Source organism: Passer montanus, unplaced genomic scaffold (assembly GCF_014805655.1).
Source record: "Passer montanus isolate IOZ18808 unplaced genomic scaffold, ASM1480565v1 scaffold27, whole genome shotgun sequence".
Classification (NCBI taxonomy): domain Eukaryota; kingdom Metazoa; phylum Chordata; class Aves; order Passeriformes; family Passeridae; genus Passer; species Passer montanus.
The window spans coordinates 4207781-4268728 of NW_024367372.1; the positions used below are offsets into that span (position 1 = coordinate 4207781).

At 46.5% G+C, this 60948-nt stretch overlaps 1 protein-coding gene and 1 long non-coding RNA gene across 6 annotated transcripts; both read right to left on the reverse strand.

Annotated features, from left to right (window-relative positions):
• Nucleotides 1–16739: 16739 nt before the first annotated feature.
• Nucleotides 16740–38762, reverse strand: LBHD2 (LBH domain containing 2). 5 transcript variants are annotated; one of them, XM_039712563.1, is made up of 5 exons: nucleotides 38576–38762; nucleotides 29303–29404; nucleotides 24982–25072; nucleotides 21101–21302; nucleotides 16740–19992 (listed from the first exon to the last, which is right to left on the reverse strand). In XM_039712563.1, the coding sequence occupies exons 3-5, from the start codon at nucleotides 25069–25071 to the stop codon at nucleotides 19916–19918; spliced, it is 369 nt and encodes a 122-aa protein (XP_039568497.1). In that variant the 5' UTR covers nucleotide 25072; nucleotides 29303–29404; nucleotides 38576–38762; the 3' UTR covers nucleotides 16740–19915. The 5 variants fall into 5 exon arrangements, with proteins under 5 accessions (XP_039568497.1, XP_039568503.1, XP_039568498.1 ...); XM_039712569.1 differs by lacking the exon at nucleotides 38576–38762 and adding an exon at nucleotides 38358–38569; XM_039712564.1 differs by lacking the exon at nucleotides 38576–38762 and adding an exon at nucleotides 38343–38569.
• A 3889-nt stretch (nucleotides 38763–42651) lies between these two features.
• LOC120503861 lies at nucleotides 42652–45806 on the reverse strand. Its single transcript, XR_005627864.1, has 3 exons — nucleotides 45513–45806; nucleotides 44818–44893; nucleotides 42652–42774 (listed from the first exon to the last, which is right to left on the reverse strand). It is a non-coding gene; the product is annotated as an uncharacterized LOC120503861 (long non-coding RNA).
• Between the last annotated feature and the right edge of the window lie 15142 nt (nucleotides 45807–60948).

The following is a 60948-nucleotide window of genomic DNA, read 5'->3' on the forward strand; positions in this document are numbered from 1 at the left end:
CATGAGCTGCCTGGTGGGTCTGGGCAGCTCCTCCTGCCAGCCAAGCACCCGCTTCTGACACGGCTCCTGTCCTCACCCTGTCCCCTGAGACTGCCCCAGGACACTCCCATGGGGGAGAAGCTGAGCTTCCACATCAAGTCAAACCAGATGGGGACTGAGAGTGGGCTTGCACCACCCCTCAGTTCACCCCTGGGTGTTAAGCCACAAAAAGCCCTGCACTGCCAGGCCCTGAGCTGCAAGAAATACTCCCAGAATTTCCTCCTCTGCCCCTGCTCCCATGCTGTCCTGCCCATCACTTCCCAGCTGCCTGTGGAAGAATCTTTGTGTTACCCCAGCTCCAGATGTTGGAAGCACTGACACTTGTTCAAATCCATCCCTGCAGATCATTAACATGGGAGAGCAGTTTTGTGAGGAGAGGTGAAAATTTTATTAACGTTCTTTTCATGTGGAAATTATACTTCTTCTCCATAGTCTGAGTGATGAAAGAGAACAGCTGTGTCAATAGTCCATAATGGGAGAGAAAAAGAATTGTTAACAGCCATATTGGCTCTTAGAGAATGTTCACAGGCTTTGTTAGAAGCTGGCTGCACAGCATTAAAGTATTGAGGGGGTGAGGGGTACAGGTGTGCTCAGAGCATCCCCCAGCCCCTGCAAGGCACATGTAAAACTGAGCTGCAGGTGAGGCCAAAGTGTCCAATGAAGATCAGAGCTCAGATGCCATCCAAGATTTCCTGTCTGGGACTTGGGGAATGCAAAAGGTGCTCATCCATGCTGCTGAGAAAGTGCTGCTTACGGGGGGAAAGGAGCAGATCAGGGCAGATGTCACTGAAGGAAGAAAGACAAATGTCTGGGGAAATCTCATGCAAGAGGTTTATCCTTGGTCAGAAGGTTCTGGACCATGAATATCAGAGCAGAGGTAAAGAGCAGTCGCTGCTTGGTCCTGCAGAGACTACAGCCTGCAAAAAGGAGCTGAATTCATATCCCCTGCAATTGCTTTGTGCAAGTTGAGGAGGATTTTGAAAATAATTGGATTTTTTTTTTTCATATTTTTCAGCTCTATATTTACCTATTTTCTCTTCAAATGCTTATTACCCTTGCAGTAGATATTCCTTTTTATTTGCTCCTCCTACAATTCCAGGGTAATAAGCATTGCTTACATTAGAGTTCAGGTTGTTTTTTTCACAGCTTTCTTTAGCTGAAAACCTTAGAAGCACTTTCCTAGGTAAAATACTGAAGCTTCACATTTGCGTTAAGTTGGCAGGTGTCACAGAAAGTTTTATTCTGAAATGTAGTGACATCAAATTAAAAATATAATCTCTCTGTCATCTAAATGAATGCTTTTCCATGCAATACTCAATGTGATTATTGCAGAGAGGGTAGAGAGAAAATATTTCTATGTTCTTTTCATTTTTTGTGGAAATCCCTCATGACCCTAATGCCACAAGTTTTCCATGTCGTTTTCTTCATATCTTATGCAGTGAGATGCTTTATCTTAATTTTAAACATCCAAAACCTCAAAAAATTAAGAGGTTCTTCTTCAAGAAACCTCTTTTTTTCCCACTGACTTCAAAGAGAATAGCCTTGTGCCACCTGGCATATCCCCATGGGTCAGGGAGTGAGCAAACAAGGTGGAAGGAAGCCCTCCCTGCCCACAGGTACATCTGAAAACTTTGTTTTGTGTGTCCTGTATATTTAATAGAACAACTTGGAGGTTCATAGCTATTTGTTGTGGCAGTTAAGCTGCTCAATGCTTCTTTGGGCAAGTGCTCACACATTTCTCCTTCCTCTGGGAGAAAGGCAGGAGCTCTTCAGAGCAGAGTGGCAGAAATTAAGAAGGTCGTCAAAGATGGCACTTGATTAGCGACCCCTTCATGGCCTATCCTCTGCATTTGATGTGGGCAATCAGGAGAAGGTGTTGCCAAGGCTACCAGATATTGTCAGTCTGCCTTCCAGGTCCTCTGTGGCTTCTCTTCTCCCCCTAATTGTGCCCACACGTTCTGTTTAAATACCATCTGCCTCAGCTGCAATTTGCACAAGTGTCTCAAGGGCCTTTGCTCCTGATTCTCCAGTAATCTGCCCTTTGTATGCTAACCCTCTACAAGATGGTCTTGTTACAGGGAAAATACACTTGTCTTCGAAGAATGATAAAATAAGAAAGTGAAGTAACAAAAGGCAAGCAGGTCAAATCTGAGATCAGTGCTGCCTGAGCCAGATTCCCTTACAGATAATTCCTGAAAATATCTTGTGATCAAGCAGCAAAGCAAGAATTTGTCATAACCTCTGAAAGGGTTAAAGAAGACCTAGTCTTTATTGAAGATCTATCTGCTGCCCATTACTGCTTATATTCTGCAAGTGAAACCCCGACTGGTATCAGCAGGATGGTCAAATGGGGAGTAATAACTTTGCACAGTGACCCATAGCAGCAATGTGGATCCAACCAGGTTTGAAACTGGTTGAGTTTCACAGGTTAGATGCTGATCTCTTTCTGCTTTCAGCTTCTCTTTCCACAGGTTTTGTCTATTTTATATAAAATAAATTTAAGGTGGGCTTGTGGGGTTGGTGCTGACATATAACATCCTTTATACAACCAGTCTGATCCCAACACCACTGGAAAATTATTTAAAAGTAGGACTAGTCCTTCCCGGCAAGTACACAGTAAGATAGTTTTCAGTGTCTTACCAATACCTGTGCATTTCTTGTAGAATACAGGAAGAATATATGTAATAGCCAAATAAGTAGAATTTATTAATAATTGCTGGTTCCTCCTTCTTGCTCTTATACTCCTACAGGAGGTTAAGCAATACTTTTGCTGAGAGCATTGTCTTTGGAAAGACTCACTAGCATTCTGCTCTGGGCTGTCCAGCTAAGGCTACCCTTTATTCAAGCTGCTTGGCTGATGCTTCTAAGACCCTTTTCTTATTTTTGTTTAGTTTGCAGTCTTTTCCTGTTTGGGTAACATTAAGAGCATTCTGACTGAGACAGGTCAGAATATATTTACTGTATACCTAAAATGTTAGCCTAAAGTAGCAGTTTCTGAGAATAAAGCAGAAGAAAGCATAAAGTTTTGCCAATTTTGTGAAAGAATGGCAGGAATGATTTGAAATTTGATGGGTGTGTCATATCAAGATGGTATTACTCTGTAAAAAATTCCCCTAAATGAAACCAAATGAGTGAACTTTCAAATATTCCCAGTTTGCACAGGAAAAGCTTTTCTGTATTTCACAGGTGATTTCTTCAAGCCTCTCCATTCCACAAGCTCTGTGTACTGCAGGGAAGGCTGCCTCGAAGCAGTGTTGCAGCCTCAGTTCCTCACAATCATTTCTGCACATCACCAGAGCTCTGGGTCCAGTCTGCAGCTTCCCTCAGGGTCCAGCAGGAGCAGATGTTTTCTTCAAACAAAGCCAGCAAAGAGATTTTTCACTTCATCCCTTGTGATGATGTCTTACATTGCTTTGTATCTGCAAACCAAGTGCTGTGCCTTGTGTCAAGTGAAGGAAGAGTGGTTAGGGAAAATTTGGAGCTGCAAGGCTTCTCTTCTGAGTGTGACTCTGTCAGCCTGGCAGAGTCTTCCCTGCCTCTTGGACTTTCCCACTGGGGATTCCATGGGTCAAGGCAGGAACAGACCCCTGGAAAAGGAGCACATCTCCCCTTATCTCTGGTAGTGCCTTTACTTTTTCCTGATATCTCTGCACATTCAGTTGGGTCCCTGATTTATCATGTGCCTTCATTCCTGTGGGCCCTGGGATTTTTCTCTCAGCTAAGAAGGTGGGAGAATGGTGAGAAGGAGTAATAATGGACAGAAGGCACTGTGAGAAGGAATAGAGATGAGCAGGAGGCAACTTTGTCACAGTCATCTGCATGGCTGAGGAGAAGAGGGCGTCAGATCTGTGCCAGAATTTCTGAAGTCCTTGCCTTTTCGTGTGGGACTGTATGTTCAGAGTGAGAGAGAGGATAAAATGGCCTTTGTTCACCGTCCTGGCTTAGAGAAAATTTTGAAACACCCTAGCACAATCACTGGAGGGTCTTCAACCACAGGGAAGACAGAATAGTTAGAGAGTTGGTTATGCAGGAATAAAATAATTGCAGAGATTGGGGCTGCATGAGCCTTTGATTGACACCTTTAATGAACGCACTTTGCCTCTGCAGGGGTGTTAAGTGTTCATCAATGCATCGGCCAGCAAAGTCCTGAGCTGGGTGGAGAAGTGCAAACTAGGGAGGAAAAGAGGGCATACAGGGCAGAAAGCTGGACACCCTTGCTGAGCACAATCAGCAATGGTCTCCCACTTCCTTCTGGAATCCAGGTCCAGATCTGTCTCTGTGTGTGGAGGGGGAAACTGTTCAGAACACACTGAGAGTTGTGATTGGGTTCCTAAAGCTGTCACAGAAGTGGAGCAGGTGGTGGTGTGCTCCTACAGAGCTCTCCCCTCCTGGAAGAATGGACAATCTTCCCAGGTGGAGGTGACACCTCTCCCCTTCAGCACATGCCACAAGGGGACTGACAGCAAATGGGACTGGCCACGAGTGGCCCAGGCTTAGTAGGAGTCAGATGCTGGAGAGATGAGTGGAGGGTGGTTTGATGCACACCCAGAGCACAGGGATTTCTGCACTGGTGGATTCTGCTGGGTGTGCTAAAAGGTCAGCAAGGTTTCAAGCCAACCAGCCAATAGCTATTTTTGGCTCCCATTTTGCAAACACTACATCATAAACAAAGAGTTATTTTGGTCCGTCAGGATTGCTCTGATAACTTTGCTCAGTACAATGTTAAATAACCAAACCCCACAGGAATAACAGCACTGTTTTATAATCCCATATTATCAGATATATAGAGGCACACAGGGGTGGGTGGGTGGAGGGGAGAGCTAAAATCTTTTAACAAGTACAAAGGAATATTTATGTTATTCATATCATCACAGTCCACATATTGCAATGATTTGGAGTATTGTGTAGGTGTGCACAGAGGTGTGGATTTTTAAACAAGGGGGTACTTGTCCCAACAGGAGAAAATAGCAATAGCTATTGTCATCCACCACTTCTTAGCAATGCCAGTGCACAGTGTGGCTGGTGTGACAAGGAGCAGCTGAGGCACCTGTAGAGCCCCCCTCCCACACACTCTGTCACCATGGCTTCCTCCACATCTGTGCTGTGGAAACACCTCCCTTACCCATGAAATTCTGGTGGAAGTGAAGCGTATTGATTTGTGAGTCACTGATAGCACAGCTACAGCAGCAACCATGGAGAGAAAGTCTCACCTGCTTTCTTTCTGTGGTTTGTGTCACACAAGATCCAAATACAATCAGAGTTGCCATTTGCTGAACTTTGTATGGACTCAGGAAAGACAGCCCATACACAAAGACCTTGAAAATGTCCACACAGAAGACAGATAAAGGAAAGACAAAAAGTCTTATATTGTCCAGTTTATGGCTGGAGAGGTTAAGCACAGAGACCTCAAAGACCATCTGCTCCATACTTATCAGATCCAGCACATTTTTTTAAAAAATTTCTATTTAGGTGTCAAAGAAACACCTGCATATTCAAGCACAACCCTCATGGCAGGTGATTACTACATGGAAAAAATCTATTCCCAAAAGTCCAGATGGCAGCAGTGAGAAACTGACCTCCTGTAGTAACACAAAGGGCATCCCCTGAGAGCTGGACACTTTGGGGCCACCTTCCTCTGCCTACCTGCCAACAGTGCCAGGGAGGTTGGTGCTGGATAAGTCACTAAGCCAAGACATCCTGAGCACCAGGCTGAGGCAATGGTTAATCTTTTTATTCAGCACATCTTTCTCAGCCCACAGAAGGCTGAAGAAGGCTCCCTTCTGTCTTGTCTTGTCTAATCAGCAGTGGATGGTTATGGAGAAGAAGCAAACTCATCTCAGGTGCATGCAGTGAAAAGGCTCAAGGTAACAATCACATAGATTGTTATAAAGGGATGGGACATAAGGAAAAAAAGACATCTTCATGTGGTAATTCTGTCCTTTAAGGTGTTCAAGATTCAATGGGACACAGCCATGAGCAGCCTGCTCTATCACCAAAGGTAGTCATGCTTGGAGCAGGGTTGGACCAAATAAAGTCTATAGATGCCTCCCAATCTAAATTATTCTGCAGTTTTTCTGAGTTGAAAAAGGTCACTGGCATGCTCCTCATCCTGCCTGAGTGGCTCAGTGTTGTCCCCAGGAGGCAGCATCAGAATAAAGCCATCACTTTCAGACCCAGGGGCTCAGCTGCTTGGTGCACACACTGGAATGTGAGGAAGCCTCAGGAGTTTTCTTGTCTGCCTGAGGGATTTGGCCACATTTTCTGCCTCAGATTGCCCTGTAAAGCACTAGGGAGTTGCAAGGCTGCAGTTTATTTTCTATACCTTAAAAAGCAAAAAACCTGCCTCACTTTGCACGCAACAACAAACAGCTGTTCGTCTGCAAAAGGAAAAGAAAGACCCCGTATGCTGCAGCTCAGGGCAGCCAGCTGGCAGGTAAATGTGGATTATAATTTATTTTGCAGTTGAGGACTCACTAGAGCAAAGGTTGAAATCCTGGAGTCTCACTTCCCCTTGTCCCCAAATCTCTGCTGTCCCTGAGCTTTGTGTTTTCCAGCTGACCTGGTGGAGGGGAGGCCCTGGGATTCCTTTCCCTGTGGGCTGCCCCCTGTAAGTGGGGAAGGCTGAGGCAGCCCCAAGAAGGCTCCTGGCTGCAAGAGCTGAGCAGAAGCAAACACCCCTGGACACCAGTGTAAGTCATTGGGAGAGGCTGGACCAGAACCACCTCTTTCCTCAGGATTTCCTGTAGCACAACTTGAGCTTCCTGCTGTGTATGAGGCTGGCTGTGTGAGTCCTGCTTCCCAGGCACTGCATCTTCCCCTGTGCCTCCTGGGGAGCTGCTGTGAGCCCTCTGGTGAGTCTGCAGGATGCACAGGAGCCTGGCCCCGAGGCTGGCCCCTGTGTTGGTTTAGCACAGAGGCACTCAGGGACTGGCCCAGCATCAGAGAGTCAGCCTGAAATGGTGACAGAACATGAATTTCCAAGGCAGTATCACCAACTAAGGTTTTTTGCTCTCTAAATCACATTATCTCTCTGGAAATCTAGCAACTGGAGTCATGAGACTATCAGAGAATTGCAGTTTGGGAATTTTCTAAAGGTGGTTCTCAGCCATTTTTGCAGTAATAACAATATGAAGTCCTCTCTTGTTCTCCTGCTGTAAAAAGCAGTCAGGAAGTCCAGATCTACTTGCTTTGTCTTGCACTTTTAAGCCAAAATTGTAGAACTTTCTAACACCTGGAGATGACATTGCTATGGCTCAGAGGTCCTTGTGCCTAGACCACCCAGTCTTTGCAAATATCTCCACAGATACAGGTGTCTTCAATTTGGACTGCATTTTGCAAAAGCTGTTCCAGTTTCTTGAAACAGGCATTTGTTATCTTGAACATTCACATTCCTGAGCACTGGCCCCTGTTGAGGTATTCATGTGCTTTTTGTCTGTGTGATGGAGAGGCTGCTGTCACTCAGTCAGAAGGAAGATAATATATGCAGTTGCATATTTGGGTTGTTCATCTTTTGGATTCCTGAACAGATTTACTAAATGATGCTTCTATGCTTTGTTCAACTTTCAAAATGAATATCTCAAAGAGGTCTGCGTTTTCTGGCTCAGAAAGGCTTTCAAAAACAATGAATCAAAAAGGGCATGATTTTCAAAGAACTTATATGGGGAATTTATATCTTTGCTTCTTCCAAGATGAAAATTCTGATGTAGCCTAATAATTTATTTAGATGCTGCCTGGAAAACTTAGCTTGTGACTTCTCATGGGAAACAGAGGATGGGTAGATATAAACCAACCTATGCTAAATGGAATGGATAAGACTTCAGGAAGAGAAATCCAGAGGACTCTTAGTGATAGAGTTAAGCTGAGCTCAAGCCCAGTGTTACCATTTCACTCATCTGTGCACACAAGACCCTCTGGCATGAGTTTGATGGCACTGCCAGCCAGATGAGCTGACATGAGTAGGAGCAGAGCCAGATTGCAGAGAAGAGTCAGGCTGAGAAACCTTCCTTGGACCACTCCTGGAATTCTCCACCTGTGCCAAGAAAGACAGAGGTTCTCCAAGGACTGTTAATGGGAAAGAGCAGGATCTATTGATTTGGGGCAGCACAAGAGGCTCATTACCTCATGACTCACACCCAGCCTTGCTACCCCACAGGCAGTGATGGACATCCAGTGCAGATGATGTGAAAGCAAATCCTGGACAACTCTGCTGGGACAGAGAGAGGGGAAAAAAATTAAACTGCTACTGAGAAACAGTGCCATATATATTCCTGATTAGTTTACATTGAAATGTGGCTGCTGAGAGGTTATTTTGGTGAAAAAAGCAAGAGCTCATTGTGTCCCTCTCTCTGCTCCCCTCTCCACATGGGTGGAGTGTCACTGCAATCAGCTGGAACCCTTCCACATACAGCAAACGGCAGGATTAGCACTGATGTTTTGCAAATATTCCTCTTACTCAAATAACTTATTAACCAAAATGCTCCATTGGGCTGTAATCACTAGTGGGATTGTTTTAGTTTATAGTTTCTATGGTGAGCAGTGTGTTTCTGGAAGCTGGGCTGGGTACGTTTTTTTTCTCTCCAGTTGGAAACATTGTGTTGAAGAAAGTGGAGATTTTTAGAGGGTTTGAAACGTGCACTTCTGCAAAAGAAGTTCCCTTTTGAGCAACTGATAATAAAAATTAATTTGCGTGATGCTACAGGCTGCAGGCTAAATTGCATGGCTGAGTGGTTATTTAGGAAGATAAAGAGTTGCTAAAACAGAGCAGAAGAATTGAGGAGCTGGTGGCACCACAGAGGATGCTGGGCAGTGGTGGGACTGAATGTCATACAGTGCAAATCCCAGTATTAAGCACAGAATCATAGAACAACCAGTGTTGGAAGGGACTCATTAAGGATCATAGAGTCCAGCTCCTGGTTCTGCACAGAACAGCCCCAAGAATCACACCTTAGGCCTGAGAGCATTATCCAAAATCTTCTTAAACTATGAAGCCTGGGGCTGACCACTTTCCTAGGCCACCTGTTCCAGTGCCCAACCATCCTCTGGGTGAAGAACCTGTTCCTGATATCCAGCCTAAACCTCTCCTGACACAGCTTCAGGCCATTCCCTCGGGTCCTGTCACTGCTCACCAGAGAAGAGATCAGTGCCTGCCTCTCTGCTTTCCCCTGGGAGGAAGCTGTAGACCATGGTGAGGTAGGTGTGGGCAGACAAAGGCCAATAATTCAGCTTGAAGGTGAAGATTTGGTGGCATGCAGGGAAGGCTGAGCACTGGCATCTGCTCAGGGCAGGCAGCAAGGTTACTGCCAGCAGCAGGTCTTGGCTGACCATCACTGCAGCCACAGGTTTGGCTCCCCAACACTCTCAGCTGCTCATGTCCAACAGAGGCAGCTGCGTCCTGGAGAGGAGAGATGGGTGTGTAGCAACATCAGGGGACTGCTGATAGGAACGTAGAATATTTGAGCTATTTCACTCTCTGTGTATAAAGCTCAGTGTCAGCACCAGAAATGCAAAACAAAGCAAATGTCAAAAGGAGAGGAATCAAGAACTGAACAGTAACAGTTTCTGGTAACTACATGCATGTTTCTACCCATTAGTTTGGAGATGTAATCTGTAAATCATGCCATCCTCACCCAGTATGTTTTATGCAAACTGTTACAGTCACCAGGAGCTGCAAGTGAAAACACTGTTGTTAAACTCATATACTTACATCATGCGTGATTCTTGTCCAATTTGCTAAGCAGCAGTGTACAGTGTCACATTGTGTGGGCATTATTCAGTAGTCTTTTGTAATTTTTAACATTTCTGAAATGCTAGGCATATAAATTGCTGCTTTTTAGTTTGGGATGAAAAGGGAAAAAACAATAGGGGTGTCACTTTAACCATCATGTCATCTCAGTGCTATATTCTTAATAAGGAAACACTTGACAACTGCTCAGCAACCTTCCTCTTGCCCAAAAAGAGGCAGCCAAAACCTGCCTGTCTGTGAGGGCACTGTCTCCTGACAAACCCCACTGAAGAGAAAGTTTGTCAATGCCACAGGTGTAAGCAGCCATGGATGTCAGGTGTAAAAATGCAGAACACTGTTGAGAAAAGGCAGATACTCTCATGGCAGCAGAAATGGAGGATTCACAGTCTGGGGACTGACCATATAAATTTTGTATAACTTCAGCTCAGAGAGATAAGTGGCTGTGCCAATGTTTGTGGTGGAACAAGAACCAGAACAGAAGTCTAGGGTCTCCTACAGCCAGGCAACAGACACTTCTCCCCCTTGGTTAATCCATCTTCTTGTAAATCATTTATGGATGTTTTGAGGCTGCTTATGGAGTTCAGAGGCATTAGGCTGAAGAAGAAAGTGCAGAGAGGCATTGCATGTGCTGTCAGCCCCCCGGGGTGTGTCCATCTGCTCTCGTGCGCTAACGAGGACCTGCTGTGTGATGCCTTTCAGGGAGCTCCACTCTGCAGGGTCTTTTGCATTAATCTTTCATATGCACTCTGTGTGCTAATCTTGTAGGAATTCAGACAGAAACTAGGTTGCTTAGCAAAGATGGGGCATATTAGCTGACTTCTTCTCCAGGCTGTGGGCCAAATCCACCAGGCTCTGGCACAAGAGAGGCCGGCTTGGGTTAACATTCCCTTTTGCAATATTCTCCTTTTTCCAAAATGGAGAGGGAAACATGTCAGCACTGTAAAGGATCCTATTCTGTGGTTTTTAATCCTTCCTTTGGTTGATCTACCTGATCTCTCCAAGAAGACACTTGAAAGTCCTTAGTGGAGGGCCAACAAAACTGCCCAGAAATGCACATCTAATGAACACTACAACCACTTCAAAAGTAAGATCCAGTTACAGTTCAAATATCCAAATTCAGGGTATTACCCAGGTAGAATCAGGTCTACAAACTTACAGGAATTACCTCTGTACATGTCTGATCTCTGTAGAACATCAGGTTCAAAGTTCATGAGCACAGCCTCACCAGACCTAGCCCAGCAGCATGGACACTGTGGGGCTGGTTTATGCCTTTGTGATAAAAGCTGAGTATGTGTTAGCTGCAGATTCCTGCTCTCACCTGTATATTGTGCGCAGAGCATTTTTCTTTGGGTTGGTAGCAAACCACAGCTCAGAGGATAATGGTATCCTCTGGAGCAGAGATGATGGTCATCCTAGGAAAGTTTAGTATTTGATGTTTGGCACCATGTGCTCTGTATCAATCTGTGTCATTAATTTTGTGTGTGTTTAACTCATGTAAATTCACTACTCTGCAGTGGTACAGTATCTACAAACCTACCTGGGGTGAGACAACCCCTACAGCATATGCTGCTACAGAAGCTCTGTGGCTTCTGAGCACTCCAGGCAGGGTCACACGAGAGTGAGAGCTCTGTTCTGCTCTGGTGTAAAGCATGGGCCTTACCCTGCCATCTGCAGCCATGCATCTGCTAAGGGCTCACACCATCTTGTGTTCCAGGCACAAAATCTTTGCCTGTGGATTTTTCTTTCTAAGAGTGGTTCCACAAGCAGGAAAATTTGTTAAAAATATAGCAGCATCTGGTTCTCATTTTGGGAATCAGCCATTTATCCAGTTTGCTATGAGGAAGACTCAAGAGGTCAAATGACTTCAGGCACAGAGCTAGTGGATCAGGTTGATTTACATCTCAAGATGATCTTCATTCTCTCCTTTGGCCACCAGATGTTACAGAACAAGACAAGAGAGAGTTTCCAGCATTAATGTAGTATTGCCTGTCCCTTCCCATGTAATCTATAACCACCTATGAATTAAGACTCTGTAAGATCCCATCATGGTGTTTTCCCAAGCCTGTAGGTGTTTTCTGATTAGATATATGTGCTGGATTTAGCCAAATCCCCACTTAAGTGCTGTACTCTATGTATCTAGGTCATTTGCACAACATTTTTATTGCAAATCTGGAACAACAAGCACAGCTCTTGGCAGAGTTCAGAGAGGCAGAAACACTTTATGTCTTCAAATAAATACATGGAAGATTTTCTGGATAGAAAGGGGAAAATAAAAGGCAACAAAAGAACAAACCTATTAATTTGTCCATAGTTTTTCTGGCAACTCAGGGGTAACCAGGAGAGATAACTGGAGAGACTCGGAGCTGTTGCTGTTACTCTGCTTTTAGGCAGTGTGTTGTGCAGTTCTTGGGCCCTTTCACCTGCCTCCTCTTGTCTCAGCCCACTCTTGGCTTGGCCCTGGGCACCAACAACGGTGAATGCAGAAAACCCTGCTGGTTTTGTCTTTGCTAGAGCCAGCTCACCCACACAGCTGTGCTCCCGTGTGGGCTGTCAAAGGGAGCGGGGCTGGTGGCAGAGGGGAAATATGCAAAAGGTACCCCAAAGAGGGGCAAACTCAAGCCTCAGGCAGGGTAAGGACCAGGCACATCTCTGAAGGTGAAACACTGCAGGCAACTCCTGCTGATCTCCCCCCAAGCCTTGTGCTTGCAGAGCAGAACCCACTGCCAAAGGCACTGTGCTCCTAAGGTACCTCCAGTACAAAACACCAAAAGATACGTGCTGCCCCTAAAGGGTTTAAAGACAAATCACTTAGAAGGAAAGCTTTGGCTTGGTCATATTAGTACTTATCACGACCCGAGCCAGGTTGTGGCAAAATCAGAACACCTCTGGGTTATTTGTGAATTGAATCAGTGCTTTCCTATTTGTTGGGATGAGATGCAACCACCTAAGCAGTGTAGTGTGCTGGGTTTTTCACAGAGTAAGGCCTGGCCAGCAGCATTCCTGCCCAAGCACGCTGAGGCTCTGCACGTGAGAAGGTCACACATCACTGTTAGAAGCCTGAAAATCTTTGGAGAATGCAGAGAAAAGTGAAGAGACTCAGTGAGCTGCCCTTGCTTGGGACAGCAGCTTAGTGTGATAAGCACCACCTCTTGCTCTGTTTATTTCAATAAATTACTGAGCATTTCTATAAAGCAGGAGCTTAAAATACCCTCATTTTATTCCATCTTTCTTCCCCTTAGCACCCAAACTCATCCCTCAGCTGCATGGAAAGTTAAGCAATGGCAGCAATTTGAAAGGATTACTATCAGTGGATCTTCAAGCAGAGTTTATACCCACACATGAAAATTTACCTTCTGTAATAGCTCCTGTTTCACAAAATGCATATGAAAACCTTACAGATGATTTCTAGCAGGACAGTGGTTCACGCTGAGCCAGCAAATAATTCTCTACTCTTACTTTGAATCAATATTGGAACAAGTTTTAGCTCTGCATGTACAAACTGGGCCAAAACAAAATGGGTGGGGAAAAAGACACAAGGCCCTTTGTCCTCTCTGGAATTTGTTTAAAACCTCAGGGATGAATAAGGCATTTTATTTAACCCATCTGGCTATAAATAGGCAGCAGCACCTTAGCCTCTGTGTGAACTAGGGAATTCAGACGTGCCTCCTCAGCTATGCTTGAGGGCACAGCTTCAGCCTCAGACGTGTCCCTGCACAAAGGGTCATTAAAGGCAACTGAGGGCACCGGGTGTGGTCCAAAGGGAGACCTGGGGCAAGGAAGAAGGTGCTGAGGACAGCAGGAGTCAAAAGGCTGCTTTGCTTTTGCTCATGTTTTCTGGTTGCTTGGTGTTTTAAGCATCAAGTCCTCCTGGCATTTAGCATCCCATCTTTTTTTTTTCTTTTTTTTTTCTTTTTTTAATGTTCCGACTGGAGCAGAATTGGTTTCAGCACTGTGGGAGTGACTGTTCATCCCTGTGGTACCTCGAGGGTTTCATGATGGAAAAAGCACCAAGTCTTGCTCTTCCCCCTCTGCAGACCTTTCACAGGAGTGGAATTAGCTCCCACCCTGCCAAGGGATGCCATTCCAGCAGCTCCACACCACACCCCTGAGCCACATTAACCAAAACCAGGATGGACAGAAGCACCTGAGATTCAGAGAAACAGATCCCAGCCCTCGGGCTCCTGAGGAGGGGGAAGCCCCAGCCACATGTGTCCTGCTGGGAGTGCTGGTGTCTGGTCACAGCCTGAGAATCAAAGAAACAACCATGCTGCTCCCAGAGCCACGCACCCCAGAGCTGCGTGGAGACCTTTATTGTGTCCAGCTCGCTTTGTCCTGCCTCAGCTGTAAATTCTGGGGGAAAGCCATTGCTTCCCACCACACTTCTGAGCCAGGCATTACAGACCAGTACCAGTGGAACAGCAGCTGAGCTGCTGGCTTTCATGCCATGTTCAGTTTATGTTGTTCCATCTCTGTGGTTTTGGTTGCAGCTCTGTACTTGCCGGGTTTCACCAGCCTGAATGTGGACACACAAGGCTGCCAAGGGAGGGCTGAGCTGATGAGAAAGGTACTTGTGCTGTTTCTTCTTGTTCAAGTTATCATCAGTGAATAACTGACAGCAACAATAGGTTATTTTTAGGTTTCCAGTGCCGGAAATCTGGAGCTTTCTCCTGATCCTGAGTCTGGCTGTATGTCCCAACAGCATCCCAGTCCCAGGGGTTCTCATGGCTCCATCTCCTACTGAATAGTAATGCGTGGGGGTACAGCTGTCAGGGCTGTGCAGGACACGTGGGTATGTGACAATATCCAACCTATGTTTCACAAATTAAATGACTAATTCATAAAGACAATTTGTCACACTCCAGGAGCCACGCTGAAGCTGAATGCTGGCTTGATTGCAAACATCCATTTAATGGCTGGACTCACTGCAATCGTGGGCATTTTAAACAGATTTTCTTTGGTGTGTGGGCACAAATCCTTAGGCAGGATGAAATGATCCTTGGCCTTTCTGGTGTAAGATCTGGGGTCTGAAGGCTGAGTGTGAGCCCCTGGTCTGTGTCCCTACCTCCCTGCAGACCCCTGCTCCTCCACTTCTGCCCACCAGACTCAGGGAGGGTCTCTGGGAGGGAGGTCTGCTAAGGTCAGATGTGAACTTTATGGGCTTTTAATCACAGAAAGGTTGGAGAAAATGAAGGAAAATATTTTACCAGTGTTCTTAGAGGAAAACTGAAACTTTTTAATATTTTTAATTTTTTTTTTAAGAGGGAAAACAAAGAAATTGTTAAAATCCTAATTTTCTAGAACTGAGTGAATTTAAACTATAGAAAGTTAGTGTCTCTGGAATGAAAGCCATGTGTTTTAAAAGACAGAGGGAAGAAGGGTGTCTTGCTCTAATTTGTGGTGGAAGTAGTGCATATGACACAAGCTTTTCTAACATGGAAGTGAGGGATGTGCTGTTTGCTATGGGAGTCATGGCCCTCTGAAGCTGCCAGGCATCACCTTTCTCCCAAAGGATTCAAAAAAATATTGAATCTATTTCAAAAAATAGATTTTTTAAAAAATCTAAAAAAAAAAAAAAGAAAATATGGTCAAAACACAAATTAAGCTTGATTTAATTTAAACATTACATTTTTTTATTTAACATGATTTAAAAAGTCAGGTTTGTCTCTTACTAGTTGCTTTTTTAAAAAAAGCTAATTCCACTGAAAATTTGCTTCTTTAGACAGGAGTGTCAAGCAGAACACATCTAAAAGAAAAATACTAAGCAGATGTCTGATTAAAAATAAATTTAAATCTCCCAAGTCAATGGGATAACCTGCAGACCCAGTGGATACAGGTTTAAAATACAAATGTTAGAAGAAAGACAACAGTGTTCCCACATTCATCCTATTTCATTCATTACTGATACACTCTCCCTGCCTTCAGGCTCAAGGAAAGAAAACAGCCAGGACTCTGCAGAGATCTCACAGCAACATGAAATCAGCAGCAGTTGATATTGCATCCCCTGGGGCCTCAGGAAGCACCTGTTGCATCCTTGTGTGGCTGAACAGCACGCAGCACAAGCCCAGATGGAAGGGACAGCTCCAGGGGAGGTGAGCAGACAGCAGGGTCAGTCCTCTGCCATCCCACCCTCACAGTAATGTATGCCTCCATCAGATTTTCCATGCACCATGCATGGAAACTCCAGTGCTGAGTGACACTGAGCACCAGTGTGCAAGCAGTGCCAAAGCTGGCTCTGCCCCAGCCTGGGATACAGCAAATTCCCCTGGCCATGCAACCACTGCCCAGCAGGCACTGCCCTGCAGTGGCAGGGAATTGTCTTTGACCTGCAGCAATGCCTTTGCCATGGGATTTACCCATCTCAGAGAGCAGCAGCTGCTGCTGAGCTGGGTAAGTAAAAGGCAGCTTCACCCTCCAGATATCTGATCCTTTGTTTTCTGGCAATTTGATGTTTTGGGAAAAAATTGGTTGTTCACTGGCAGACTATCTCTGCCTCTCATCTTCTCTGCTACATGACCCTTCTCTCTTTGCACAGGGTGTAAGTTTCCAGTAATGTGAGTTCCTGCTGGGCTGCACAATTGCCTTTCCAGAAAACATTAAAAATGTGCATAGCACAGAAAGGTGAATGAGGATGAGCCAACGGGCTCACTGGTAGCACAGCAGGGCAGGGCACCAGCGGCGTGAGCAGGGCAGAGAGCAAATCCTCAAACAGAAGCAGGGAGTGTTGAGCTGCCTGGTCAAGGAAGGGGTCGAAGAAGAGATGGCTATGGTAGCTGCCACTGATGTAAATCTGAATTTATCTGTGCAGGAACGTGTGGTTTGGAGGGTCTGGGTGAAGATTTGCACACCATGGAGCAAAGGCAGCCCTAGAGTGGGCTTCATTCCCTGCATTAGTGGTAGGACATGCACCACCACCTATAACCCTTTCCATGTTTAAACAAAGACACTATGGATACACTGCTTCTTCCAATCAGTTCAGTATAGGCATTTAATAGGCTAAATGGTGTAATACATCTACAGGACATACATTAGTCGAGTATTATGTACAGGTGGCATTTTACAAAATTAGAAAGAACTGAAATAGAGCAAAGTTCAACAATGTCTTACTCCATAAAACTTCCTTTCTGCACTACATTAAATATTCTACAAGCTAGACTAGAAAAATATGACTGAATGTCTTTTTTTTCTTTTTAGTTTCTACAAAGCTTTTAATCCAGAAAAAAATACAAAACAACTATTGAGTTTATTAGAGAGACAACACTTGCACACAGACAAATTAAGTGGACATTCATAGACCTGCAAGTTGAATAAATAGGGTTTGTTTGTATAAAACAATTTTCTCTCTATCTTGCTTTCCTGTTTTAGGGCCTCTGGCCCATGGTCAGAAAAATAAAAATGGGAGGAGGAGTTTGGCTTTGCACAGTTCTTAAACTGAGGCCACACAACTTTAGGAGAAAGTTTTAGTTTGAAGCAACCATTTGTTTCAGGTAAAATACTTCAGGGGAGCAGTGCAAAAGAGGGGAAAGGAAATAGACGAGTAATTAGGCTGGAAGAAGGAAATCTGGGATTTCTATACCAGCTGCAGCTTTAAGTACAGGATAAAAAAAAGTAGTGGTGCTTGCGTGGCGTTTTTTCAGGGTGTATGTAGAATTTAGTTGTTTCTTTGGGAAACATATTTAGGGAAGTGCCATTGACTTCAGGTGGAAATAGGATAAGGGCCATCCAGAGCAGGAAGGGAGGGAGCGTCTGAAAGCAGATAGAGAGCACAGAAAATTGGGGGAAGTGTTTCAAACAACTGTTTTTCCTTTTATAAAGCAAAAAGCAAATTAAGTGATACATCTAACGTCATTCCTCACAGAGCTGGGCAGATGCAGATTGGAAGGAAATCACACAGCTAAAAATATGTCGTCACTGCTGTTGTTTTCTCCTCAGAGCCTTGTAAAACTTCTTGACAGTCGATGCAAAAGCAGCATTTAAAGAGCACCTCCCATCAGCCTGGCTGCCTCGCCAGCACAGCTCTCCTCCTGCCATGGTGGGCCCGAGCTGGGGACCCCCTCCCCTCCCTGCTCCTGTGCCAACACGGAGCTCCAGCTTTGCTGGCTTTACCAGAAAACTGTCACCAGTGAAGGGGGTGACAGGGACAGCAGCCAGATTTAGGAAGTGCTCTTAAAACCTTCAGTTACTCTGGTGCTCTGACCAGAATCCCACTCACCCAACAAAGTAATCCTAACAGTGTAGGCAAGAAAGTCTACATCAAGAAGGCAAAACAGATTGTTATATAGATTGAGAGAGCAAAGTTTAACTTAAGTATCACATTATACTGTACTACACTGCTTATAAAAAGAGTCCTAGATCCCAAACACCCCAAATAATGAGCTATAGTTTTGTACATAAATTAATGTTGCTTTGAAGTAAAATAGTCTCTTTCCTTTGTAATAAACATTCATTGCACAGAAGTCTTTGTAAGTAAATATATTAAATTTGGTTGCTAAGAAGGTAAAAACTTATTAATACATCTGGCCAGTAAATTTTATCAACCATCACACAATTAAAAGTTGTTGTTAGCGAAAATTATTACTGGAGAAAAGAAAGCACTTGGAAGTCAACTTAGGAGTTAATGCTGGAAGAAATCCTACTATTTCACTCCACCTACAGTGAGCAGCTTCTTCTGGATGCAACATTAATTGGAAGTACAGACCCCATCCAGCCCTACAGAGATGGAAAAAGCCATCTTTGCAGCTTCCAGGACACCCCTCACTGACAGTCAAACCCCTCTGAGAACAGGCAGTATCCACCCCCACCAGCCCATCCAACGGGTCGTGTTCTGGGCTGAGACTGCTGCTTCTCCTGGCACAGTGGAGGGAGTCTCTGGGAGGTCCCTGTGCAGGAAGGGATTCACTCCTGTCAAAATGACCCCCAAATTCCCAAGGAAAATCCACTGGAGGGCAGAGGTGTTCAGAGACAGCTTGTCCCACCATGGGCTCTGGGCTCCAGGAGTGACGGTGCCACCAAAGCTGAGGGGGCCGTGCTGCAGGTGAAGAGGGCACCCCTTGGCACACGTGTTCCTGCCAGCAGTGCCAGCTTGGCCAGGAGGAAGGCAGGCATTTGTCCTTCCACCATGCCTCTCCTACTGCAGGTGGCTCAGGGGAAACCTGGAGCCAGGCAAAATGGAGCACAGGTTTGGGATGGGCTGTGGAGCTCCTGCCACCTACCCCCGACCACCACCCAGCTCAGGGCAAGGGAGGAGCAGCTGTGCCCTGCACCTACATTACACACCAAACATGCCAAAGAAGCAATGTCACAACAATCTCTGTCAACGAGGTGGGACAAAGCCAACCCTGGGGGAAGCAGGAGCCATCTCAGCAGCTTTAAGGGTGAGAAGTGCACATCACACCAGGGCTGCACCTGGTCTGAAGAGCGCACGAACAGCACGATCCACCCCACCAAGCCCACCACACACAGCCTCACGCCACAAACACCAGCGACCAGCTCGTCGCCTCGTTAAGGTACAGCAGAAAGCGCTTCCAAAAGGCATCAGCCTTGCTGAAAAGGCAGCTAAGGAAAGGCTGGTTCGTCCAAAGATGCACAGGTTAGCCAAAGGGAGGGAACTGCTCTGGGCTGCCCCAGGGCAGCAGCCTGGAGGCAAACCTTGCCCTTGCGTCTCTATACAAAAGTTACAAAATCAACTGGTGACGTTATATTACATCTATTGTCCGTAATATCACAGTGCTAGTTTTAAATGGCTAAAAAAAAAGCAAGTTTTTAGATTTAAGACATTCCTCCTGTAGAAACGCAACCCCTTTGTCCTGATGTTGATGCCTGAAAGCAGCCTTTCTTGAAAAAGATAAAACCAATGAAATGCACTAATTAAAATTAGGAGCATCTTTTCCTTGACAGCCTTGTATTTCCTAACACATCCCATTGTTTCCCAAGGGGAAATTAAACAAATAATATGAACCCCAGCCTGAAAATCAAAATGTTAGAAGAACAGTTCTAAAGCCCAGATGCTTCTTACCAGGTACTAACTAAATAAAACCCTTGCAGATTTAAATACAGATTACTTTGACATGTCTTCAGAGTGTGTTAGCTTTCCAACAACATTCACAATGAAGTTTCACTTCTGAGGCCATGGAGTTCCTACTCATTCTCTTCAGTTCTGCTTTCCAGAGTATCTGTACTGTCTTCCACATCTTGAGCTGGGTGTGCTAAAGTATCTGCAAAGAAACAGCTCATCAGCATTTATTTCCCCATATAGGTGCAGCCTTTATTTGATTACCTGCTCTACCTGGCAGTTAATCTGTTAGGGTCATCAGACCTGATAGAAGAAATCTTCTCTGCTTGCAAACCAGTAGTTAAACCTGGAGTGAGGAATTCTGACTGCATCACAGCCTGACTTTATGGGGAAACCAAGACCTCCGGTAAGATATTAGTGAGATGAGGTGATCCCTATGGACAGCCACTGTCATGGGAAGGCTACCCAGTCTTGGAAATCTGCTTAAGCTGTCAGGCCTGAAGACACAATGAGTCTAAATCAAGGTACAAAACCAACAGAGAAACCACAATATATAACCTGGAAGTCAGGAAATAGATTTGGCTCATATTTACTTTTGAATGATCAAACCCTGTGGTTGTCACCACCCAAAAATGCCAACTGGAATAGCAGGTGATTTTACACTTCAAGACCTTTTGTCATCACCCCTTTGAAGGGAAGGGAAGGTGCATCTTGCACCCTGTCCTGGCTGCTGTGTCTGGGCGTTTGGGTGGCAAATGCTGGTGCACTGAAATGGAAACCAGGTCACTCTATAAGAGAAAAGGACAGCACTGAGATGAAAAAAAAGGAAATAAATAGGTCAGTTTCTCACTGGAGCACTTCCTGTGCAAGCTACACTTACCAAGGTCTTACCTTTACCTGTATTTACCCCACAGTGACACTACTAGCCAGGGGTACATATTTGTGACTTCCTGCTGCACTGACACACTCCTGGGACACCAGGATGCTTTGAAAACGTGCAGCTGTCAAACACTTCACTTCTAGGCTAGGAGACAGGGATAGATACATGCTTCTGACCAGGATTACTGCTCCCCAGAGTGACCTGCTAACGTGCAGTGCACTGGCTGCCTGTTGGCCAAGTGGGTGACTGATGCAGATGAAAACACCACAGCTCAAAAGCTACAACAAAATTTTCAGTCCACAGGACTCCTCCAGCACAGATGTTTTCTGGGCACCTTCAAGCATTTGTCTCATTGTCAACTTCAGTGCAAGCACTGTCTGAAACACCTATTTTCCTATGGGGAACAAGGATGAAAATTACTCATTCAGACCTTCCAGATCCATCTGCTGCTGCTGCTGCTGGACACAGACTCTTTGGTCACCATGAAGACCTTTGTCCTCCGCTGACTTGAGGTCCTCAGGAGGCCAGCGCAGCTCCCCGCTCTCCACCTCCCCGGACTCGGTGGGCTCCACCACAATTGAAGGCAGCCTTTTGGACAGCTTGGGGTACTTCTCACGTGAGTCTGGGAAGGCCTGGGGAGACATTTGGGGAAGGCACATCAAAGCTTTGTGCAGGTGTGCATATTCAGAGCAAGCAGAGTATGTTCTTTCTACATTTGACATGCACTCACAAATTCGTTTAAAAATCCTCTTCCAACTGGTGCAGATGAACAGCCCTGCACAGGGAGGATTTCAAAACCAGCTGAACCCAGCTCCTTGCTGGCCAAGCAGGTGCAGAGAGGCTGTAGGTCTCAGCACACTTCCCCCTGCACGTGCTGTCCCTTCCTGAGCAAAGAACCCACTTTGCTTGCCAGTATGTTAAGGAGATGATCACCTTAATTCATGTGATCCAACATGAGGAGTGAAAATGGAGACTTGGGAGAGAAAACTTGTTATGCTGCCAAACATTTGTGTTTCAGTTCTGGTGGGGTTTTGGGACACCAAGGTCATTGCTATAAGGCTAAATGGCTGCTGCAGCCCTTCTGGCTGCTGTCCTTTTGCTCTGATATGATATTCACGTTTTCTTGCAGTGATTGTTTATTAAGAAGCCACCACTGTGCAGAGCTATTTTCTACAATGTGAAACACTATTTTATGATGCATTCATGCAAAACAGGTAGCCCCAGAGAACATCTTTACACAGAGGACCATGCCAGCTATTTATTTTGATTTGTCACATTGAAGCTGCAGATCAAACACTACACAGTGGTTACAGCTTGAAGCTGAACTCGGGTTTTTTAATGAAGGATATTGTAACACGTAAAAGTGCCTTCCTGTTTTCAACATAGCTGGATCACTTAAATCTCTCAGGGTACGTTGTTTTGAATATTTTTTTTTTCTGGTGGATTGTTTTGGGGTTTTTTTTTTGGAGGAAAAATCATTCCAGCTCCTCCAGGACATTACCATAAGAAACTCTTTTGTTCCTTCACTGAAACATTTTCTCCTGGATCCTCCAACTTCCATATACCTACACTAACAAGCTACAAATCTCTCCATGCTAGCTGAGTTTTACTTTTATTTAATTTCATTGTGTTTCATCTCTAACAATAAAATCAAGATGCATGTGAAAGGACTAAACCAGGACTTGAGAGCAAGAATGATCCCAGTTTAACTTCAGAGGCTGCCACAGGTTTGCTGAGGGCTGGGGGGAACCTGCCCACACATCTGCAACAGGTTTACCACTGAAGCTGGGTCTCTGCTTGATCGAGCCCTGCTGGTTGTGTGAGCCAGCCTCAGCACTGGGCAGAAATGCAGGACACTGACAGGGGTCTGGGGGTGTCATAACCCACTGGAAGTGTTTGCTCCATGGCTTCTGCAACCTTCCTCTGTCTCAGCAGCTGTACTCCCTAAGAGCAGAGGGTTTAGCTGTCCCACTTGGCATCAGAGCTGGCATGGGGAGGCAAGACCTCGGGAAAGGCTGTGCATCTAGGAAGCAGCAAGCACGTTTTTAACATTGCTGTGCTGCCCACATCTGACTTCTGAAGGTGGGGAAGGACAATAACTCTCATCCTCACACCCCTGCTCCCCATGGTAGTGTCACAGGGATTCAATACTTCTTGCAATTCTATACAAAGGTGAGAAATGTTGCACATTAGTATTATGAGAAGCAATTAGGGAAAAAAAATTCTTTTGTGAGAAAGTGCCTTCAGCACAATTAGACCAAGTGAATCACTGAAGGCAAACATTTCTGACGCCACCCTGAACTGCACCCACAGTTTATAACTCATCCTGACCAAGCAATGCTGCTTATGCCTATCAGAAAAGAGCTGCCCAACCTCCCATGACACAGACTTCTCCTGAGCTGTTCACAATTCGGAAAGACATTTCCATGGCAGCTGTCTTGACTAGAAACCAAATATGAGACAAGGTCTCCTCGGGCAGGACAGGTCCAGAGACCTGCTGAGCAGCAGTGCCCTCCTCTGCAGACCCACAGTGGAGCCCAGCTCCCTCAGCCTCACAGCTCAGCTGGCAGAAAACAGCCATAAAATTGTGGACAAATTGCTGCATTTTCTCCCATGGCTGCACAGGCAGGTGACAGTGACCTCCTCTCCAGCTGTTGTGCTGGGGTGGCAGAGGGCTGCATGACAGCCACCCCATCCCCAAGCCTGCTGGCAACCCTTGGATGGGCAATGCAATACAACAAAAATTCTGCTTTTTCATCTGCTTTCTGAAGCCCAAGGAAATGACACTGAGAGATCTAAAAACGGGCTGAGAAATGATTATTACAGCTGCAAGAAAATTTGGGAAAGGCACCTGTGTGGCCTCAGCTGTGGCTATTTTTGTTTGTGTCATTCTCATATGGTCTTTTCTCACATCAACCACATAATTTTTTTTCCACCAGAGCCCAGTATTTACTGTGTCCCTCCAGGAATGAGTCAGGACTGGCAGGAAGCAGAGCTGCCTGTTGGGCCTTGCTGTGTTTTTCTGCAGAAGCTGGAGCGTGTGATGAGTGGGCAGGAGACTGCAGGAAGAGAAGGACCAGTCTCCTGGACAGAGTGCTTGGAAGTTGCTGGAAGGAGCCTAGTTTCCCCACTGAGTCACTGAGTTTGTGCTACATCTCATTTCTGTTGATTTTTTTTTGTTTTGCCTCAGGTGGCTATCACTAAAATGTGGATGGTAACACCTTCTCCCAGAGTGGGAAGGTAAAGGAGCTGGGGGAAAACTCTGGGGCATATGATCAGAGACACCATGGAACAGCCCTGCATACACAGGTGAAGTCAGGGCTGGGACAGAGTTTGGGCAGCATACACTAATACAACACTGAAAACCTGGAACTTGGTGGAGAAGAGGAAAAATATTGAAAACATGTTCCTTGAGTGAGCAGCATCCATCCTGTGCAGCCCCTGAGGCTCTTTAAAAAAGCCTGTGTGCTCTTTAAATGCACAAAGCCTTTCACCACATGAACAAGTGATCCAAAAGGAATTTGCACATTCCCGTTCTGACTTCCCTGGCTTCCAAATGCCAGATTTTCACCTGCAAGAGGCTGCTCCTAGAGTAGCTCTCTGAGTCTGCTTCCAACGTTACACACTGTGCTGAGAGGCAGCTCAGGTCCACCAGGACACATTATGTGGCTTGTCCCTGGTAGTGACACAGTCATGAGCACAACCACAGAGCACAAAGTGTGATGTGGGGGCTGCCACAAGAGGGGCCTGGGACATCGTGATCCCTCCTGCTGCAACGAGCAGCATGGGTGGGTGCTTGAGTGGGTGTGTGGAACTGCCTGGGGACAGAAAATGTTCTTGCACCTGCCAGCAAATGGCCCTGACCAGTGGTGCTGATGTGATGCCACAGCCATTTCTGTGAATTAGCCAATCATTTCAAATGGTCTCTGTTCTAAAGAGGGAGCTCCCTCTGCGCCTAAGGAAACTCAGTTCACTTCAAGGGTGGCTGTATAAAAGCTTGGCACAGTACTGGCTGGATATCTCCATCGCTCAGATCTGAACTCTTGGTGACAAAGACTCTATGCCTGCAGCCCTGCAGGATCTGGGCATTGCTGTCACCGTGCCCTGCAGACCTGGCACCCCACTAAACACTTCAGCCCAGCTCTTAACTTTTAATAATAGAACTTATGTAGGATCACACACGTATTGCAGGGCTTGTTCTTCTGGCAGCAGTGCTCTGCAATTCAACACCCACCCTAAGAACAGCTATTGGCTGCTTTAAATCACTTTTGACAAACAACTCGGGACACTTCTCAGTTCTGCTGGAGTTACCTGGCTTGAGGGGCCTCCTTCCTCCTCAGGAGTCTGGCTGAGCGCGAATTCCTCCATCACCGGCTCGCGGGTGTTCATCACCTCTGTCATGCTGTGAATATTAAAAGAGAATGGGACACTCAGCTCTGAGCTTTGGCCCCACAGCTAATTTAACAAACACTATTGGCTTTTCATATTGGTTTAAATGATTGTGTTACACTGTCCTTCCTGAACTGTCCAAAAAATATTTCCTTGGCCTCCAAGCTAACTGTTACTGCTGCATGTTGTGATGCTGAGCAGGGCATTGACCCCAGCTGCCCCTGGAACAGCAGAGAGGACCCCCACAGAGTCCCAGAGGCATCAGCTGGAAACTGGAGTCCTCCAAATTTATCAGCAATCAGTTTATTACTGATATATGAGCTCAGAAATTGCATCTGTTGACCAAAAAAAGTAACTGGTGGAAATATCAGCCTTGAATTAAATTCTTATTCTGGTTCTTCGTAATGTCTTCAATATTTGCTCTTCCAGATGTCTCTTCCATTTAGTCATGAGCCAGCACTTCTTTTTAAGCTGTTAATTCCAGACACACCAGCTGTATTGGTGTCTAAGAACCAGATTTTCTGCAGTCTTTACTCGCCTGAGTGTTTGGAGAGGTGTTGAGTGGGACTTCCAATTGCATCAGGGACTGTTTGGCACCTAAACCTCATTTAAATCAGGGATTTAGGAACCTAAGGTGCCTATGTGCCCACTGAGCACCACCCTGTTGCCCTTGGCACCGTGGGCACCGGCGCTGGTGGCGGAGCCGGCCCGGTTCTGTTGGGCACGGCAGCAAATTCCAGAGCAGAGCAGGGCCGGCACAGCCCTCGCTGCAGAGCTCGGCCCAGCCCGTGGCCAGGCAGCTGCACGTCCCCACGGCCTTGGGATGGATTTTCCTCACATTTGCCATTTATGAATACAGCATTCCACTGAAAAATCTGAGGATGCCTGAAATCTCCAGAATGCGTATTAAGCGTGTAGGGGCAAACAGAGCCACTCTGAGCTGAAGGGGCCATGTTCATTTTAAATGTTAATACATCAGCCCTGGGGAGATTTGGCACGGGGCTTTCACTCTCTTTAGCTGGCATTCATCAGGTAGTGCAGTTAGTGGCTGCTGGAGCCTCCTGCAGCATGCAGAACGTAGGCATCATCCATCAGCTGCCCTGCCACCTGCCACAGCAAACACTCCTTTAGGCACCACTAAATGCTGCCATTAATTCTGGTCCTGCTGCACACACAAAAGCCTTCTTTGTAACGGCTGCACCTTCTCAGAAATGCCAAATAAAACATCTTAAGGATAACTTGTTTCAGGCTTACATTACCAATTACTGGACAGAAGTAAATTTTACAATATCTGCAATTACTACAAAACACTTCACAATGCCTTTAATTAGTTGTAGCATGGAGCAGCATGATAGTGCAGAGACTTTCACTCCCATTGCATCACATTTAAGAAAAAGCATGGCAGAACCATGGGAAACTTGAGCTCAGCTGTGGACCAGGACCCAAGCCTGTAGACATTCATCAACACAGGGAAAAGCCCCTAAGGGTCAGCCTTAGGCCCAACCAACACTGAATTAATTCGTACACTTCCCAGTGATTGCACAGAACAGGAAAGTAGAGCCAGGCTCTGAAACCCAGCAAAAGGCTAAACCAAACCCCTGGTCTGAGCACCCTGCAGCTTACACAGCCTGAATCCTCCCAGAGCCATGGCACAGAAGAAAGGGACAGATTCTGCCTGCTAGGAAGAGGGTTTTGAGCTCCCAGCCCTTGCTTGGACTTGCACTACTCCCCAGGGACAGCACAAACCACCCAATCAGTAAAATACATAGGTTTTCTGAACACATGCTTTTATTCCTGCAGCATCCAGCAGGCCATACCATTGGGCACCTATGGACAACAGCACTGAGGGAGCAGCGACCTGGAAACGGGAGACCCCTCCCAGCAGTGCTGACTGTGGCTCCTGCTCTGCCAGCTGTTCCTGCCATCTTAGACAGCTCAAAAGAACAGAGATGTGCCCTTGGACCAAAAGGAAAGTAGCACTCCCTCTGATATATCCTCCCTCTGATCACCCCTGGGGCTCTTTCTATTCCTGCCTTTATTCTCCACTTTGGCTCCAGTCTCCTCCTTGTTCCCCAAGGGACTTTTTCACCCGTCCTGCTGTCCCTCTGGGAATGCCCAGACTAGGCAATAGCAGGACCATGCTCTCCCAGCCCAGCTGTTTGGGAAGAGCTCCTCTGCAGGGCTTTCACACCCTGTGTTAGCCAGAGCCAGCTGTGAGCCTGGAGGAGCACTGGGCCCACCACTCTGAGATGTCCAAGATGAACATCTTTCTCTTGGCATCCTTTTTGGGGTTCAGCACCCTAAGCCCAGCTGTCCTGGATTGCAGGGAAAAGGAAATAAGAAAGTATGTGTGTCTAGATGGAAACAATCCTGGAGGCTTTGCGTGGGGTCAGTATTTATGAAGTCTTAGTCTTGGCAACCACCGAAATGCCACGGCCCACTGCTGTGTGTCCTGGGGGTTGGTCCCTGCTAGCCAGCAGCAGACTCCTGCAGTCACTCATAGCTGCCTGGTTTATTTTAGCAGCCATTCAGTACATTGCAAATGTTTAAATATTTCTCTGTCCTCATTCCATGGGAAATTAGAGATATACATCCACACATGCACTGTCAAATGTGTCATATGAGCTCAAAGATGTTAAGACCTCACGAATTTCTATTATTGAGCAATAATGGGCTCCGTGCTTCCCTAAGACCACATTATACCCTGCAGATTATTTGTAAATGACAAAGACAAATGATTCGGGCTAGAAAAATGGTGACAGTCCTGCCAGTGTTACAGCAGATGCCTCAGTGAATCAGCTCCCAAGCTGCTGAAGCCCAGGCCATTTCAGAAAATCTGTGCAACTTAAGGTTTTGATTGAATAGGACAGCAGAAGTGATTGTACTTGATGTGTTTCAGAATAGAACATGGGGCCATGCAATTGCCAAAATAATTAGGCTTTAACTGGAATAGATTAATTATTCCCAGTCTTCACTTTGAAACAGTGAAGGAAAGCAGAAGAATCTATATGGGCTGTGAAAGCAGTGATGTTTCTAACAAGCTTAACTAGGTCTTTAACAGGAAATGTAACTAGATGTAAAATAATTGAGAATGCCACTACAAATCAGTTCACTGAAGCTTCAAAATCACCTGTAGGACATCACTGAGTTGTTTCTAAAGCCATATAATTTGAACAATGGGTTTGGTGGTGCTGCTTAGGGCTTTTCAAACTGGGATAAGATTTATGCACAGGACAATTTTTTTGCTTTTCAGCCAATGTTGATGGAAAATATTAAACTACTTTTAGCGCTGCTTTTACATGAGATGTACTGACTGACATACAACAGAAAAGTGGCTGATACAAACAATTATAAGAACTACAGCTCTTTAATTCAGTCTTGCATTCATTTTATGTATGGTAGGTGCTGCTATCACCAATGACATACAGTAGCCATAGTGATGCAAAACAAGGCAATAAATAGCATTTACAAACAAAGGATAAATTCTGTTCTGGTGGATGAGTCATCTACTCTGAACTTGAAAATTCTTGTGTCAGTGAATTAAGAGATACATTACTTCCCCTAGTTTTAATTAAGCACAAATATACCAGTGGAGGAAGGGGGGGGAAGTGAAATCTGTTCTTGCATTTCTATGAGAAAACTACATTTAGAGAAGATTATCTTAAATGCAGTGCTAAAGTGCTACAGTCCCAGGACCACATTATGCTGATCTTTTTCCAGGGGCATGGAGCAAAAGCACAGATCACTTTCTGCTGCTTCTGATGGCACTAACAAGGTCAGTAACATACAGAGCAATATATAGCCTGACAAGTGCTAAACCACCTCGCATGGGAAAGGCCTCAGAAACAATGCACACACTTTTATTTTGGGTTTTGAACAGAGGGCAAAACTGACCTGTGAAATTCATGGGGGAAAAAACAGCATCTGAATGCAGACCAGCTTCAGGATTCAAAAATGTGCAGCACGTATGGAAAATAGGCAGCTCACATGATGCAAAGAAGTGTTTCCTTAAGGACAGGGGTACAAACACATTTTATGGGACAAGCTGAGCCATGGTTAGGAAGAGCCGTTACCTGAAGCAAGGATCAGTCTGGGGGATTCTCAGATGTGCAGTGTGCTGAGGGCTGATCCTGCTCTCACCATCCCAGCCAGGACAGGCAGCAAAGAGGATGCCAGCCAGAGCATGAGGCTCTGTGCAGGACAAGCAGCAAGCACAGGGCAATGACAGAAGAGAGCACGTTACCTTCAATCACATCAACGGTGTCACTTCCAAAAGCTGTCCTTGCTGCGGGCGTCTGCGCCGCTGATGGAGTGTCGTGCAAGCTCAGTCAAATCCTAGAAGTGCCTGGAAGAGAGAATACAGCAGTCAGAGCTGGTGACCAGAGGGACAGCACTGGCAAGCACTGGTGTGAAAGAGTTCTGCTGAAAGCTTGCTGCAGAAAGTCCCACTCTGAAGGTCTGTATCATTTTCTGTGCGAGGTGGGATTTGATCTTCATAGAGCACATTGTGTATTACTGAGGCAATTAATGTACCAAAGCCACCTAAAGCTAACTGAAACACCTTACAATCCAACTCTTTGTGATGCTAAACCTTATTTCTTAGTGTGAGTTACGCTGCTGAAACTGGGACACACTGAAATCCTCCCATACAGAAATTGTATTGATAGTTGGAAAATTGGAAAATAAAAAATGTATTCCCTTATTTGGCAAGATCAGTTTGTTTAGTGAGAGACAGTTCTACTGATCAATACACAAAGAAGACAACATATGCTCAAAGAAGGATCCACTAACATTGCATTACTGCACAGTTCTTTTGGACGTCACAGGGGAAGTGATTTTTTGAAAGATCTACTCCAATTTGAAGGTAATATGTTGACTGGTATCAAGACAGGGAGCCTGCTGAGCAGGGGTGAGGATCCCACCATTTCAAAGTGTGAATCACTGATTTCTGATGACTTCTCTGTCAGAAAGCCTTAGCTGATGAGCCTCAGGAGTTACAGTGCGTAAATATAGTCAGTATCTAGGCCAGAGATGATTTTCTGAGAAATTTGTTTAGCTCTACAGCTTTCCAAATATATATTCATGCCAGCCACAGCTATTTCCTTGGATGGGAAAACGGTGTTTTCAGTGAAGTGAATGGCACTAGTATATATATTTTATATCCTCCAGTGGTTTGGATTCCAGCCCAAATGATTAAACAAATCTACCTGCTCTGGAAGCCTTCCTACCAAGATTTATTACACTGGATTAACTGCACACTGCTTTTATTCAAAAACAGTGACAGAGGGAAAATTGTGTATTGCATTCTGGAGTTTCTTCTCGTGCCACAGGCCATGCTTACTGAAAATTAGGGAAGCAGGAAATCACTTCTCTATCCCTAGGATTCAATTCAGAAGGTTTAATTCTTGTCTGGCAATTCTCCTTTCTAACCAGTGACCAAACCAACATCAGGGAGGCTAATGTTTTGTCCCTTAAAAATTCATGACAATGTTTGTCTCTTATGAAAACAAGAGAGCATCTGATACCATGCTATCCAATGCTCTGGGAAGAAGATTTTTATCCCACTCCCCATTACAAAGCTGCTGCTATTAAACCTATGAAAATTCAGCTCAAATTTATCTACCTTCAATGTCTCCTTCAGAAAAGACTGGATGTAATAAGAACAATTATTACACAGAGTAGTTATTACATTGCCAATGAGAGGCAAAAGGGTGTGACAGATAAGGAACCAGGCACCACAAGGTCACTGATTGGAATCCAAGCGAGGCCACTTTCTATTCAGAGTTATCTTCAGATGACTGGTTAGTGGTATACAAGGACCCATGCAGTACTGAATTAATGAAACCCACATCCATTGCTTTGCAGTCCCAGCAAAGGACTTCTGGATTTAACTGACCCAAGCCAAATCCCCTCTCTGGTGTTTTGGGCAACTCTGTCCCATGGCGCATGCAGTGTTGGACAGGGGATACAGCCCCTGCTGCTCAGCTACTTGAAACCTGTAATTAAAAAAAATCACTTCAGGACCACAGCATGGAAAATGTCCCTTCTCCCAGTATCAGAGCCATACTTAAAAACAGAAATCTTCTTCCCAGTCAAGACTGTTGTAGAGTTCAGCATTTCCAGTTCCAGTACAGAACAACCAAAATGCATTTACTCTCTGAAGAGAAAATACTCACTTTACCTGCCTAATAGATGTGATTACCTTCTGTGGCTGACAACAGAGGAAACATAAACTAAACCCCTTCCTTCTGTGATACTGCCTAATCTTTTATAAACAAGGCACAGCTACTGAGACCATGCAAAGAGCTTTTACTCAAATGGAAACCATCTGGAAATTATCAAAGTAAAGCCTTTCTCTGGTTATCTCTTATTTGAGAAGAAGAGATACCCACCTCTGCTGCTTTCCAGCCTGGAGCCCATGTGCTCAATGCAACCCCCCCATCCTCTTCCAACCCACCTTCTGCTGCCAGAACAACTTGTCCTCCTTTGCCTCAGCTTGATAACCAACATCTGGTGCTCTGGCTGCAGGAGCACCACCACAGCTGTGCTGCCATTAACAGGAACCAAATCAAGTCCCAAGTCTCCAAGACCAGTGGTACTGCCTTGGCCACACCTCGTCTGGGCTTGCACAGCCGGGCTCTACCTCCTAGCAAAGAACAATTAATTTAGGTATTACTCCAATGAGCTGGTCATGTCTTGCCTCTTTAGGAGTCACAGCACCGAACAAGAAAGTCCTGAGATTTCCCAAGTTTTCACTAGTGAGACCAAAGGATGCTTCAGTGGTGGCTCCTTTGCCCAGACCCAGGGCCCTCAGCTCACATAAGGGGATGAATCTCCACCTGTGCTGGTGGCATGGGCCACAAGCCCAGGCATTGAAAGGTGCTTCTCTCCCACTTTGGAAAGCAACTGGAACAAACTGCATTTTTGGAGCTTCTACAACCTGAGGACACAGCCTGGACCAGTGGGGTGGTCTCACCACCCACAGGAGAGCACCTGGTGCCAGAGCAGATGTGGGATATTGAGCAGCAGCTCTGGTCAGCTGCAGTGTATGGGAAGCCCAGCCTGGCTGTCTCTCCTGAGTCTGTTTTCCATGGGGGCAGAAGACTCCACCAGGCACAGCAGCAGAGTCCTCTCCTTGGGATAAATCCACTGTGAATTGCAAAGTAGATGTTTTTAAAGCAAGTGTGCTTTATTGAGCAAAACAGAAACAGGAACTGGGCCACAGGCTGCAATCCTAGCAGCCCACTTGATAAAAGAGCATGTCTCAGAGGCTCCGAGCCCCAAACTTTTCTCCCACAGGCAGCAGCACCTCCAAAATCAGGGCACTTCTATTTAGAGAGTCCTCCTACTCTGGAACATCACCCCCTCTCCCTGAGCTGCCCCAGTGCCGGAGACAACTGGGTGGCAAAGTGAGACCTGACCTCAGGAAGCCAGGGCTGCTGCTTGATTAGCAGGGACTGCAGGACACCCTCTTCCCTTCCCAAAGTAATCATTTCCCACTGAGCACTCATGGAAATATTATGATAACAACCTAACAATACCACATTGAAGGTGCACCTTCTAACAAAGTGTAGATATGAGGCAGAAACTGGCCTTGAACCATGGCTCCACTTGCAAATCCATCATTTTTCTGGCACGGCAGAAATGGGAGCCCTCCCCGCCCTTATTTCAATGGGTCAATCCCAAGGGCTTTTCCAGCCCTGCACTTAAATTGTGCTGGATAGACCCCCCAAGGTGGCTCTGCAGCTCAGCCTGGTGCTGCCAGGACGGAGCTCTGGGTGCAATCACAGCACACAGGCAGCTCCCACTGATTCCGACACCACCGCAAACAAACCGGGAGCACAGCCTTGGGCATCCGGCCCCACCTCCCGCCTCACCCCACCACAGCCCCTGGATAAATGCAAACTGTTCTTCATTCAAGGACTCAAGCCTTTGTGTGTGCTAAAAAAGAAACCCCTGCTATTGATTACAAGGAAAATTGGGACAGGCAGTGCATAAGAATGGCAAGAGGTGGGAGAAGCAATGGTCTGCTGCTTGCGTTTTGCAGAGTGGAAAATTTCCATGGGTCACAGGAAACCCTGCTGAGCAAGTCCCAATAAACAAACAGGTCAAAGGAGGTTTTTCCACCCAGAAGAAGAAAGGGTGCCTTATTCAGGCCACTCTGCTGCAGCAGAGAGGGCTGTCAGTTCAGCCAAGGTGGAGGAGTGGGCATTCCATGACAGAGCTACAGTTGTGGTGGTGGATGAAGCCATGAAGAGGCTGCTCACATGGTACAAGAAGGTGCATGTCCCTGCAAGGAATGCCAGTTGGAGTTTTTCATGGCCAGGTGGTTCTGTAGATCCAATTCCTCCATATCTCGATGTTTTGTTAGTCCTAGGAGGATGGAACTATGGCTGAGAACCACACAGGATGGAACTATAGCTGAGAACATCCACAGGCAAAACCATGCCCAGTACTCTACCAAGGGTGGGACAGGGATTTCGTCATCTCACTTACATCAGTGACACCCCACAGCCTTGTTTCCCTGACTGCACCTCAACTCAGCTTTTGGATACTGCAGGTAGCTACTTGGACAGAGTCTTTGTTTCCCTGGGTTGCACATTTGTAATGAATGCACTTCATGAAGTGTTGTGGATTCCATGGGACTAGCAAAATGTAAATCACCGCATGGACCACAGAAGATAAATGCATGAACTCCTATTTAAACCTCCCACTTCTTTTTGGATGCAAATCTCTTTCCTAAGCAACTGAGAAAAGTGCGATATGTGTCAGAGTCTGGAGATTAGAGATCTGTTCTGTTCCCTCGTTTCAGAAGCTCTTGTCTTCGGCCACCCACGCAGTACTTGAGTTCTGCTCTCCGCAGGCCAAAGCTGCCTTCCTCTCCTCGGCAGCGTGTGCTCCACAGAAGATGTCGATCTCTCTCAGGAAGCAGCGAGATGAAACGGCTCTCAAAGTGGAGGAGCTGAGGCATTTCAGCATAAGACACAGCATGTAGTTTGGGAGAGAGAAAAGTGGTAGGAGGCTGCTATTTCCAGACCATGCTGCTTCTCACCGCTAACTTCGTGGCAAGCTGCAGTTTTTACTGTTCCTGCTCCAAAGAAACTACTGGGATAAGTGTCACCCTCGGGAATTTCTCAGACACTCATCTGTGGACTCCCAACACTACAAAACACAGGCTTGGAAAGGGCCAGTGCTGGCAGATGACTCTAACTCAGCCTCCTCGACTCCTGGTGTTGCACAATCAGCCATTGGGGAACCACTGTTCTTCTGACATCCCCGGGTCCTGGAGCGCCACGGCTACATACAAACCTCAACTTCCAGTTTGCTGTACTGCCCAAGTTCCTGCTGGCCCTCTTGGCAAAAAGAAGCTAAAAACTAGATTCATAAATGGTCAAATAACAAGTAAAAAGAACTAGAATGTTCCTGTGTTTAACTATCACAATTTTTAAAGCAAACTCATGATTTGGGGATGATTCAACTCAAAGTTTTTTCAAATTATTTTTGCTATGCTGCTTGCTATGGGTGCTTCCTTGATGGATTCTTCCTTTTGCTTTTTCTTTTCCCCTGGCTGCTTTAAAGCAGCTCATTTATTTCATCTCTTTGATCTCAGCACTAAACTACCTGAGCTTCCTCATGGAAGATGCCACAAGGGATAGGTAGGGCAGGAGGGGGGCGGGGGGCAGCCAGACAGGATGCTTGGAGATAGGGACGGGGAGCAGCCAGCCAGGAAACATGTGTAGAGCAGCGGAGGGAGGAAGAAGTAGAGCAGATGGGAAGAATGACTAAGCCAGCTCCTCTGAATGCTGGTAGACCTCGATATCGTGGAAATCTCCACAGAGCCCTCATGGAACTGTGTGCCGAGAGAAAGTTTGGATTTATTTTTTTAACATCAGATTCGGCAGCTAATTGATGTGAGAGGAACTCATTAGGAAAACACCCCATCAAAATTAAGAGATAAGCCTCAACAACCTGTTAAATGTTTTAGAGGTATCTCTTCTGGTACTTGCTGTGCAAATACTCTCATGTGAGAATTTGCTTTTGGGATCAGAAACGCCTGTGTTGAGCAGAGTGATTTTGCATAGGCTTTTATTTCCCATAGCATTACAAAGCCAGCACCTTACAAATAACTATATTGTTCCTTTTAACTCAGAGCAACCCTTACTAAAGGCTTTTAGAAAGAAATGGTTTTGTTTCTGGGATCTGCTCTGGAAGATGATGATTGTCTTATCCCTAATATTTCACACCACAATTGTCCCTCACCTTGCAGCACCCATGGGAATCAGTGACAGATTAAAATTGGCTTCCTGTGCTTCTTTCTACCATTCCCTAGGTATTTTTGGATAGTTCTGAATTCAAGCAAGGGAGTGGGGGAAAAACATCTTAGAGCATCAACACAGAGTACATGATTCTCAGATGGAAATGTCATGGGAAATGGGTTGCAAAATGTTTGATGTCTTTTTGGCACCGTGAAAGAATACTCTGGATAGTCTATCACTGGGCTCATTTCTAGGCAACACAGTAGGGTAAGAGGTTAGGTGCAGTCAGATAGAGAAGTATTTACTTAAAAGACAAATAAGTTATTTCCTTGTAACTTTGGGAAAATTAGAATACAGCGCTATCAGTGTTATAACCTGATGTAATATTGAGCATTTAGCAGAAAATTTGGTAAGGCAAACAAAGCAAAAGTGGTAAGATTTTACAAAAAATAAGTAAACAAAAACCCACCAGAGACTCCTAAGAGAATAAAGACAATGAAGTGTCTATTAATATTCCTTCTTGGCAATTAACAGCACAACCACAGGTGTCACGATATCACAACCTAACACCAGAGATGCAGCTGGTTTTGTCCACAAATTAAAATTCCGTCACCTCAATTGAATTTCCAAGCATGGGAAGCTGCCCTAGCCCAAGATGGAGGATATGAGAACACTGTGTCCTACCACAGTAAGAATGGGGAAGATGGAGAGTGAGGACAACATGGACAACACGTATCTAAAGTGAAGAAATCACTAAAAACCAAAAAATTCAGCGTGCCTTTTTTTAATGAGTCATTAACACTGAAAGCAGATATGCATCAACAAGACTGTGAGTCTTCCTGCCAACCAATTAACATTCACCTTCTGAATCTAGAGGTCTACTAAGTATTTGCACAGAGGCTGTTTATGTGTGTGCATGTCAGAGACTGAACTCAGCTGAAAATTCAGGTTACATCTTACATAAGCTCGGTGGTCTCAACGGAGAAGCTGGACTTGGAGTATTTTCTCCTAGTCCTATGGGGACATGGGCACTGGGGAGTAGAACACTGTGGGATCAGTCAATGCACACTGGTGAGAGAAGGGGATTATCCTGCTGGACCACAGCTTCTTCCAGCACTGGCATCTGCACTGCAGGGACTGGTCATGGTCTCTCCAAACCATGAAGGAGAGGTGGTCCCAGACCCTGAGGACTTGCAATCAAAGAGGAACAAAGACTGAGATGAGATCTTAAGGTCCTGTTGGTATCAACCAGTCTACTTCATTCTAGCTGGATGTTATTGGTTGGCAGCTTTCCTGGGGTTTGCAATAAAGCCTTCCCTTGAAGACTAAAAATTCAGGAAATTGATTATTTTACAGAATTTTCCAAAGAATGTGCATGTTTAAGAAGCAAAAGGAAGGGCTGTTGCTGAGGCAGACACTGGTCTCCTTGAAGTCCTGGCAGAGCTCTTCCTGCCTTGAATGGCACAGGATCAAGGCTTCTCTGACCAACTTCTAAACAGAAATGGTTAAATGGGCTCAAACACAGGGGCATAATTTCAGAAAAGAGAGAGAGAGAGCAACTCAGGATTCAGTAATTTCAGAAATGAGAGAGAGCCTGTGACACTCTGGGGTTGGTACCTGATCTATGCAAAAGCCTGTGGCTTAATACAAAGAGATCATTGTGAGAAGGGAGGGAAAGTAGTAACTATATTTGCACATTATTTCTTCTGCTAAAGCAATGTACCAAAGACGCTGGAGGGAATTCCACCTGATTGACAAATTGTCAGGCTAGAATGGGAAAGCGACAAAACCGGGTCAAGTTATTCCCCGTTTGCTTGTTTTCTCTTTGTAATCATAATGTTGACTCTGAAAACATGTTTTTTAAATGGTGTACTAATTATCGAAATCCTGAGCTGTGAGCTGGATTCTTTTCTGGGCAAAAAAATTTGTTGCTCATTAAAACTAAGAGAAGGAAAACACTGGCTTGAGCCTAGTTGTGCGTAGGCAGAATTTCCCCGCTTCACCTTCCTTCACAGGCTACTCATAAGGAGGCATTGTGCTGTGAGCCAGGCAGGCTGCAGGGCAGGTGTGAACACCAACCCTGGATCCTTCAGCGAGATGGGAACGCATAGCCTGAAGTGCTCCATTGCTGTACTGACCATAGTAAAGATCTCAGTCAGGAAAAGACTAATGGAAACAAATTTCTCTCTGTGTGTTGCTTATTGTGGTTGGAAGAGTTAATGCTACGACCAGGCTCACCCAACTCCCCTCCACGACTGTAGCCATATTCAGAGATGCACAAACACGGCTCTGTCCCAGATGAAAAGAAAATTTCTGTGGTATGTTCATTTGGCAGATGGAAAATACTCTCACCCCTTGCTCTGAGTGAAACATAGTCCTCATTTACAGAGCAAAGTAGGTTCTTTCATTCTCTAAAAGTAATAGTATGTGTGGTATGTGCTACCTGATGGGAAACGCAGGATTTCAGTGCTCACTTCAGCTCGGCTGCAAGCAAAATCATCGTCTTAAACTTGTGCTTTGTTAGTCGCTTCCTCGCCTCAAAAGTTGTCTTGGAAAAAAAAAGGCATAAACAAATAGCTGAGGCGATCGCAGCCCACAAGCCAACAACTCCCTCAGCGCTGCGCTCATTCATCAGGATTCCTTCACACAGCCCTTTCGGCTGCCGAACGAGTTGGGTGGTGTTTTTGTAAACGAGAACCCTTTTTCTCAGTGAATTCTCCGTAACACCCTTTACACGAACAAATAAGCATGTGGAGAAACAAGGGGCGGCAGAGGCGCGCGTCTCCCTCTTCCCCCGTTACCCCGCAGCCGCCCGTGGGACCGGAGCGCTGCTCCCGCTCCGCGCTCCCGCACGGCCCCGCAGCGCTCCGAGCCGCGGCACCGCGCTCCGAGGCTCCCGTGCCCCGCACAGACCCGACCCGCACCGCACTGACCCGCACGGCACCGACCCGACCCGCACCACACAGACTCGACCGACCCGATCCTCACGGCACTGACCCGCATCGCACAGACACGCACGGCACTGACCGGCTCGGCTCTGACCGGCTCGGCGCTGATCCGCACCGCACGGACCCGCACGGACACGCACCGCACGGAGCGGCACACACCCGACCCGCCGCCCTTCCGCCCAGCTCCGCCACGGGTCCCGGGGAGCTGGTCCCGGCCGCCGCGGGGCTGCGAGCGGGGCGCTCACAGGTGGCAGCTCTCCCCCTCTCCGCACGCCCGAGCCCTGCGGAGACCCCCGGCCCGGCCCGGCTCACCGGCGCGGCAGGCGAGGCGAGGCGAGGCAGGCGGCAGCCGCCCGCCGCCCATGCACGGCGGCAGAGGGGAGCCGGCAGCTCCGTCAGCGCGTCCGCATCCTCCCGGGCCGGGCGCTGGCACCGCCACCGCGGCACCTCCCCGCCCGCAGACCGGCCCCGCCGCCGCCAGCGCGGGGAAACCACTCCCCCGGCAGCGCCGGCGGGGCGGCGCGTAGGCACGGCCCGGCCCGGCCCGGCCCGGCCCGGCCGCCCCGCGGGGAGGGGGCACTTTCCGCGGGCACGTGTGGGACCGCACGGCCTCACCCAGCCCCGACCCCCGCACGGTGCCGGTGTCACACAGAGCGCCAGGCGCGGGACGGAGGTCCCGGAGGGGTCACTGCCCCGGAGCAGTTCCCCCTTTCCCCTTGCTTTGCTCACGGGTGTCCCGAGCTCGCCCTGCAGCAGTCCTTGATGAGAAAACGTCGAATGCGGAAAGCACAAACTTTTTTGGGGTTCTTTTTGGAGGTGTTCTTTTTTTTGCGGGGGGCGGGTGCTCCACACCGAAGTGAGTTTCCCATGGGCATCCCCGACCCGCGGCAGGGACACGCTCTGCGGCGCGCAGCATGCCACCACCTTGTCCCCAGGGGCTGCGGAGCTGGGGCTGGCAGCAGTCTGTGCCAGGGCTGTGGTAAGGGGCTCCCCCCTGCCAGGGGCTCACTGCAGACAGGCTGGCAGGAGGCATCTGCAGCTCTGCAAGTATTGGTGATGCTGCGGATAGAGGCACAAAACAGACGCAGTGGCAGAAGTCACACTGGTGGCAGCAGCCTGAGGAGCAGTGGTGGAGGAATGTGGATGTACAAAGGAGCACGGTCCTCCCACTGCTGGGCATCCTTTGATGCTGGGCGTCAAACTCGGGTGCAGAGGAATGAGAGGGGGGAGCAGATCTGCCTCCCTCCCTCTGCACATCCAGCAATGGGAGCTGTGGGTTCAGCCTGCAGACGTGCAGCCCATGGGGTCCCCTCGCTGGCAGGCTCAAAGGAGGGACATGCGCCACGGCTGCTGGAACAGGCCTTTCCTTTAGTGCCTTTTTCCTGAGAGTGGTGCTTCCAGCACAAGCACACAAGCATGGGAACACTGAATGGGAGATGGGTGTCAACCAGGGGAGACCCTTCCAGCATTTGTTTCATGGGAGGTCCTGCAAAACAAATGCCAGCATCCATGGATGGCTCAAGGTGCATGGAGCATCCAGGGGAAACACAGCTGCAGGTGAGGAGGGAGCAGTGTGTAACCTCTGCTTCAATCTCCTCTGCTCTGTCTTAAGTTGTCAGGAAATAAGGAGCTCAGTCTGCGTTTCAGGGTCATTCATGCTTGGCTGGTGGGGGTGAAAATGTCAGCTGCTGCTGATTTAAGGGAAGAGACTGCCTCTTTCTGTGGGCAGTGGTGGAAGGTAATTCCATTGGGGCAGTGGGACAGTGGTGGCACAGCTGCAGTCAGCTCTTCGTGCACCCAGGATGGTGGATGAGAAGGATCTGTGCTTGTGCCCAGGAAACCCATTTGGGAGTGAAAGCAGCTCCTTCCAAAGGATGTATATGTAAACATATGTACACTCTACACAGGGAGTATATCTACTGGAATTTTTCTAGTGCTGGGGTTATGGGTATGAATTCCAACCCAACAGCCACCCAAGAACCAGTTTGTAGGCTTTCTTTGGAAGCTGCTCTTGAACAGTGACCTTTTATGCACTTTGTGCTTTTTATATACACTTTTTGTAAGTGTATATAAAACATAGCTATTGGTTTAATCCAAAATATTCAATATATACACACTTCACTGTATAGATCAGTGTTCTGATAATGAACCCCACGTGGCAATGGGCTGGCCAATTGTTTCTGACAGTTTTGTTCCTCAACTTCTGAGTTATTCTTGCCTGAGGACAGAGTAGCTGCAAGGGGAGATTTATCCTATGGAGACTAAAACCAACTCCCCAGTAACACTGGGATTGCAGGAAATCTTGCAGGAGGTGTCCTTGGCACCAGCACCCCAGGGAGATAGTAGGGTGCATGTGCACCCTATCAGGGAGGTATCCCATCAGGGAATACCCCTTGTGCAGTGCAGGTGCTGGGTGGGACAGAGCAGGATTCAGACCTGGGGCTGGACAAGCTGTTCCACTGTTCTCCAGAGAAACTGCTTCTGCCACCTGTATCTAAGGACACCAGAATCGTGCAAGGAGGTTGTGGGAGAGTGCAATTCCTCCAAGGAACTTTCCCCCTGCTTTCACTTCTACTCTCCATGAGCAAGTGTCTGCCTGTGCATTTTCCCGAGCTGCTTCACCATGAGCTGCAAAAGGCAAGGTGGAGAGCAGAGACAGACAGTGACTACTGTCAAGGAAAACAATGGTTTAAAGCTATTTTGAGCTTTGTGGAAACAATTTATTTTGGTTTTGTGGCCCCAAACAAGAGCAAGCTTCTGTCTCCACCACAGGATCTGTTTAGTCTCAAGTGGCAGATAGGCCTCAGAGGCTGCACCCAGCCTGGTGGGCACTGTGGGACATTCTGTCTTCTGTTGACACCCACAGTGACCTGTAGAGTATTGTAGGGCTCAAGGTGTGTCCATGGCAGCTAGAGTAAACATTCAGAAGCAAATAATATCTGCCTGGTGCTCTCCAGGACAAGTTTGGAGTTTTATTTCCAACCCTTGAGGTCTCAAGTGGGAAATTCGCTTTGCTCCATGAGCAAATTGATCAGACTCCAGTTGGGAAAGCAGAGGATATGGGTGGAATATCCTCTGTGTGGGCTCCTGGAAGTCCCATACTGGTAGTTTCTGAAGCCCACTGCAGTTTCTAAAATAGGCTGTATGGCAAAAGCTCTCTCAATAATGAGCAGGATAAGTGCCAGTCAACCAGTGTTATTCCTGTGCAACTGATCTGAACACTACACAGACTGAATTTAATTTCATGATTAATTATGCCAGGAGACCACAAGTATTGGATAGGTGTCTTTGTAAAATTAATCCCATGGAAATAATTACTGGCTCCAAGAGAAGGGGATTGCATTTTCAGATCCAGATAAGACTGGTGTGGGAAGGACACTCATCCTGTACACCAAATCCGGATGAAAACTCATGGCCAAGATGCTTGGTGAGAAGTGCCCGTGCTGAGGCCAAGGATGGCACCTCATGCATGTGCCGACCTCTGGGATCTTGGGAAAAGGATCTGTGCAAGCCCCCATGTGCCAGCTGCCCCTGCCTTGAGCCTTAGCCAAAATCTGAGTTGTTATTATGGCCAAAGACCCACAGGCTGGACATGCAATTTCCAGAGCTGCATGTCTGCAGCAGCACTTGCACACAGGTGTCCATTTTCCAATGCAGCTCTCACCTTGCTTCTTCATGGCATGTGTCCTGCTGTTTCCACATGCCTTGATAAGTCAGTGCATCAGCTGAGCAGAGGCAACTGCCCATCTACACAGCATGTATACAGCATGCATCTCTTACCATAAACCTTTTCTGCCATAGATTAAAAGGAACCAATTTCTTTTGCCTCTGTTGTAGGAAAATGTCAGAAGCAGGGACAGCTGGCTCAGCTTAAGTGAAGGAGTCAGATGAATATGCATGATGCTAAGGCATTATTAACCTTGTGAATTTAATGCTGGAAATTTGGCCTTTCCTCTCCCACCTCTCCCCCCTTTGTGGATTGCTATCCCTGCTGGACACACCTCTCATTGTGAATTGTGAGGTGTCACACCGTGTTGTTCAGTGGGCATGTCAGCACGTGAGTGCTCCAAGACTATTAATCACTCCAGTCCTGATTGAAAATTCTCAGTCCTTCAATTTTCTGGATGCATTTGACTGAGTAATGTCCTTGCAGAGATCGGGGAAAGAAGCATTTCCAATTCATTTGCAGATATTTGATTATTTTAAAAGCTGTTTTTGTGAAGCACCTCATAATACATAAGGTTGCATGGCTCCATATCATGAAGGAAAACCCAGGCAGCACAGCTCTTCAATCCAAACAGGCACAAACCAGCTGGCCAATGGCAGGATCAGCTCTCACACAAACCAGGCAGCAGCTAAAGGATCAGTTCTCACCTGGTACAAGGGCATTTGGGTCAGAGAATCTGGTCATGCTGGGGCTCTGTTTGAAGCAGGGGAGCTGAGGTGTATTAACTTGCACTGAGCATAGGAATCAAAGAGGCTTCAGGTGCCAGGGCTCTTTGAGCTTCAGGCTGGAGAAATAACAAAGGATCACATAAAGCATTCTGATATTAAACAGCAAAAACTTACTGGAAGGAGAAGAGGTACTTTTTATTAAAACACCTGCTGTTCCTTGGCTGCAGAGCTCCTGCTTACATGCTTTTCCCATCCTCCCCTATGCACTTTCCCCCTCCTCAAGCTTCACTCCCTGATATGCTTCCAAGGCCACACATCTTCATTCCTTGCTGCTGCGCAGGGAATGTGGCCCTGCCTACCCCAACGTGGGTGTGCTGCACTGCAGGGTTCTTGATGGGATAAGATCTGCAGAGACTGCTGTAACAGGAGGCCTCCCACTATAATACCAAATGTCCATTTAAATGTTTATGCTCAATGTTGGCTATCATAATAGGCTACCATGTATTACAGTACTGGCTTAATTTACTTCTCTGAATTTGGTCCCTTCTGGTGTTGAAGCAAGGTTTTATCTGTCTGAATCACTGCATCATCATCAGATGTGGTCTACAGGCACTGGACTGTCCTCCAACAGCCCATCTCCTCACCTGGAGGCTGTAGTTAGGGGTATGGTTGCCATGGCGGTGGCAAGACAATTAAAATGGCTTTATAATCAGCTGAAGGTACTGACTGTTTCCAGGATACTATATATCCTAATCAATCTCAGCTGCACCAGACCTTGGAGCAAAGCCAGATCCAATGACAGCAGTTGGTGGTGTTTAATGTTTTGCTTTCTCCTCCAGCCTCCTAGGGTTAGCTTTCCTGCATGGGTTTGTAGCTGCAGTTCAAGATGGAAAAAAAAAATCTCCATAGTTTCTCGCTGTGGTATCTTTTGGTCTGCAGTCTTTGATTTGGGCCATGCAGCACACAAAATGTGTGAAGTTACCACCATTCCTCTGACCTCCTGACCTGCCAGAAGCTGAACTGGCTGCTTGGCATTGCCTGATATGGGTGGTGGGTGCTGCCTTTGCCATGAGTGCAGGGAATAAGGGATCTCTTTGTGGAAGGCTCCTCCTAACAGGCTGTGCTTCTCCCCTTGCCAGGCCATTCCCCGTGGGTGGTGGGGGCTGGAAGCAATATGTTGGAAGTCACACTGTATCCCAACAGCTTGGGATTCAGAGCTGTCAAGCAGTGGCTCATTGTTAGTACAACTCCTTCCAGAATGCCAGAAAAAGAAAAGGAGACTTGAAACTTTTTATGACCTGCTGACACATGAGTCTGGTAGGAAACTGACTGTGAATCTGGAGAAGTAGTGGAGGGGTTTGGAAATCTGCTGCTGCTGCTGCTCATTACAGGGTTGTTTTTTCCTACAGGTAGCAATGGGAGCCAGAGGGCTCCTCCAATTTACATCTGGTTGTTCCAGCTGGCTTACATGGATCAATTTTGTGGTGTAGGTGCTGCCCTGTGCATGGTCAGCACTTCTTGGGAGTGTACAGTATTTTTGTGAGGGCTTTTTGCATTTTTGCCATGGTTCAAGAACAGTTGAATTCCCTTTTTAGAGAGTTTCTGACCTACATGAGCCCTGAGGAGACTATGTAGTCCCAGGTAGGAGGCTGGGCCAGCTGTGTCCTGCAAGTCTGGATGAGTTTGCAATGTGAGACTACAGGGTGGCACAAAATGCCACCCCTGACTGCTGCTACTGAGAAAACTTAGCTCAGGGCTGCTCTGTGTGGCACTGGGCACCTCCCCTAGTGCAGGTGCTACAGTGGGTTTCAATTTCAGGGCTATTCTGCACTTTGTGGTGACACTGTCTAGCTCACTCTTCTTAAGATTTTTGTATCCTCACATACAAACCGAATGCTTAAAGACTCAACAGCTATCAGCACTAAAATAAAATTAACTTGGATCTAACTTAGGTTTATGGCCCTGCTTAAACCTTCTAGAGTTGTTATCCCTGTTTTGGAAGCTGCAATGTCTTTGCAATCAGTCAATCAATCAATCAATCAATCCCATGCCATCAATGACTGTAATGCATTTGCTTTAGATAATCAGACTCTGCCCAAATCTCCTGAATTTGTAGCATGCCCACAGATTTGCTAGCTCTGCACTCTGTTGGGATTTACCTGATCCTTCCAGCTGGAAGAGTCTGCCAACAGCCTCCACTTCACAGAGGGGCCCTCCACCCAGGCACTGGCACTGCTGAAACAACAGATTTGGAAGCATTAGCCTGCTCTATTAGTCTCCAGGTTAGAGGGTCAGTGAAAGTCTCCAAGGTACACCAGAAACCTTGTCTGGAGACTCTCTCTCCCTCAAGGAGCCTGCTGCTTTCAACACTTACTCAGTAACCAAAGACAATAGCTTGAAACAGCCCTAATTTCCAAAGATAAGCAATGTAGCTACGTAAATGAAAAGTTGCAGGTTTCCTCAAAGGCTCTGTTTGAACATATTTTTTCCATGACTCCCCTTCACACCATTGGGTCTTTCTGGCAGCTCATTTTGGATGATTTTGTTTCAAAATATGTTTAGAAACTTAGGTTCTAACGAAGAATAATAATTACCCAAGTAACAATGAACTTAACCAACCACCCAAGGAGTTGGAATGATTTACAGCTTTCAAAGGAGCTGATGCTAGCTTGCCTTTTGTCTTTCTACTTAATGCCTCTCTAATATTCTTCTCTGGACACAATGCCTTTATGAACTGTTTTTTCTCCATCTTTTTTTTTTTCTTCAATAGATTGCCAAGTCCCTCCACCACCTAATTCTCTGCATACAAAAGAAGATTTAATATCCTCTAAATGACTACAAAGAACAAACCTACCAGATGGCAGACTTCATTGCTCAAGGGGGATGCAGGCTGCTTCTCTTGGAGAAGCATTTCAATGTGGTTCTGAAAGAGAGAGTCATTAGATGTATTCATATTTGCCTTAATGGGGTGCTGTGATGTAACTCAGGAAAGGTGTAAGAAGAGGGAAATACATTTTGTGATCCAACAGAGGAAACAAATGGAGCTAGATGAGATGCCATTTTGCTAATTTCTTGAATCTCTCTGAGAAACATGTTGACTGTGACCTTGAGCATCCCTGCAAAACTTTTGAGATGTAGCATCTTGATGCTATGTATGATTTTACAAACTCAAAGCTAGGTTTAAGAAAGTTACTAGCATTCAAAGGCTTCTTCTCCAGATTTAAAACAAGGATGTTGCTGACATATAATCAATGCTCCTCAGGTAGAAACTGTTATGCTTCATTCTCTTTCCATTTTTCCTATGTCAGAAGCTGACAAGATTAGTTGATTAAAAGGACTTCTTTAAGAGCAGATGTTTGCATCTCACTTATTTTCCAAGTATTTGGCTGAATAATTAATCTGACACATAGCTAAATCATTTATCTTTGTAGATTATCTGAGAAGAAATCACAATATTTATGTATGGACCTATTGCTCAGACTTATTTGCTAAATACTTTATTGGAATAATCTGTGCTTTGTGTCTCATTTGTGTCCAGTTCTTTGGACGATGTTGGTATTCTGATGATGTGATGTGTTTCTGTTCCCAAGTGGGTGAGTGTAACTTTCTGAAATTATTTTGTGATGTAAGTGGCTGTTATTATGAGTCTGAAATGTGTTTTCATGCTAAATTCACACTTGGTGAGTATTCCTTCCAGAAAATGTGTTCCCCAGGATAACTGTGGAAAGCAAACACAAAAAAAGGAAGGAAAGCAGTCAAAGCAAATCCATAAAAAGATTCAGATGCACAGAAATGTGTTTGCAGGACACACTTATCTCTGCTGTGAAACAATGTGATAAAGGAGACCTCAATTTACAAGGCAGAGATGGTTATATGCCAGCCAGCTACATATCCTCTGTGGACAGCTGGAATGATGATCTGCAGCCAGGCCTGCTACCAAACAAATGTGACCCACAGTCACTTGTGTTCTCCTTGGGATGTAGGCTACACACCAAAGTACCAAGCAAAGCAAAGTGTAGCATTACATATCAAATGAAAGAGAAAAGATAAAAAGGGCATATTAATGGGGAGGCAACAATCTTGGTATTAAGGGTGAAGAAAATAGGGTATTTTATGTGTCTCCAAACTGACACAGTAGCCTGTCGTAACAGCCACTACCTGATACCTTGAAAGCAAGAGAAAAATTTCCATCATGATTTAGTGATCAGCTTTCACGCTGAATTTGGAGACCTGATCTCCTTATCTTTGCAAGTGCTACTGGGAGACCTGCTTGGTAATAAGAAAAGAATTCAACCTAACAACAGCCCATTCATCCTGGTGCTGTGTCAGGCAAAACCCAAGCCTTTATCTAGAATACTAATTCTCTACAGACCTTTGCTTCAAGTCGTATTTGCTGTGCACCAGAATATATTTTAACATAGCCAGAGACCTTATTGTCACAGAAATTCAGTTGAAGTATGCTTCTCCCCACCATGAAAAAGTAGATTCAAATAACATTCTTGTCACAATATAGTCGTATAGCTCCATGGGGAAAATCAACTATTCTGGATTTAATCCCAGCTACTAATCAGGAAGACAGCTTGCAGTTTTCTCCCCCTCTGGTACCCACATCTATCTCTAGATTTTTAATGATATCTTTGGGCCATCTATAGAAAAGACATTAACTATTTTAGATCTTTGGCCATGTCTATACAGGGATGGTATTTTTCAGTACATAAATATGTACATTGTACACTCTACGTCAAACTCCCTGGTGCACCCTGCTTATTTATCACAATCTAATGTGCTTCTCTTGACAACCCTTGTGCATATGCTATTTTGTCAGGACTTGGGAGATATCCTGAGGTTCAGTGGTCCCTTCCTCTATTCTGTACTCCTGGCAGTAATTTGTGGGATGCCTTTCCAAAACTACAGGAATACTGGTCTGGAGGCGTAAGCGTATTAAACCTCCGAGCTCCCGTGATTCACATCCTTTCCTGACACCCATTAATGTTCCTGGCACCATTTTCAAATTACTGTTTGGCAGATGGAGGACATGCTGCTAAGTGCTATGATTATGAGATTCATTAATATGGACAGAATTATGCACATGCATTTGTATTTGGGCAGGCAGAAGAATTTACATCTGAGGTTTCCAAAGACACTGGATACTGAGGTGATACACTGCAGGAAATGATCCCAGAGGAAGATGAGATAGAATTTTGTGGAGAAGTTACATGAAGCTGTTTTGCTTGATGAAATTTTTGTTTTGGGGCTCACCTAGGCAGCAACAACTGGTGAGAACAGGTAGTGGTTTAGAACTGATGGTCGCTGCCAGTGGCAAAGCTTTTGGATGACAAAGACCAATTAGATCAGTGAGCAGAGCCCAGAGCTACAGGAGAGGAGCGTGAATGTGTCCATCCATTACCTCTGGTGTCTTACTGCTGATCAGGAACTCACCAGACAGGCTTGGGAGATCAGCTACACAAATGTCACAGGGATTTGAAATGGGGAGATTTCTGCTCTGTCATGTCAAAAGCCTGGAAATGTGCAAGAGTTGGAGCTGGCTTTAAGGGTTGTAAATGACAGACACATGTACCTGGGTCTTTTCCAGCAGGACCAGGTACTTTCCATGGATTTTCACAGGCTGACTGATCACTATAAAATATTCACTGACAATAATGGGAAGTGGAAAGATCTGTGATGGTGTGTCATTGCAAAAAACAGGTCTAGGTGCTGGTATGGAGAGGGACTATTTGCTCCTAGAGATATGAACATTATAACTCTTCTTGTTCTGGGCATCTGGAATCAGTGTATGCTCTGTTTCCCTGGCCAAGGAGGCTATTTGTTGGTGGTTTCAGCATGAAGGAAGAATTATTTAGCTTTGTGCAGAGTGGTTGCAGATGATCACTGGCATGTACTTCAGGAAGATGGATAGGAGGGAGGTGGTACTTCATGAGAAGGGTGGGTGTTTCTCATCATGATGTGTTTCATGTGATAAGTGCCTGCAGTTTTTTTGCACATCCATAAGAAGATTTCCTGAAGGAAATGTTGTAGGAGGAATGTGAGTGGGAGCAGGAGGAAGAAATTTAATGTTTTAGGCAGATGGGGAAAGAAAAATGACCAAAATAATCATGACCACAACATACTGGATGTTTGGTGTGCTGAGGACAGAGAGGGATTTTTGGCCTACGAATGCATTGTAACCAGGGAAATGTCTTGCTCTTTGGAGTATTGATAGTGTGTGGGCATGATCTGTCATTTAGGGGTTGAGCTGGAGCTATGTGACCTTTTCCAGTCAAATGCACCAAAATTAATTTGAGTGATGAAAGTAATACATGATGTGTTGAATAAAACCTCAAATAGTGCACTGAGAAGCACACAAACAGAACAGCTGCGAGTGAGATGCCTGGTTGGACTAAGAAGATGTAGGATCACAGAAAGGTGCCAAAGTGAGGCTGGCAGTAATGAGAGCCCAAGGGTGGCATGTACTCTGGAGTTCCATGGGATTCTCCATGCCAAATCCTGCGTCCCCACGTGTTTGACTCTGTGCTGCCCATCCTTCCACAGTACCTCATTCCCATTCTTTGGCAGCACCTCAGGAAGTGCCATCTCCCTGCTGTCTCTGTAGCCCCTCTGCTGGGATGCCATGGCAGAGATTCTCTCAGTTGTTTTGGTTTTTTTTCCCCATTCAGGTACCTCTCAGCTTCCCTATAAAGGATAATGCTTCTTTTCACACAGGTTGCGTGCTACAAGTGCTAAGGGACATGATAAAACATCTAAGTGCTTATTGTCCATTCCCAGTTTCCATGACAACCATGATAAAATGTTTCTTTTCCCACGTTTCAGGAATGCCATTCACCTCCTTTCTTCCCACTCCTCAGTTCCCTTCAGGAGGAGGCAATGCTCCCTCTGCTTCCTCAAGGACAGACTGCTGTGGCAAAGGCTCAGTGCTGCCCACACCTCCAGGACAGATGTGACAGGGCATGGGGCAGCACTGGCTACCTGGTACATTGCCTTGTCCCAAACTCCCAAGACCCAAACAGGTCTCATCGTCTGAAGATGCAATGGTCACTCCAGGAGCACACCAGGGGCCAGCTTAGGTCTCCTTGTGCCTGCAGGTGTGGAAAGGAGAAGCCAGCTCTCTCACAGAGGAGCATCTTTGCCTTGCATGTGTGTGCTGTGCTGTCTGGGCTTTGATTTCCCCTATACAGGACCTACAGAGCAGCACAAGTGCACTTCAAATTAACTGAGTTTCCCAGAGGTCTTCCTAGGCACTTCACAGCACCCTAAAATGTGCCTGCACCTTGGTCAGCCTTGGGAGCTCTGTTGCAGGAGCTCAGTGCTGACAGCTCATCTTCTTAATCAAGCTGAGTGAAATAATGATTTGGAGAGCCTTTCCTAGAGAGTTCTTCTGCCTGGGATGTATTACTGTCATACACATACTGGGTTCACAGTGTGCATAACTGTTCAATCCATGTGTTGGTCACTGAAGCTGCTGCAGGTGTGCTGAGCTGAGCAAACTGCTGGTCACATGGGAATGGGATTCTCAGGTTTTCTACCTCTTATCACCACCCTGCAGCTGGATAACAGCTGCAGGGTGGTGGTAAGAGGTAGAAAACCTGAGAATCTTGGCTGACTTAATTTTGAGTTGTGCAATGCATTTGGTGTCTTCTCTCAGTTAATAAGTGAAAGGACAAGAGAAAATGGCCTTAAGTTGCACCAGGAAGAGGTTTAGATTGGATAGTAGGAAACATTTCTCATTGAAAGGGTGGTCAAGCACTGGAAAGTGGTGGAGTCACCATCCCTGGAAGTGTTCAAAAACCATGGGATGTGGTACTTGGAGACATGGCTTAATTAACACACTGGTGATGTGTTAATGGGGGGGACTCGATGATCTTACAGGTCTTTTCCAGTCTTAATGATTTTGGGATCCTATGTACAGGAGGAAAGAGGTTGAATGTGAAATGAATGAAATAAGGAGTCAATACCTGGAGAACAGAAGTTTTATACATTATCCTAGTATTTGAATACATATTACATAGTTGACATGTATTTATACTTATCTGCTACTGGAGGCTGTCTCTGTGCCATGTTTGATGAAGCTCTTCTCAAGATATTTGAGTGCATTGTTCAAATCTGGTAGGTCTCTGCCCATCACTGGCTTCCTCTGCTAATGTCCACCTTGGCAGATCCTAGGGCACTTCTGAGGTGAAAAAAAAAACTCTTCCCTGTGGCTAAATTAATTGGGTCTTACTCCTGCCGTCTGTATGCCGGCAGTACTCCCACAGCACTGACTTTAATAGGAGTGCAGATTGCAGGATCAGGCCCACGGTGTCTTGGAAAAGATGAATAATAATCACTACGTGGAGAAATACTGCAGTTTGCAACTCAAAGAACACTTTAAATCTGCTTAGCAATTTGTAACGCCCACAGTAGCACACTGTGTAAAGCTGCAGTTATGAGACAAATCACTTTTCCATTAAGCACGGCTCCAGGACGTGCCTTATGGCAGCACACAGGGAGCAGGCAGAGATGGAGGGGAGGGGAACGCTGTGCATGAGGTGGTGCAAGAAGCCAAGAGGTTTGCTTTTTCCAGCAGCAGCTGTGTTATCCCTTTACGGTTATTTTCTGTGCTCGCAGCAATTAATCCCCACACAGCCTGATTCCAATGTCCATCCATCTGCAGACCGTTGTGCCGCCTCTCACATCTAACCATCTCTCAGTGCTGATGACTTTCCTTCAACAGTGAGCCTGGAAACAGCAAATTATATGAATTTTTTCAAATTACAGTATTTTTCCTGGTTCCAGATCTCAGTGTTGTTTGATGAAGTCTGACCTGGCCACCCAATGTTCTGCCAGCAGTTATCTGACCTCACCTCTGCCTGAAACATCACTCTGCCAAGCCAAAACACAACAGTGGAGTTACAAAAGCTCATTTTAAGGGCCTTCCTCTTTCTTAAGCCTTTGAAATCCTGCTGATCTTCTGGAGGCAGAGAACATCTCCAGATGCAATGTGTCCTCATTTGACTCGAGGATGTTTTACACTAGCAAGAGGCACTGAACTGCTTGGGGCAGATCCCAGTCTTGGCCACCACAAACTGGTTTAACTGGTAGATATAACCCACCCTTGCCAGCTCTCCCCTTTTGTCCCCAGCCTCCCCTCACTGTCCAGTTATAATTCAATTAGTACCAGATGATGACAAAAAGCACCAGCAGAGACAGCACCTGAACCACAACGATCAGTGTCAGGAGGCCACTTGCAACAAATTCCTCACCAAAGGCTTGGGCATGGCTGGCTCTGAAGTGCCATGAGAGCAGAGATGCCTGCTGAGCACAGATCTCTACTGAAAAAATAGGCCTTGGACACACTGGAAATGAAAGTGTGGTTTGAAATGCAGGGAGAAAGAGGACAGTGAGCTATCTTGAAGCATCTACACAAAAGTACAATGACATTTAAGCCTGTCTCGGCCAGTGAGGAGATCCAGGCAGACTGGGGAATTAGACAAAATAGCCAGGGTTTCAGTGCAAGCTTTTATCTCATTCTTAGAGAAGGTGTTTGGAGACCTTGAATGAGAAAAAAGGGTAGCAAGATAAACAGAGCAGGCAGCTGAATCCCTCAAGATTTTAAAACAATGATCAAAGGAAAATGCAAATGAGGAACCTACCCCCAGAAAGTCAGAGGAAAAAGATTCATAGCTCAGTGGGAATCAGGTATTAGAAGAGGTATTTCAGCTCCTCCAGGGAATCCAGCCTGTCCCACACCCAGAAAGCATCTTTGTCCTGTAGGGAGAACACAGGCAAGGTTTAACAGATTGGCCAAGTTTCCTTCTGCCTGGATTATGGAAAATCCCAAGTGGTGGATGTAGGATGGCATGGAAAATATGCAAAAAGTAAGATATTATATGTAAAGGAAAAATTATTCTTGGCAAGGATGATCAAATGATGAAACAGGAGTCAAACTTCCCCAGTCTTCTCTCAGACTGGGGTCTGTGCTGCCACTGTGAATGTGAGGGATCCCACCAGCCACTGAGCAATGCATCTCCACTTCCAACAGAGCAAAAGAACCTCTATTCTCTTGCAAGCAGTCAGATATTTTTCATTTACATCCCAGCTCAAGACAAGTTTTACTGCTGGGTTTGGGTAGTGATGGGGAAAAGCAAGAAGGTTTCATATACTCAAGGTCTCTTTACAGACTTCATCCTGCCAGCCTCAGGAGTGTTTGGCCATAACGTGTTTAAGGGTAAGCCCTAGGTCATGAACCCTGTAGCCCTGACTCAGAGCAGAAGGTAGGAAAATAAAAATTAAAATAAACCCCAAAAATAAAAGTGGAAAAGAAAAATCACACACAGAATCACTAGGTTGGAAGAGACCTTCAAGATTATCAAGTCTGTCCCTAGCACCTCAACTAAACCATGGCACGGAGTGCCACATCCAGGCTTTTTTTAAACACATCCAGTGATGGTGACTCCACCACCTCCCCGGGCAGACAGTTCCAGCACTCTTCCAGTAATCCCATGACACTGGCTAGTCCTCAGCGACACCAGTGGCAACATCTGATTTCAAGCTGGTCATGCCTTGGTTATTGAAGCATGGCCAGGGTGCCTTACCTTGCAGCTGTCAGTCACTTAGGGCTAAATGCTCCAAACACATCACATCTGATCATTATTTCTTCAGAAGTACCTTGAGGTTTCCCTATAGGACAAAGAGTCTACAGAACTGAATACCATGTACACAAAATACACCGCCCCCTCCATCATCATAGTGAAATCTCCCATCTTTTTTCCCCCTTGACCCACATTTTTGTAGCAGAGAGAGTGCTTTTAAATGAAGGAAATAAAATGAGGAGCAGCTGTTTGATGGCTACTGAACAGCCTGGGATGGCAGTAGCAGCCCGAGCTGAGAAGGATAAATGGGCACATGCACATGAGGAGGTCAGAGGTGGCAAATAAATGCCATTTATCAGAGAGTTACAGAAATAAAGGAATGAATCACATTGCTCGCATCACTATAGATGAGGTATAAATAGAGTTAATCAGCACTGAAAGCATATTAACTCAAGGAGAATTATTCATGCACTGCAGGTGTTTTCCCAATCTCTGTCCATGGAAGTAATAAGTGGGAGAAGTAATTGGTGTCCAGCCCATCTCTAGCCAGCAGCTATTGCCCCTTCTGGACTGAATTAATCTTCTAAATTGCTATGCTGCTTTACAACACATATTTCAACATAATGATCTTTTACTTATTATTATTTTTGGTAGCTTGTGAGTTATAGAGATTGATAGCATCCTTTGCAAAAGAAATAATGAACCCAAGGGGAACTGATAATTCATTGAACTTTTGAACTGCCTCCGAGTCACCTCTCTGGGACTTGAAAATTATGATGTATTATTTATTCAGCCCTGACTGTGCCTCTCTCAGTGTGGTAGGAAGCTTTGGGAGAGTAATAACATCACAGGCTTGTACACTTTCCCTCAACACTTGCTAGACAGAGCCTGCTACTAATTTGCCTTTCAATAGGGGCTGTATTTTACCTTTGTAGCCACTTTTTAAAACTGCAATTTCTGTGCGTCGGTTTCAGTGCAGACTCAAGAGTCTCCCCACTATGGTCAGCTGAGCTGCTGCTCCCCAGCTGCGGCACAGGAGATGCTCCAGAGCCTTCACAGGGAGGTTCACAGGCGCTGCTCCCTGGGCCAGCACCACCTCTTCCCACAGACTTCAGCAATACAGGAACAGATCCCCGAATAAGTGGATGTACCTCCTCTGGGTCTCACGGGGAGGTTCACAGGCGCTGCTGTCCTCGCTGCTCCCTGGGCCAGCACCACCTCTTCCCACAGACTTCAGCAATACAGGAACAGATCCCCGAATAAGTGGATGTACCTCCTCTGGGTCCAGATCTCCCCCTGAAACGTGCTCAGCTCTGTAACCAGACTCAGAAAAGGGCTTAAACAGAGGCTTAACACAAACATGTGCTCACCTTCCTTGGGAGCTTAGAGCTCAAAGGATCATCCCTGGGCTATTCCAAGCCCCATTAATTTCCCAGTGAAGTTATGAGATGAAGACTTCAGTGGGTGCTGAGAAAGCAGCTTTCATCCACACCATCACTGCTGAGTTGTCTCACCCTCTCCTCCTCATCCTCCCTCCATGGTGTCAGGGAAGATGCCGGGTTTAGAAAGGGTGACAGGACCATCCCCAGCCCTTTAGCCCCTAAGGGAGCGTGGCCATGGCGATCGGGGTGGAGATGGAGCCTCTTTGCGAAGGCAAAGGCCCGTTTCTCTCAACACCTGAAGCACAGCAGCAGGAGGAAGAGGGGCGACCACCAGAGGCGTCCACCTGTGCCCCTTACGCCAGGTTTAGCCTTTGACGGCAAAGGTTACCTACAAAATCTCTCCCTGGGCTATTCACGTGTGTAAAGGCGTTGTTAACCCTTCGAGGGCCACCCTCAGCCGCGCAGGCCGTGCTGGGGCCGCGGTGTGAGGGTCCGGATCCTCCCCGCGCTGCCCGGGCGGGCTCGGGGCTCGGCGGCGGAGGAGAGGCCTTTGCTTTTCTCCTGGAGGCCTTTGCTTTTCTCCTGGCTCCCTCTCGTGGGCCTCCCGAGCAGCACAAGCCCGGCCCTGCCTCGGGAACGCCCGGGCCCCGCTGCCTCCCGGCCCTCCTGCAGCCCCGGGGGCACAGCCGGAGTTTGGGCTGCGGCCCCCGGCAGTAGTTTGGGTTTTCCAGGGGGTGTTGGCTTCACCGCTGTGTTCGTGTTCCCAGCAAGAGGGGTTTAATGCTCCTGCCTTCATGACTTAGCACTGGTTTTAATGACAGATGTGCTTTCTCCCTAGCAAAAAGATCGTTCATAATCGTCGCTTCTGTGCCCCTTGCTGCATTTCCTCAAGCTGAGGGCTGCAGTAGCTGGATGTGTTGCTGCAATTCCTTTCGTTGCTGCTACCCATGGGATTGCTTGTCCCTGTAGCATCCTCCGTCTACCCTGCAACCTGGTTTAAACCTTCATCTAAGTCTTCAGCTTGCAGCACTTTCAGAGAACTGTCACCTTCCTCCTTGTTCCCAGCCTGTCTGCAAGCTCCTCTGGCCCTTCTTCACCCCAGTTTTCACCTCCCTTTTCACCAGCCACGACCCTACGCCTGCTTGGCAGCCCTTTCCCCTCTCTTGCTTCTCTCTAGACACCTTCCAAACTGTTCTCTGCCAGGGCACTGTCAGCACTGCTGTCTGCTTCTGCCAGCTGACCTCTTCCTTTCACCCCTGTGAAGCCAAAACACCTGAAAATGTGCTCATCATCATTTTCTCCTCTCTTTTACTCTTTCCCCTCATGTTTCAGTCCCAGCTTTATCCCTTACTCCATAACTCATTTTGAGACACAAAGAGTGACAAGCCATGCCACCCAAAGCATGGATGAGGCTCAGGATGTCCCTGCAGCTCCAGGGCTGTGAATTAGGGTCTGATGCTCTGCTGCATGTGCTGCATGATCTAAGGCAGGTAACTGAACCTTCCCATGGCTTTCCTTCCCCTTTCATCTGTTCTCTGTATTTCAAACATCAGCTGCCCAGTGCAGGACAATTTCTTAATCTCTAAAGTGTTATATTCAAAGAAGTTCTGTTTTTATAAAATTGAAATCTAAGTCCTGATAAAATTTGAATCTAAGGCCTGATAACAACACGAATAATAATACAGCATATAGCACTTCTGAAACAGTTCTTTGCCAAATTGATATTGTGGAATTGAAGTGATGCTTTCTAGTCTTTTAAACACCCACAAGCCTGCAGCTGCCTCCAGGCCAATTTATTTCAATTCCACCTCATTTTCCTGTGAGATACTCCATGAGATTTAGTGACAGTATGTGACAAAGGAGCTGGAAAACGTTTTGGTGTAGAACAGCCACTGGGCCATCCAATATGCTTGATGTGCTTTATTCAGAGACATGTCAGTAGGTATTGAAAATTTATGGAGAATTATACCATTTGGTGATGTGTCTGCCTTTCCCTTCTCACTGGTTGGGTTCCTTTGGGCTTACTGGAGCATTCAGCAAGGAGGAGCATGCGCTGCCAATCGATCCAAGAGCTCCTCTGCCTCACGGCACAAAGACTGTAAGTGAAGTGGAAAGCACATGTTCTTTCTCTGTGAGAATCACTGTTTACTTGTCACTTTCTCAGAAAATTTTGCAAGGATTACATGTGTTAGAAATGTCTGAAGGCTTTGGAAAACAAAGCAAAGCTATTTTGAAATGGTATCATTCAGACTGGAGGGTTTCTCCATCATGATGGAATTTCACTACTAGATAGCAAGGTAGTCCACAGCTGACAGAGAAAATAAAGTTTAGTGTCCCTTTGGTCTGGGCATCCAGGTCTCAGTAACATCAACTGCACATGAGCTGTCCTGGTATCATTCAACATTTTGGGTTGGGACTGTTAAAGATCATCTAGCCCTAGCCCCTGCAATGAGCAGGGACAGCTTCAACTGGATCAGGCTGCTCAGAACCCTGTCCAACCTGACCTTGAATATTTCCAGGGACGGGGCATCTACCACCTTTCTGGGCTACCTGTTCCATTGTTTCACCAACCACTGTCAAAAAGGAGACAATACAAGGTGCTGGACAGAGGGCAGCATAGGCATGCCTTTCCAACACCCCAGTGAGCAATCAAGGATGCGCAGGAGGTAAGAGAGGTGAACAGAAAGACTCAGCTTTCTCTCACAGTCCCTCGGTGCTAGGCCTCTTTCTCCAGCAGATCCTTCCAAAGCACCACTGGCACCACGGAGGAGAGCTGACCTCAGGCAGCAGCAGCCACTGCCACTGCCCAGCCACTGCCATGTGCAAACCCTTTCCACTTGAGGCAGAGCTGGGATGCCTCCATCTCTCACGAGATGCCATCATGAGGTGGGAAAGAAGATGCTGCTCCTGCTGTCAGTGCCACCTGTGTGAGGCACGTTCTCAGTGCTGATGGCGTGGGGTCCAGCACAGAGCTGGCCATGTCAGGGGGCTCAGGCCACTACCTTAAAGCAGCAGCTCGGCTCCCATGGAGTCCAGCTGCCAGATTCCCACTGCAGTCTGCAGACACTGGATTTGACTCTTGCTGGAACAAATGCACTGAGGAACAGCCCCTTGCAAGGCCAGCAGCTGCCAAACCCCTTTCCTTGCCCTTTTCCTGACCATTCCCTCTCAGAGCCCTGAGTGGCTCAGACATAACAGAAGGTTTGTGTCATTTGTTTGCCGGCATTTTCCAGAGACAGCAGCTACTCATGTGGCTGCCACCTCCATCCTGGCAGCCTGCAAGCCCCTCCTGACACATTCTTTTATCAGAAGGTTAAATGCTGGTCATTGCAGTTAAAATTTGGGATGTGCTGCTAAATGAAGCAGCATGTGTTCTCTGTCTGCCACTCCCCATCTCCTTTGTCTTCAGTAGGAACTATTTTCTGCCCAGGAACAGCAATGAGGGGCTGGCTGTTGGTCTCACAGCTGGAGAAAGGCCTCTGCCTAGGCTGAGCTCTGCCTTTTGATTCCCTTGCTGTTGGATCTGTTTTTATTCCAGATGAGCAGATATTCTCTTGATGTATAATAGAAATGAGTGAACACATAGTTCTTACCTAGTATCAGTCTCTATGAATTCAGGTTTTTGATCAGCAGATGAAGGGGCAGACAGGAGGTGAAGAAGGGGACATCACAAGACCTATAAGGGTCCTGAGGAAGCCCACCAATCTTTTGCTGTTTCCATGGGAAGGGCAGGGATTTTGATTCTGCTCATCAAAGGTGAAGGCAAGTAAATGAAATTCATTCACTTCTAATTTGGGCAGTAGGTTTACTCATTCCCCACCAGGAGCCTGGAGCCCCAGGCAGGGCAAAGTGCTTACTTTTATTCACCACTCTAGTACTGATCCTGGTTCAAAGACAACTTACTTTTCATTTTTTCTCTTCATTTTTCAACTTAATATTACATAAAATGTCTGAACAAAGTCCTGTCTAGCCAGTACCCTGGAGAGGAAGCCAGCTGTACTTCAGGGAGACACAAGCACATGCTTTTCTTGCCCTGCAGCTGGGACTTTGTCTATGGCTGTGCACAGACCCCCTTGGTGGCATCTCTGAACTTACTGGGTGTGCATGCCACCTTCACTCCTTGCCCTGCAGCTGTGGGACTTTATCTATGGCTGTGCACTGAGACCCCCTTGGTGGCATCTCTGAACTTACTGGGTGTGCATGCCACCTTCACTGCACCTTGGGGGTCCCTGGGAGCTCCTTGGTGGGTCATGGGGGTGAAGTGCTGTGCAAACACTCCACAAGGGAAAGTCCCCTCCCGCCCCAGGTGCTTTGGGACAGCAGACTGCAGTATACAACAAAGCAGAAGGCACCAGAAAAACCATCCCCTTTGCTACCCATGGTTAAACTCCTCTCCATTCATCTTCTTCACCATAAAACCTCTGTTAGAAAATTTTGGAGATTACTTAAGAGAGACCTCTGCATTCAACAGGCAGATTTGGGAAGGGATTCCTAGTAGCTGCTAAAGGGGGAAAAGAAAAGTGTAACCACAAGCAGCAGGAGACCACAAATCAATATTGCCTACCCAGGGGAAGCAAAGTGGCCAGGGGGGACAAGGCAGGGTGAATGTATTCAAGACAGAGCCTGGGGTCTGGTTGGAGGAAGGCTTCTGAACCAAGAGGGAAAATGGCATGACCTTGGTGGGCCAGTCTTATGATACAACAAAAAAGTTACCTTTCCTTCCTTTTGAAACTTACTTTTTTTTAAAATTATTTGCAAGGGGGAAGTAGAGAAAGCAAACTGTTTTGGCCTACACCTGCAAGCTGCAAAGCTGAACCATTAAATCTATAAATGCAGATTACTTGGGGGAGCTGGTGGCTGCAAGCTCGGTGCCCTGCTCATCCCCACAGGCAGGCTTGTGCTCACACGTCAGCTTGCACGAAATCAGGAGTGGCATGGTGACCTGGTCTGCAGCAAACCTGAGTGCTGGAAGCTCTGACACTCCCCAGGGACTCAGGGCTGCTGACTTAGAGGAGCGTCTGCTGTTAGTCAGAATGGAGAAGTCCAGACACAGGCAGCAATGTGGCATCTTATTGCTCAATTAATTGATCTTGTTTGTTAACTCTCACAGAGGGAGAGAGATCCTGGAAGGACATAGCCTCTGACAGGCAGGGTGCAGCCAGAAGCCCTGCCAACACAATTCCTGCTGCTGCAGTTACAGCACAGGGCTGTGGTTAACATCCCCATCACGGTTAGAGGGCATGGTTATGGTCTTCTGCTGCAGCAAGCAGGATCTTCAGCACTAAATTTGGATTTAAGGGAGGGGAAAATGGCACTTTGGAAAGAGGGTTCTGGCTGGAAATGATGGAGAAATACTATCACAAGCTCCTGTCCCCTCCCTGGGCTGCTGCTGCTGGGGTGATTTATGAGCTGGTTTATGGACTGAGACATGCAGGAGTGATTGCCTATTCCTCTGCAGTGCAACACAGGCTGCAGCCAGCATCAGCAAAAGCACTGCTGTGCAGTCCCCACGGCTGGGAAGAGACAGGCCCCCGCTCCTGACCCCCAAGAGATCCACCCTGAGGGTCCCCTCCAGGATAACATCCAGGCCAGCAGGCACAGCAGTCATACCCTGGCTTCTCACAGCTAGTCAGGGCTTGAAAAATCATGCTCACAAGGCATCTGCAATATTCAAGGGGTCAGAACTGCTCCTTTATAAATCAAGTGCAGCTACTAGCTACATCTTCCCAATCAGAGTTCCCAGGGAAAAAAAAGCTTTTTGTCTGGAATTAATGTTTGAGAGTTTGCTTTATAGTTCTAAGTCAATATCTTTAAATGCTTTGCAAAAGAGCAATGGAAGAGAAAAGCTCTGCAAACTGGCCATGCATATTAAAAGCCTCATCCTTCAGCAGTCTAAAGCCAAGTAATAATCCACTCAGCTCTCACTTACTTCAATCTTCCATTGCTTTTAAAACAAAATCATCAGAATATTTGGAAGCATTAGACAGTCCAGTATCTCTGAACAGGTCACAACCTGCAAACTTTCCTAAGGGCCCGTGTGAGGCTGATGTGATCATTCCCCACCTCCTGTCACTGTGCAGGGCTGTGTGTTGGGATTGGAGCCTGTGTGGGCCAAGGACAGCTTATGGGATCAGATCAGTGGCATTTTGTTCTGGTCTTGCTTTGCCACAATAAACACAATCATTATCACCCTAGCACTATCACCCTAGCTATTTATTATTGTTATTTGATTTACAATTACTATTTGCATTATTACACGAGAGCTTCTTTCTATTCCAAGCAGCCACATTGGATCAGGAAGATATATTGGCAATTAGGCTGC

Bases quoted from the DNA above. Each gene is read 5' to 3' on its own strand.
- LBHD2 (XM_039712563.1), bottom strand. From the start codon at position 25,071: ATGACAGAGGTGATGAACACCCGCGAGCCGGTGATGGAGGAATTCGCG. The intron at 21,303-24,981 runs GTAACTCCAGCA...ATGTCTCCCCAG, and splicing joins AAGGAGGCCCCTCAAGCCAG to GCCTTCCCAGACTCACGTGA. The intron at 19,993-21,100 runs GTCTGAATGAGT...GTTTCTTTGCAG, and splicing joins GCAGCAGATGGATCTGGAAG to ATACTTTAGCACACCCAGCT.